This window comes from Homalodisca vitripennis, chromosome 2, assembly GCF_021130785.1.
Source record: "Homalodisca vitripennis isolate AUS2020 chromosome 2, UT_GWSS_2.1, whole genome shotgun sequence".
Taxonomy (NCBI): Eukaryota; Metazoa; Arthropoda; class Insecta; order Hemiptera; family Cicadellidae; genus Homalodisca; species Homalodisca vitripennis.
Window position 1 is genome coordinate 219,827,530 of NC_060208.1, and position 64,231 is coordinate 219,891,760.

Genomic DNA, 64,231 nt, shown 5'->3' on the forward strand with positions numbered 1-64,231 from the left:
AAAACTAGTAGTACTTAGGAGACACGAATTTAGGGTGATACTCGAAATTACCCAAAATAATTTTGAAAAAATGTTTGAAATGTATCTTTTAAATGTAGGTCATATAATAAATGGCGATGTAATTACGTTATACAATGTAATAATGTAAATATATACAAAGCTATGAGAAAGCACGAAACAAGTAGTGTAATATTCTAAACTCTCGTCCTATGTTAGAACATGCGTTTATACAAATAAATGAAAAAGTAACAAGTTACCAACTAAAGCCTGTTGTAAGCGAAATGCTAATACCATCTGGGATACAGGTGGTTGAGAGGTTGAAAGTGTTACTAACATATTGTGTTTGTGTCTGTAACAATTTTATAAAATTGAACATGTAGACAGTTTCCTAGCAAAGCCTGTTGTAAGCAAAATGCTAATACAAGTCTGGGATGAAGGTGGTCGATAGGTTGAAAGGACTTTAAACATCTTATGAATATTGAGTGGGATGACAGGTTATACGACGACATTTGTAAACTTATTTAATCTTGTTTCTTAAATGATACAAGCAATTCCTTGTGATTGAAAATTCTTATTTAATTTCCTTTTAATAAATATCCCAAAATCAATTCGAGGTACAAAAGAATTGTCAATATGAACGTTTTTGCTAAATTTTATAATCATTCCAGGACAATGTTTTGTTTTTTCTATAGGTTGATAATTTACTGAGTTGTGTTTTATTTAATTATGAACTTATTTGAAATATGAATATTTAATTTATTTGCCATGACTGAGCAAATACATATACTAAAAACAATATAATAGTATATAAAATATAAACAATATATATATATATATATATATATATATATATATATAATAGTATATCATGTGGATTTTCATTCATTTATATATATATTGTATATGTTATATATAATTAATTATTAATGTATATAGACACATTTTGAAACTGAAAATTAATAATTGCAGCATTACCTTCATTGCTTGTAATAATAAAAATATTATTTAACAAAGAAACGTTTTAAAATAAAAATAACTATTATATGTCTTAAAAATACTTTTAATTGCAAAATACTTTTAAAACTTCTAAAATATATTCTCAACGGATACTCTTAAGTGAAAGAGATGTAAAGAACATTTACTATTTGATTTTATAGATCTGTTTATGGTATTGAAAGAAGTGGAGTTTGATTTTGAATGGATCCGAAAGTAAACCATTAGTAAAAATAAGTTATCTACTTCTTTACTTCTACAAGCTCCTTTGTTTTTATTTACCTGTCTTCTAACCAAAACACATATGACAGGAAGAAGGTGATGATTCAATTCCAAATGCTGATTTACCCTTTCACGAGTGACATACTGCCATAAAGATAATTCAACACTAAACCGAAGGTTATATAGTATGTCCTTATACAGGCAGCTTTGATATGTTTACGCTAATTCCAACTGCTATGATTTTCCAAACACTTTTAGTAATCAAATATTTATCTATTGTTATACACAGTTTTGTTTTTTCTAGGAACAAAAAAGTTACACCACAACCATGTACATCTGTATATTACTGTGAAATATCAAAATATTATATTTCATATATAAATAGTATCACAACACAGAAATTATTATATGTAAGTGAAATGATATCTTTACATAAGTCGATAGATACTGAACAGTGTGGCACTTTACTGCAGATTAGCACAGTGTAAATGTAATCAAGTGAGAAAACGCTAAATATAACGCTAAAAGCTGATAAAAGTAAATTAACCGTTTAAAAGTATTAAAGGCACGCTGGCATGTGATTAAGAAGGTGGAGGGTGGAGGTCGTGGACTGGAGACGTGGGTGGTCTAACAGCTCTTCTGTGGGAACAATCCAATTACTGTGGACTGAGAGGCTCAGTCTGTGTCCTTAGCCCCATTAAAACCTTACGTCCTGGCCAAGACAGTTTACAACACTGTAAAGCCATATCTGTCACGTTCCTTAACTGTTTATAGCAGCCAGGATAGTTCTTTTTTCATGGCATGGTAAAATGAAACAAAATATTTTACAGGGAATTCTGCTATGTGTCAATAATATATATATATATATATATATATATATATATATATATATATATATAAAATAAGACTATTGCCATTTATAAAAATTTAATTAATGTAAACAAAAGTCTTTTGACAGGTATTTGGTCTTCCAATTATATGTTAGTTTAGTTATTTAAACTAAACGCATATGTGACAGATACGGTCAAATAAAATATAATTGAATCGTAAAAAGTAAGGGCTCTGTGATGTAATGGTAGCACATTCACCCGGCAGGTGAGAGATCCGGATTCAAGTCCCGGCTGAGCAAGTACTTTTTTTGGTTCAATGTTTATTGAAAAATATATACAGTATGTGATAAAAATATATATGTGTGTGTGTGTTTGTGTGTGTGTGTGTATGTGTGTTAGTTTATGTATATATTAATATATGTATGAGCAAAGATGTATGAGCTCATTTATTACATTCATATTTACTAAATATTATCAGTTGAAAGTATATATTTACCATATACTTACAAAATAATGGGTTATTTAAGTATAGACTTACTCTATATTAATACCAGGGACTATATTTATAAGAATTGTTTTGGTAAATTTCAGTACAATCGATCGAATAGCTATCGCTTGAAAATAAAACAAACAAACATAAGAAATATCGAATTTTTAATATTATTAGGATTCCGAATATGAATTTTGAAGTATAGAATATTGTTTCATATTTTTGTCCCATTCTTTTTATTCAGAAGTTATTTTATTTATATATGTTCATTTATATCGAAGGTGGATGTATATAAAATTTAGCTAAATAAGTTATTTACAGTATAAAATTACAAAAAACCCAAACTTTTAAGTAATTAAATTTTTTAAATTTGATTTGAAGTTAAACTTGTATATAAAAATAATATATTGCAGATCATTAACTAAAATATTATTTTTTTAATAACTTCTTTAAAAGTAAAACAACATACTATTTCAGAACCATCCTATATTTCATGCTTTCACGTTTGTGAAAACAATAAATCATCCTTCATGTGACCCCATGTTCTCATAAGGAGAGTAATTTATCAATTACTCTTTAAAACATTTCAAAACCTTTTTGACAGTATTTTTTAACCCAGAGTAAATGCAGGGTGATCAACCATTAAGATCTTAGAAAGTATTAATATTACAACAATATTTAATTAATTAATTCTTTATGCTAGCTAAAGTTCGGTCACAATTTTCCAAAACTAGTGGTCAATTTTTAAATTTATTCTTAAAACCCTAAAATTCATAAGATATTTCGTTTTAAAATGAAATTATGAGACTTTTCTATTTTTTGTATTAATTTCAATCATTTGAGGCAACAAGCTTAAGATCGAATTAAAAATCGAGACTCATCGTCATCAGTCCACACTGATGAATCAAACCTTATAGAGGTTATACTAAACAACAAATCACCATACGAGCTCCTACTTACATAAATATATGAACAAAGACAATTCCAAAACTGCAATAACCCTTTTCTGTTTGGCGAAGGTAGCACAGTTGAAATGTGCTGTGTTGATGCGGGAGTTCAGATCAAAATGTCTGGAGACCGAAACTTACTGATCCTATTAAATTAACGTTTGAGGATGGAAATTCCATAATGATAAGTAGGCTTATCGCATGCAGTGAAGACGAGCTAAGTTTGTTTATTGGTTGTGAATGTACCGGCAACTTCGGTTCATTACGCTCTCACGTTGGCCAGACTTCCTCAGATAAGGGAATTAACTCTCTTAGTTAATCAGTGTTGGAAATATTTACCATTTTCCTATCCTTGTAACTAATATTACGCTCCTATATTAATAGTACGCACCTTCCGCTGCTTGTGCTGTGTGTAAAGTTGTTCAAAGCAGTAAACTCATCTTTCATTTGTGATAATACAAAACTTTTACACTATGGTGGAGTAGGAAGAATAAAACATTTTATTATTTAGCTTTTTTCGGCAGGATAAAAATAGAAACTCGATATGTCGTGTCAGATAGTAATGCTTAAAATTAAATATATCAAATATGTAAAGTTTAGAGAATCGTATTCTCATACCTTGTCTCTTTACGATATTTACCATATTTCAGCAATGTAATATTGTTCTTTGAGATACCTTACATTCAATTAATGAAATATTTATGGTATAAAATTAAGTGTGTCTCTTTGTAAAATTATAAATTTTAAATTTCGTAAAACCTATTTATTATACTTAAATATTAGGGTTAATAGATAAGACTAATCATTAAATAAAATTTAAATATTAAACTTATAACATAGTAAATGTTATATCTAAATGAATGTCGGTAACGATCAAAGAAATTTCTATTATTTGTAAAATGACGAGATGAGTTGTGGTATTCAGATTTTTGTGAACTAATGATCCCGTAGTGCTAAGATAGCATGAAAATTGGGAAGGATAATAAAGTATATACAACCGATACTATCTTATAAGTCTACGGAAGTCATCCACGCTCATCCTACGAATAACGTATTTCATACTAGGGTTTAGTAATAATAATCATAGTCAATAACAAACAGTTAGTGAATTCCAAGATTGCTGACAAGAAAAATTTTGATATAATTATAAAAAAAATTATATATTTTGAAAGATTGGTTTTTATACAATAAATTAAAATTGTAATTAATAACAGTCGACTTTATAATGATAAGTATTAGTTTTTTTACAAGCATAAATTGTAAAATCATCTTTATTGAAGGCATAGTATTATCATGTTACAAGGTATTCTCTGGCCGTATTCTCTTTGGAAATAAGTTTTGTGCTCGTTTGACTGAAAGTTGCAACCACTCAGTCGTACTCTGCTTGCTCCTTTATGTACTATAGGAACCTAGCAGTCAGCAGTATTGTTCGGCCGAGCTCTACCTTTACACTAGCAATACCATATTGACGTTTACTCTTTAATATTCAGGGTGTTTGAAAAGTATGGGTACGGCTTAATATTCTAAAAACCATAAGAGATAACATCTATAAACTTTGCACAGTGTCATATGGCTATGTAAACTATTTTTCCTTGGTATTACCATGACATGCCAACCATGGGGGGACGGCCCACAGAGGAACACATGAAATCTTAAATTGAAGCATGGGTCGAGTGATACCTCATTTGAAAGAGCTCACTTAGTAGAGTTGAATTCCGCAAACCGCATCTAAAAAGGTTTATCCAATCAGAAATGGCGGCTTGTTTTAGGTACACATTGTGAAGTACATTATGCGCTGCCATTTCTGACTGGATCGTCGTATTCTGATGCGGTAGGCGGCGTTTCACTCTACTAACCAATGTGTTTTCACTGACTTTTTTTAATTAGCAAATTATGTCATAAATTTATAACACAATAAATAAAACTAAAAAACATTGGTATTTATTGTGTTTTATTTATTTATGTCATTGAAAACACATAAGAGAAAAGCCGTACACATATTAGAGTACAAAAAATTAGTAAAAAAAGTATAAATGCAAGGCTTAAGCTAGGATATATTTTAAGGCAGACAACATCATGCTGTAACATACTTTATTTTTAATCACTTTTGGTAGTCAAAATTATTTCTTCTTTATTGTAGAAAATTTTCGTGAATGTCCCCTTAACATTAATATAACTGCTAGTGCTTCATGCCAGGTATATTAAAATAACTATTGAGTAGAATGTAAATTTTATGATCTTCTTAATTTTTATTTGCTTCAGGTGTATCAGAACAAGTTTAATATCTAAACGTATAGATACATATTATGGCATATTCTCTCAAGTTCCCTTAAGTAATGCTTATATAGTAATATGTTTAATATGTATATATAAATATTAATATGTATATATATAATATATTTATATATATATATAATAATATATATATAATATATATATATATATATATATATATATATATATATATATATACATATGGACCTGATGATCGTGGCGGGGCTACTCTTTGAATCGTGACTATGTGAATGGAAGAGTGAATGGAATACCGTAAGTGTAATAATTTTTAGTTAATAAGCCTTAATTTGCATCATTACGATTAATTTTTTTAATAGGTTAAATTTAAGAAAGGACTATATGTTCCTAATTTCGCATCAAGAAATAAGTGTTTCTTACTTTCTTTTTTCTTTTTATATTTATATTTCATTGTTAAATTCAAGTAAAAATGATGGAAAGCTTCTGTATTCATTATTAAATCATTCGAGATGATAATTTTGTAACATTAAAAGCGGGCTAGATTAATATTCGGAGGTACTTTTACAAGAAGTTTGTTTACAACAAACAAAGTAATTAAAACCTCATTTGTTGAACAGTAGAGTTCCCCAAGGCCCGCTAGAGGCATGTTTGAAATAAGTCTTTCCTTGTTGGAAAAATCATTTACACTTATAAAAATGCTAGTCATTGTAGGTTAGTTCCATTATAGCAGTACTATAATGTAGTAGGAATTTGTAAAATTAGAAATAGTTTTTACTAGTTTAATAGTTTAAGTATTTTTTGTTTTTAAAATTTAATTGATAAGGAAGTACACAATGCATCAGATAGAACTTGTACAATTTATGATACATAAATTAACCTACATCGCTATCAAAATAACTAATTTTATTTTAAGTACCCATGTATCTGATAAATATAAATACATGCATTTACATAAATATTATTTGTAAAATTTAAGTAGATGGCTCATATAAGTGACAAGACCCTAGAATCGTCATGCTCCGAAGAGTTGAAAGTATTATGAGCCGATGTAACTAAACCTTAGATTCAAGGTAAATACGCATAGTAAAATAAAATTACTTACAGTATGGCAATATGTCGTTACTGTTCTACTTGTACCTTCCTTTTTACGTATACATGAGAAACCGGTGTCATTTCTGCAAGTTTTACTTAAACCTGTATTTATATCAGAGTGTGTATCAGATTGATTTCTCATACAGGATTTGTGGTTTCCGTCCTGACCACCACCAATGTTTTGGCATTCGAAATGAGGAAGTAAGAAAAAGGGATTATATTTTTCTCGATCACTTTTGAGCCTACTTTGATAGCCTACAGCAAGTTACCGTACGTTATTAAAAAAAACCACCACGCGGTGATTGTTATTTATGATGTTCTAAATGATGTGAGTAATGAACAATAATTAAGTTCATCATGTTTTATAAAATTCTAAAGGATATGATTTAAAATATTTTGAGATAGCGATTAAATATTCCAATGTATAAACACTTACAGGAACATGACGTAATTCGGTATAGACTAAAAATTACTGGTGACATATTTTAACTTGCACCTTGAGGCCTTAAACTCTGTTTGGAAAATACCAATTATACAATAGTATTTTGTCAAGAACACGTATGGTGTAAAAAAACTCTGTTTACTGTAATTTAAAAAAATGTTTATGATATTTTACGACTCCTTAGATGATGAACTCCTGATTAAGACATAATTGTAACAGAATGCAGAAAGGTATTTGTGATCTGAAGCTCTTTTTTTACTTAACCTTCAGATTACTTACTGCACACAATACACAACTCAAATAAACATAACAAATAATCTTTGAAATACAATTCAGCCTTACAAATTTATTAACTTATAAAGCACTTTTTATAAAAAAAACAATAAAAATATGAAACGCACATAAATAATAAACCACTTCTAATAGTTCAGTCTTGGGAGCTTATAAACTAAAATATGCACTTGTTAAATTTACAGATCACTGAAAAAGTACCGTTTTAATGTAAATATTAATAACATCTAAAACCTATAATAAGTGAAATGATTATCATGTCTATCACAACCTATATCGTCCTGTAAATAAAGTGATTTAATGCGTACACTCAGATAAAGGCAATAATACCATTAACTTCTCGACCTCAGTTCCACGAAAATATATAAATATTTGTACAATGTCTTCTACATTTCTAAACCAATTATTATTAGGTACGTATATTACTCTTAATTTGAACGGATAATCTTTATAAGAAAATTACATTTATGTAGATACACGTTTTAATTATATTAAGATCCTAATTAATTTATCTATGATACATCGATGCAAAAAGAAAAAAAATACAAATGACACATGCATAAGAGCTCTTGAGTGGAAAGACTTGTCACTTCAGCATCCTGTCAACAACTGCGATCATTCTACAACTGTCAATCAATCTTATCGACGCAGGTATCAGTAAATAATGTTTTTCGATCACATTCTGATACACGTTTATTCAGTTCAAAAATGATAGACAATAGATAAGGGAAAAGAGAGAATCGACTTTAAGCATTATACAACGCAATAGGACACTTCAAAAGCTTACTAAGTTTATGTAACTAAATAATTTGCATACTAATTTGTTTTTTTACAATTAAAAAAAACCTTACTATATTAAAAATCATAAGGTATCAAAATTTAGATACATTTTTATACAATGTACAATAGGTTAAATCATAAACATTTATTGTTAAAATACTCTGCTACAGCACAACATGTTTAATTCGGAATCTACTTTGTTACAAAATATTCAAAAACGTCAAGAGGTAGATTTATAATAGCTAGAGGTGTTTTATTATATGGTGGAAGCTACTGATTAATATAGCTATTTAGGGCTTAAGAGAACACATATGAAGATTAAGTGACTAGGTTATTCTCATTTCTAGTTAAATGATCAAAAGTTAAATTTTGGCAATCAAAATAATCCATCTTCTGTTTAACACAAAATATAGTTGTTAAGACGGGACTGGGACAGTTTTAAGTTTCTGGAAATGTTACATGATATTTACTATGCATTGTTGACGGCTCTCATGGCCTTATTTCCGTATACAAGTTTTATATACAAGGCAAGAGTTTCTCCATAAGAGTAATTTAAGGTTTCTAAATAGAAATAAAATACGGGAGAGTTTTTTAAACAAATGTAAGACATTGTATTCTCAGCTTAAGCGGTTATTGACAAATGATGCATGCTTAAGAGCTCTTGAGTGGAAATACTTGTCATTTCAGCATCCTGTCAGCAACTGCTAGCATTCTTCAACTGTCAATCACTCTTATCGCCGCGGGTATCAGTAAATCATGTAGGTCGATCATACTCCGATATTCCGTTAAACAAATGTTATTTTTTAAATATAAATCTGATTAGGTTTATCATGAAACCTACACGTTCACGTATTATTGAAATAATTACAATTAATTATTGCAAATTCTTCGTATTGATAATTGATCAAAAACACGTTAAATATAATTAGAAAATTCACAAAACATACACGATTACTCTATCTAAACAATCATATATAACGTATAATTATTTTCAACCGGAAATTTGTTCAAAGGGTTACTACATAAATCTTTATTATTTTGTATGCTTTCATCCATACATTTTTTCCATATAATTTCAAAATAAATTATTTTTAGTGAGTAAACATTTTACTTTTAACATCTGATACCATAGTATTTATTACATTATAACTTAACTTATAACATTTGAGATCTAAATAATGTGATCAGTATTTTCGTTAGATATGATTATATTTCTATTAAGAGGTATATTTTCAGTGTATTCGCGAATATATAATCGTAATTAACAGTCATCCCATAAAAAAAACAACCCAATCTAACGTTTACAAACATACAACAATAATTTTTGCATTTCTCTTGATCTAGCACTGGAAATTACTGTTCTATAGAATTGTGGTGATTGCCTGATGAAGAGAAGATTTATGAAATTTTGCATAAGACAATATTATTTACGAGGCAAACATAGACGCATATATTTATATATATTAATACGACGATATATATTAATACGATTAATATTTATATATATTATATATATTAATACGACGAGAACAATTACGTATAAATAAACTGTAGTTGCCAGTTCACGCAGAGAGAAAATAATAAAATGTATGAACCATTTTATTATTTTCTATAATTCTTTCAATTTTATCAACTATGTATGTAAATTGTTTTTACTACAAACTTAAAAGTATATCATAAACAATACTGCAATAGCAAGAAACATTTTTTGCAATGTTAACGGGGCTATTTATGTAGTGTTAATGTAAACATAAGATATTTGAATTTGGTTTAATCATTAAGAATTATAATGTTTTAATTGGCTGAGCATCAGCAAAGCTTTTCACTGGTAGTTACCTAATAGTTATTAATTTCTGAATGTCTGTCTGTCTGTTTACATACTGAAAATATTATCAGCTTTGTTATTTAAACGTGAATGACAGAAAAGGGCCAATTACATACAAATTGATGAAAAACGCGTCAGCACGCTTCCCGACACTTGAAGGATTATAATATGCGGATTAAGTAATTACATTTACGCAATGAATTACATCTTAGAAACTATGAATTGACGCATAAACTAATTATAAATTTAATAAATAATTTAGAATTAATGTGTTTATATAAATTTTTCCAACTTATCTGAAATTTAAACACTTCTTTAACAATATTATAAGGGTAATATTGTGTTAATATTTAGAAACGATTTTATAAATATTTAAAAAAGTTAAGAACGCCTTTTCTAAATTTGTACCTTACAAAACTGTTGAAAATGACCGAACGAGCTATAAATGTCAAACATATTGCAAATCCCTTCCAAAATTACCGTAAATTCATAAAAGTAATTTAATTTTAGTTAGGAGAAACTCCATATAATTTGAACGTTGGCACGAAGATGTTATAAAATCTATATTAACGGACAAATTATTGTTCAGACTTGATAAACTAGTGTTTAGGGGATTAAAAATTTAAGAAGATACCTGTAAAGACCTAAATTAAGTTTGGATAGAATGCCAAAAGTTTACTTTTGACTGTAAGTCATATCATATTGTTATAATTTAAATGTATTTAAAATTATGAGTAAGCGCGAAAAAAGTAGCGTAATTATAAAAACTTATCCTATGTTAGAACGTGTGAACAAATTATAAACGCTAAATGAATCGAAATGCTAATAACAGTCTGGAGTAAAATTAAGTAAGGAGTTGGCCATGTTTCTGACATCTTGTGTTTGTGTCAGTAACAATTTTATAAGATTGAACAAGTAGACAGTTTCCTAGCAAAGCCTGTTGTAAGCAAAATGCTAATACCAGTCTGGGGTAAGGTGGTTGAGAGGTTGAAAGGACTTCAAATACCTTATGAATATTGAGTCGGATAACAGGTTATACGTCGACATAACCACTTGTAGCACTCAATGTGATGTGCGACTGACAATGATGTGAATTATTTGGATATGTGTTACTTTTTATTGTTTAACTGAGTAGCTATAATTTTTATAGAATAAACACTAAATATCTTTTTATTATTTAGATTGTGCAATAATTTTTTTAGAAGGACTTGCATCATGTCGTTATTTATATTATAACTAGGTACATTTTAAACAGCTCATGTCTTGGAATTGCCTAAAAACAGTGGACCAGTAGGAAAATGTTGGAAAACATCAAGAACAACTTTAAAAAGCGAACAAGAAGAAAAACAAAACTGGCAATCCATGGGTTAATGGCGGCATAGAAGAGGGCATTTACAGAAAACCCACTTGCAAAAACAGATACATACCACACGATTAGAACCATCCACTCTCCCAAAAAAAACTGCTTTCCACACCATGATTAACAAATTACTTACAACACCTTTAAAAAACAATGAACATACGAAGGAACTAAGAAATATAAAAAGTATACCAGTTTTTAATGGATACTCAACAAAATAATTGACAGTTTATAAAAAAAAAACAAATGAAGAATTTATTAAAAACCTCAAGAACAACTTTAAAAAGCGAACAAGATGAAAAACGAAACTGGAAATCCATGGGATATGGTCCATTTTATAAATAAATTATAAAAGTATTCAGAAAAATGTTGACATGAACATAACATTTTGCAAAACGAGTAAGATAAACAATCTAATTAGAAATCTAAAAGATAAAATTTTAAATGAAAATAAAAGTGGAATTTACAAAATTATCTGTAAAGACTGTGATAAGATTTACATTGGCTAGACAAAACGAACCACTAAAAGAAGATTTAAAGAATACGAAAGGTATTATAAATACGGACAAATTTATACATCAGCTATTAGAAACAAATCACACTTTTCAAAATTCACATTATTAAAACAAGTCCATAAGCAAGAAGAACTTGACGCTTATGAAACATTATACATAAAAAAACATAAAGATATCATGTTGAATAATTGTTTTGGACCGATTCAAAATTCACCCTTCCTTTAAAATAAAAAAAAATGTTTTGACCAAAACTTTTATACATATATTAATATGTATTTTATTTTACTTTAAATTAAACAAATCTTGTACTCAGATTTCTTTAATTATCAGGTGTACTCAGCTGATAATTAATTTTGAAATGATAAATGTTTATACTATTCAAAGTGTTTTTTCACACCTGACGATGGCATCTTTGATGCTGAAAGGCCTCGTGTATAAAAATAAAATTATTTGAGAATTGTGTCTTTTCGTTCTTCAATTATTACAAAATATTTCTACTTGTTTCTTTATTGTTACCATCAGTTCGCGTGATTAAAAATCAAATGGAATTTCCATGTAATACATTTCCAGAATCAATTCGAGGTACAAAAGAATTGATAATATGAACATATTTGTGAAATGTTGTAATCATTCGAATACACTTTTTGTTTTTTCCGTAGGTTCATATATAACTGAGTTATGGTTTTGTTTAAGTTTGAACGGCCAGTATATGGAAACGAAATAAAAGGAAATACAGCCAGCTTAAAGAATGGGTTTAAATCACGATTTCTGGTTTAACCATTAAACTGAAATTGCAATATTATTTTCTTATATTTAGATACTTTTTGAAACTGAAAATGAATACTTGCATCGGTTTCTTTATCTCTTGTAATAATATAAATTATATTCAACAAAGAAACATTTTTTAAACATTTATAATAGATATTTATATATATTTTTACTGTATCATACGTTTTAAAACTTAACAAAGATATATGTTTACCTGATGGTTCCAAAAGGGTTGTAGGAACATTTAGTATATGATTTTATAGATCTGTTTATGGTATTGAAAGCAGTATTTAAATGTTTAATTGCTTCAAAAGTAGACTACGGTAAAAATACTGTATCTACTTCTTTACTTCTACAGGCTGCTTCGTTTTTATTTAACTGTGTCTCCTAATCAAAAGCACATATGACAAGGAGAAAGTGATGATTTAATTCTAAATGCTGATTTACCCTTACATGAGTAAAATACTTCTATAAAGATAATTCAACACCAAACATTTGGTAATCACCGATGGTGATCTTCTATGTCCTCATACAGACTGCTTTAACTTTTTAAATTCAATTCTAACTGCCAATATTTTCCAAGAACTACTCAGTAATAAAATATTTCTAACCATTTTATACAAAGTTTTGTGTCTTCCTTGAGTCAAACAATAAATATGAAATAATTTACACAAGAACCGTGTACACCTTTATATTATTGTGAAATATTAATATTATGTATTTTATATTTGAATTATACCATACCCTTGAAGGTAATATATAAAATATACTATAATAAAAAAGTAAATAATAGTATACAGTTCAATGGATCTGGATGAGTGTGGCATTTTGCTGTAAATGAGCAAAGTGTAATTGTTTTAAAGTGAGAAAACGATAAAGATATGGTTATAAGCTGATAAAAGTAAAGTAACCATCTAAACTTAAAAGCAGGCTGGCATGTGGTGTGAGAGATGGGTTGAAGGGGGGGGGGGTCGTGGACTGGAGACGTGGGTGGTCTAACAGCTCTTCTGTGGGAACAATCCAATTACTGTGGGCTGAGAGGCTCAGTCTGTGTCCTTAGCCCCATTATAACCTTACGTTCTGGCCAACACCGTTTACAACACAGTAAAGCCATATCTGTCTCGCCCCACCGTTTATAGCATGCCATAGTAGTTACTGTTTTATGGAATAGCTGCAAATGAAACAAAATAGTGTATATGGATTTTGTAAAATATTACATATTAGACTTTAAACTTCAATTTTTCTCGTATCAACCCGTAGAAACCCGTACAAGTTTCAGTATTTATGTAAACTATAAAACAAGCATTATAATTTGCCTCTTCGTTGATTATACACTTGGAATGCACTTTTAAAAGTGCCCTAATTTATTCTGTCAATAATGTTGAGATTACCTTGTCAATACAATGAGGGAAATCTGTCAAAAATGCATGTTTATGGTCATTTTAATTTACTCTGTTCTTAGTATTATTTTTAAAAAAGCTGATTTTGCCTTCTTTCCCCATCAAGGGTGTAAACAATTTCCGCTCGGGATTCCCTAACGATTACAGATAAAGCAATAAAAGCCGGTACATTGTTAATGCGCCATTGAATCTACTTTTTGAAGTAACAGTAATTTTTTTGTCAAGTGACGGAGATGGGCCCCAAGGAGTCAGAAGGAAATCTTAAAAAAGAGCATAGGTCGAGTAGTACATCGAATTAAAGGCCTTTATTAGCAGAGTACAATACCTCAAATCCAACCTCAAAGAGCAGTTTTAAAATTACGCTGGCTTGAATTTTGAAACATTTACAATGTAGATCCCATTATAGATGGTTTAATAATCTTGTATTGGCTCAAGTTAGTCAATTTAAACTTAGTAAAATTATACTGGACTTAAGCAATCATATTTTAAGTTAAGTTATTGACTCTTTATATCTAGTAAAGGATGGTCTACAAGGAGTTCAGCAACAAAATTTACGTAAGCATAGCTGAAGATGTACATCAGTATAAAGGTGGTAGTTAAGCAGAACTGCATGATAAATGGAAACACATATTATCAGTTATTAAAATAGAAAGTTATTATTTTTATAGGTTGCACTTTACTTTACGTAGCCTTCATCTTCAAGTACAATTTAAAACAATGTACATCTTGTTTTACAACAATATACGATAAACGTATCGTGTATGCAACTTCGTATTTATAAACAAACATATTAAAAATGTGTACATTACAAATAATAAATACAAACAGTGAAAGAGTAAGTTATATCCCAGTGTTACCTGTGTAAAGGTAGAGCTTGAACGGACAATACTGCTGACTGCCAAGGTTCCTATTGTACATAAAGGAGCAAGCAGAGTACGACTGAGTGGTTGTAACTTTCAGTCAAACGAGCACAAAACTTATTTCCCAAGAGAATACGGCCAGTGAATGCCTTGTAACAAGGAAATACTAAGCCATCATTATAGAAGATTTTACAATGTATTGTTCTAAAAAATTCAATACTAAACACTTTAAAGTCGAAAGTGATTAATTAGAATATGTAATTTATTGAATAAATCATACATCTTTCAAAATATGTCATTACGACTGTACAATTAATATATTTATTTATTAAATTAATTAATCTGTTGTAAACATAGTGGAATTCGTTAATTGTTTTAATATTAACATTTTGTAATTAATATTAGTAACACCTCGTATCAACTAGATTATTCTTAACATGAGCGTGTATAACTTCCGTACGTTTAGAAAGTGTTACGCACATGGATTCCAAACCACTTCAGTTATAGTATCGGTTGCATGTTGTTTTTTATCCCCCTCAATATTCAATGTCTTGAGTACCAAGGGAAACTGAATAAAGGTAAAGGTTTATGAGGATAAAGTTTAATATATATATATATATATATATATATATATATATATATATATATATATATATACATATATTATATATATATATGCGACATTCTTTGAATATACTTAAAGTAATGTATAATATTTCCATATAGTTGATGGGATCCAGTAGAATTTGATGGAACACTTCTGTATTCATTGTAAAATCATTCGAAATTGTACTTTAAAACTTTAAAAGCAGCATACAATTATTTTCTGAGTGACTTGCTTTTAAAAGAAGTTTGGTTACAACAAACAAAGTAATTAATACCTCATTTGCCCAACAGGAGACTTCCCCAAGGCCGTTAGAGGGCTGTTTAAAATAAATCTGTTCTGGTTGTAAAAACCATTTATACTATATAAAATAGTAACAAGTTTCAATATAACAGTCTTAGACAATATTATATTGCAGAAAGTTGTAAAATTAGGAATCGTTTTTACTATTATTTACTAGTTTTAGTAAAAAGCCCAAAATGCATCGGGTAGCCTACTTGTAACATTTATGATATTATATAAGCATCACTAATTTGTTTTATTTGAAATAACATTCTATGTGCTTTAAATATAACCACGTGCATGTGTATAACTTGTATTCGTGATATTTAAGTGTACAGCTTAAATGATTGACAAAAGCCTAGAATTGTTTTAAGTATATAATTGCTCTTAAGTATATAATTTTAAATTTCACGTGAGACACTCAGAGTCTCCTACGTGACAACAATAATTTATCTACCTGGCTGTCATATTTTGTTGTTGTATGCAGCAAGAGTTTGAAGATGTATTTCCAAAACACAATGATTTCATTGGAACAATTATAATTTTGTTACAGGCTGCCAAGAAAATGGTTCTGAATTTTAACGAACTTATGTAACAACACAGTAATATACTGATGAATGTAAGGTAATTCAGCCTCAGGGTTACATGTAATTTATGTACTGTTATTGGAAACGGTTGGAAATGAATATCGATATCATGATTAATAATTTCAAAAATAGATTAATAAAGTTTCGTATTTCCATATACTTTTACACACAGTATATTAGAGAAGTAATTACACAGAGTATATTAGAGAGTTAGTGTAGTTTTAGGTCAAAATAGTCATATTTATGTCAATTTAAAGTATTCAAAAATATCTATTTAGTATTTGTAATATATTGAAAAAACAATGTTTTCAGTTTACACGAGTACATCAACACTATTTTAAGTGCAGCCTCTCTTCAGACTAAGACCGCAGTGTATTTCCGAGTGCGACTCTCTGTAGAGTACACTCGTAGAGTCTCCAGTAGACTGGCGATGTTTTACGTGCTGCCCGTCTATTTCCGAGTTTGACTCTCTCTAGAGTACACTCGTAAAGTCTCTAGTAGACTGGCGATGTTTTACGTGCTGCCCGTCTATTTCCGAGTTTGACTCTTTCTAGAGTACACTCGTAGAGTCTCTAGTAGACTGGCGATGTTTTACGTGCAGCCTCGTGTATATCCGAGTGTGACTCTGTAGATTTCAGTCGCAGAGTCTCTAGTAGACTGGCGATGTTTTACGTGCAGCCTCTTTCCAGACTAAATCCGTATTGAATTTCCGTATGTGACTCTGTAGATTTCACTCATAGAGTCTCCTGTATACTGGCAATGTTTTACTTGACTCTTCTCTCCGGACTATAGCCGTAGTAATTATGGGTCTTGGACTCTACTCCACTGTGGATCTACTAATTTAAAATAATATTATTTAAAACAAAATTTATTAATAAAAGTCTTCATCAAAAAGAAGAATAACAAAATGTGTATATAAATAGAATTTATAACATTTTCTAGAATTGTTTTAGTAAAATCCAACAAATTATTTGAAACAACATTTTCGTTTTTACATAACATGGATTTTTTCTTACAATTTATTAAAGAGCCACTGAGTAAAGGTAAAATTGTGTCATAGTTAAATAGGATCTAGAATTATATTATTTTCTTCGTAGTAATTACCAAAATAATTTTGTATTTTATACTTTGTAATCATATTTCCAATAAGTTTGATGACCTTGTCACGTGATATAAACACTTATTTCGACTTAATATTAGCCGTATAATAATTGTTCATATCCTCGTAGTATTGGTCGTCAAATAATATCGAATCTAAGAACGGTGCCGTAAGTGGATGTATAGAGTAACATTCAGAGCTCTCCGGGGAGAGATGGTCGGCCATGTCCGATATGGAACCATCCGCGGTTGATGTGTGTCAATAAAATATTATATCCGGAAGTCACTGTCTGAAGCCTCGTCATTTCAGATATATCTGTTACTTTTGACCCTATCTCTTCCTACGATTTTGTTGCCAAGTGTTTTAAGTTTATACTTCATTACTATTAAACTATGAAAGAGAAACAGTTCTGAAGTTGTTGACGTACATAAACATACGTTTAAGACACGAAGGGTTGGTACTAACAATACTTTAGACTCCAACGTACAGACCACGAGTATGGATTACTGATTTTTGGCAAAGTCTTTATTGCTCTGGTGATCATTTTCATCAATAAACTAAAAGTTTATATAAGAACTAACCTAAACAACTCAATTTACTGCACTGATAAGAAACCTGCCAGAGTTAATAATCCAGAGGGGAGGATGTCAATTAGCCGGCGTGGCTCCCAGCTAACAGGTGATATTATGCTGATGTGCCTGCTCTAGTCTAGGCAGAGTATTCCGTATCTCTCTAGACAAAGGTATACCACGTTATTGCTCTATTCAAGAAAAACAAATTTCCCTATAAGAACATGGGTCTCCGATGTTTAGTTTCTTATCTGTCTGTCTATATGTTTTTTTTTTATTAAAAAGTTATGAATTCATTTTTACCAAATATGACTGATATGTTTATGATAAGAAGCTCAGTTACAGAAAAGAATATCATAAAATTATGTTTATTTTTTTTTTTCAAAATGTCGGCCATAAAAACTTTTAAACTTTGAATATCTTAAAAATTATAATTTTTCTACAATGTAAGTTTTTAGAGTATTTTGTCACAGATATAATGATACCAACCGTGTTTAAATCGAATAAAAAACAATTTATGTAGAGCATATTTACTGAAACAAGACATGGCTCACATTGAGGTTCTCAGCGAATAGCCAACAATACAAAAACTGAACAGCAGCTCTCAATGTCTTGTCACAGTAAATCTACTCTAAATCAGTTATTTATTATTTGATTTAATTAATTTTAGTGTTATTAGCTTTGTGATAAATCCTATAAAAACTTATATTCTTGCACTTCTTTAGAAAAAATACAAGATTTTAAGATAAAATTACAACTCGTAATCAAAGATTTAATGGTCGCTATGTATAAAATACCAAGGATAATTTGATGATATTCTTTCAGTAACAGACCTTGTTATTATGAACAGTTGATTGAAATATGGTATAATTTAATTTATTAGTTTATAAGATATTAATTTTTTATAAAAATCACAGACAAACAGATGAGAAAATAAGCATTGAAGACACATATATAGTGAAATATGTTTGTTTTCACATAAACAGTAACGTGGTATACTTTTCCACAGAGTTACGGGACACCCTGTTTATTACCCAGCAGTACAGACGTTTAATCGAGTTTCCACAATCTATTGGAATCATTTTTACATCGATCATCTAAGCATCCGAAAGCCGTGAAATCAAACTCCATTTCAAAGTAGGTGACATTATAGCTTAGCACGGATATGTGGTGTAAACCGTCAAATTCAAAACGGATGCAATATCTTACTCATCACAGTTTTCATCTACCAGTATTTTAGCTAAAAATTTACAATATTTCAGTAACTAACGGGGTGTTTATAGTGAATTTATGTCTACTTTTGAAAGAACAATATTTTATACAATACAAGATTAACTAATTATATAGGCTAATAAATGTAATGTAAATACATCAACAATTCGTAATAAAAGCAATTATTCTAATCAATAGATTAGAATTCTAACACGTTTGTGTGTTTTAATAATTTTAAATCATTTCTATAGATCCTAATTATAGTGTTGGTATTTTTAATTGAATGTAATTAGGCTGGAAAAACATTATAACGTTCCTGAAATATTGGCAGTAAAATTTCCACTACCTTCCTGATGTATTATAGACCGGCTAAGCCTCATCTGAGTCCGTCTAAATGCAAATTTGAGAGGAGATTTGGTGAAATAATTTCGCAGTTGACTTCCCTCCCAAGTGAACTGACGCTACAGGATTGATGTGAAATTGCAGCCTTTCATCTTCACAATCACTGGCCAAGCAGGCTTATCAGTCTCTTACACGAACGTAATGAGTTTATACATGTAAATTAATTTTGCTATGACGTGTTCCTGGAATATAAAATGTTTCATATCATTTTAATACTTAAATTATAATACAATACATTTCAAACGATTCTGGTATGGAATTAAAATTTCTGGTCATATTTTAGTAGTTCAAGGAATGTGATAACCCTGAAGCACATGAATTTGAAACCATCTATTGTTTCAATAAATTATCGATTAACACCAACATGAAGAAGAAGTATAAAATATATTGGTTTCTACATTTAAATACAAGAGGACGTATGCTAGAAATATATAGTTTTTACACATACGAAACATTAATTATTTTTTTCTTTTTCTTTCGTGGTCTGAAAAGAGTACGCTTTTTGGTGAGCGATGAATGTCAGTTGTAACGATGTGGCTTATAAGCTGGAACGTATAAATAGACTATTTCGTTTCCAAGCTGTCTTAGAGGTCGACGAAAACACATATGTTGACTCAAAGTTTTGATTTCCGAATGTGGCATTCAGAGAATGGTTTATGAAACCTACGAATTAGACGGTGTTCATCTACATAATTTTCTACATAATCAGCAAATTGATTACTGTAACCGACAAGTAAAACAGATTGAATATTGCTCTAAGATTCTATGAGACCCTTCGCTGTTCCCTTGGATCAATAAAGTATTGTCATCATTTGCATGATGGGTGTGGACAAGTTTAAACGATTATCCAAGCAATTTAGAAAAGGAGCCTTTAAAGGTCCAAAAGGGTATGAATTCAAGCTAACTCCCGATGGTAATTTAATACGTCGTAACTACGACATTAATAGGTAGTGTCTAAGGAATGTAAAAAGCCCAGAAGATAATCTTGACAACGTAAACCTACAAACACTGACCAGATAATGTGCAATGATCGAGAAAAACGTATTTGACTGTCGGAATCAGAGATTGAGCAATATAAGTAAAAATGTAAGACCTTACGACGCTCTGCCTCACGCTCAACTAAAAAGAAGGGCGCGCTCTTGGACTACTCAAGAAAATATACGTTTCCGATTATACGCCACATCGTTACAGTAGACATTCCTTACCCACCGAAAAAAGTGTGCGCCTTCAGACCACTGAACAAATTGTACTTTACAGCTTATACGAAAAAAATAGTTATATCCTATATTCATAAGGTCATCAAAAAAAGTGCATCGTCCTCAGATCATTGAAGAAAATATACATTACACCTTGTATGAAAAATCCTTGTAGTAGACATTCATCGATCACTGAAAAAATAACGCGCTCCTCTGACCTCTAAAGATTAAGAAAAAATAATTAAGGTGTTTTGTACGTACTAAAACAATATTTATAGCATAGGTCCTCTAGTATTTCAATTTACTAGTCGCAAATCACCCATCGTTGTGTTTTTCTCTTTTTTTCACTGAATCTTTGCGAACCTTTGCGCTGCTTCCGGAGTGACAGGATATTCAGGATGGGTAAGGTTAGGGTGTAGGGGCTGCCTACTTTCGAGATCCATGAGGAAGAATTAGGGAACTACATCTCAAAGTCATGTCTTCCCGGAAGAAGAGGAGGCCAGCTCTGAACCAGCCTCTCCAGTCAAAGTAGGCAGGGGGTGGCACACCCTTGTTGAGGCTAGCAAGAATCTCTGAGGTTAGGAAACAAATCTCACCAACTCAAACAGTCATCTCCCGCAGTAGACTAGACCTATCAAATTTCCTGCACCCTATAATCTCAACATTTGCGGTTAGTGATGTGCCGCTTCTGTACATCCACAAGGTTGCCCAGATTTAAGTGATACATCGGCTTTTGCTGTGCCCAGTGGTGGGTTCAACTGGAAGGTATAAACTAGCCAGAAGTGATCCCTGCTGGCTAACTAATGGTAGTTAGTGATGTGCAGCACGCAATAACTTTTATGTCAGTCACAATAAAACATCCAGTGTCATCGTACACAAACATTTTTAACCGTCTTAAATCACAATTTTTATTTTGGTTGTAATCTCCAAGTAATGGAGAGCTCTATTAAGGACAACAAGATAAACCAGAGTCATGTGTTGAGTTAATAATTAGATTCTCGTTTAAGATTGCCAAAGACTTCTCAACTCCTAAAGCAATTACAACAAACTTGGCAACACTGCTCCGTGTCGAGTAAGCTCGTGTTGTCACTTGTCGCTTTTCGCTTGTTGCAATATCTTATATTGCATCAAGCACTGCTTGTAAAACCTTTTCAGTCTTTTATTTCATGTTTTATTAGAATTTAATTACAATGTTAATTTTGTGTTTATATTGAATAGCTAATTTTCCAAAAGGATTTCTTATTTGGAAATGTCGGTTGTATTCTGTTACAATGTTTCGGAAGAAATTCCGACAAGACAATGTTAGAGTACAGTAATACCATATTTCTATTCTACCACAATGTTTCATAAATAATAACGGTTTGAATAGACCCACTTGATGTAAAATTGCTGAAGTATCTTTTAAATAATTGAACGTATTGAAGTTTAGTAACCATTTTACAAGACACAACACTTTAAAGTAAAAAATTGAAATTAAATAAAATAATACGTGACTACTTTCTGGAAGTTATCAATTAAATCGCTAAGAAACATAATTGAATCTTGAGATAATTGGGTTTTATTTCGATGAGTAATCATCAGTCCAAAGATACCAATGCTGACAGAGGAAGTGATGTACATCTGACTATAAAGGTAGCAGGGCTGTATGATGGTTTGCTGAGGCTCAGCCAATTAGTGATAACTCTCACAGGCTACCAATATATTTTCAGTATCGTGATATTTTCTTTGTGAATTTTGAGATTAGCTCTTGCTAGCTATTGGAATCTGAATAGCTCACCTTTCACCTTCCCAAGATAGCTACCGTTATTTGTAGAAAACTCCCTAGCTCCATTGAGCTTAGAGATCGTGCCTAAGGCATCGTAGTGCACTCAAGAGTGTATCTCATGAGATAATGATAATAAGACTTCATGTAGATTACACTATACTTTGTAGTCGAGGTTTCCCTAGTGTATAAATAATTTTTCTAGGTGTTTAATAGTCTAGGTGATAAAGAATACAAAGATTTGATTTTAAATTTCTTCATTGCAGAATGTTTTAATCTCTTGTGAAGGAAATGATAGTCTATATTCTAGGAGTCAATTGCGTCAGCGTGGAAGCTAAATTAAGAAGAAGGTGAACTGGAGCTAAACTCAACATTGACATTGAATCAATAAATCCTAACATAGATACGTTGTGTTATCTTATTTGAAGAAGCTCTTTTCCTTGTATAACTTGACAAATAATATGCAATTTCATTTCAATGTGCTATATTACTGTGAACAAATTGATTTTTAAAATTCATTGCTTGGTTGGTGTTGGTGCTTATACAATAAATGAGTAGTGATAATTCCGACTAAACGTGCATAAGAGTTAAAAATAGAATGTATATTATACATTAAGTATGGAATTTACTGAGGTTTTAGTAAGGCTGTTATTATTGGCTGAGCGTTAGCGAAGAATGGTATTTGTCAAAATGAAAAATTTGTATATGAGCGACACTGTGATTGTTGGTAATGCGCGTTACTCCATGGGATTTGGCTAAGCAAACGCTAATCCTTTTCATTAATGTTATGAGCGAAGTTGGGGGCAATGCGAAAATATCATAATAATTGAATTTGTAAAAGAACTAGATATACTTATAACAGATTCTAATAAGTGATATATGTACACAATGTTGCCTATACATCCTAACACATTTAACATAATTTTATAATGACTTTATGTATATTTTTATTATTGACTGATATGACTGATATGAAACCAAAATTTAATTTTAAAAATCTAAATGTATCACGTAGTAAGATATCTCGAGAAATAATTTCATCTTGAAACTTTGCTTCAAACTTTATTAGTACATTGAAAATAATGACTTTTATAAAACTAAAACGATGGAATTTTGCTGAGCATCGTTGAACCCTATCGCTCAGTATTCAGACACATTGTCTCTTATGGTTGCAAATGGATGTAAATATTTGTTTCTCGTATGAATGCCTTTCGTTTTATCTGTCTATTGTAATTAAATTAGCTATAGACTTAAAAATTTGTGCACTTAACTGCAGCGAAGCCTGTTACACGACAAGTAGTTCAGGATACTTTTACGTGCTAGAGGATAATAGACTTAAGTACGGAAACCGGCAAAGCATGAGCGTGACTGGCTGAATGTTAAACAATCAATCTGAGACCAAAGTTAGCAGGTGTAACATTATTAGCACGTAATGTACATCTTCAGAAGAGTCAATCAGCAAAGTTTGATCACGATTGTACTTCAGGCATTTACAGGCATTTATGTCTTACGCAGTTTTGCAAAATTCTGTTAATTGGACATTCTAGACATCTTACTTTGGCATAATACATCAAAATTTATAGGATTGCTGACTTTGACTAGCCTACTAGTCGTGCTATACTGCCGATTCAAGTGGGTCTCACTTCGGGGTAGTGACGTTTACAAATACAGAAATAAAGGCCGGTACAAATTTCGTATGGCACAGCACAGAACTGTTTTTAAAATGCTTGCTATCTCAGTTTTGTGTAAGGAGTCACCCCCCCCCCTGAAGAGATCAAACGTGTCAATAATCAAAAACAATGTAAATTTCTATAAAATATCCATAGTGTCTAGGGCATTTTACTCAGTTGACGAGTTTGTGATGGGCCACTGGGATAGTCCTCAGTAACATTTAAAAATAATTGTTGTATCTGCCCTTCTGATAATCAAGAAAATTTGGCTAAAATCGAGGAACCAGCGATAGATGTCACTTACCCAATATGTAATTTTTATTTTATATTTATCTATTATTTTTACTTATAATTTAATTTTTTTTAATTATTAGATTAGTAGTTTCATCTTTATAGGACGCTTGCAATACACTTATTGTTTATTGTTTGCTGCAATAAAGAATATTACTATTATTATTATTATTATTATTATTGTCTGAATCTTAACCAATCAACCTGAGACTAAAACTAGCAGGGTCAACATTAGTAGGAGACAATGCACATCATCTGCATAGTCAATCATCAAAGTTTGAACGTGACTAGCTGAAAGTTAACCAATTATTATAGGACCAAAAACAGCATAGTAAACATTAGTAACAGATAATATACGACTTCAAGAGAATCAATCAGCAAAGATTGGACGTAATTGACTGCAAGTTAACCAACCAATCAACAAGCAATATGGTTTCTCTGTATCAGGCGGCCAGATTTTCGATCTTTGAATACTTAATTGTTTGTTAAAAGTGTTTTTTTTATTTTTTCATAGTCTGTTACTATTCATTATAAAGGATTTTCGTTTGTTGAACTCTGTTACATTTTTTATTTTATATAGCCTGCCCTGGCTGATGTTATCGCGTACTCATGTTTTATGCCATGTTAATGCCAAATAAAACCATGTTATTTCAAACATTTTGTCACAACCATAAATTTTTAAGTTTACTTTTGTACTAAGTTGAACCGTGGTCTCTAACATTTCTTACATTTTTAGCCTGCTAGAGTACAGTTTTGTTATTGTCTTCTAAATATATAATAGTTTATCAATTGTTGATTGGATATTAAAGCAATATTTGTACTTTTGCGTATTGAATCCTTATTCAAAGATAACTTAATGTTTTAAAATTTAGATGTATAAGATATTAGAACTGTTGAGATGCGTAATAAATTTAGTCACTATTCTGAATTGTATGTGTGTAATAAACTAGACCAAAATGGAACGAACAATATTCCTAGTATTCGTAAAGAGTTTTACCATTTAACTAATGCTTGTGCTGAAGGAAACGGCTACATATATTTTACTGCAGCGACAGACAGTCTCTCAGCGAAGACTGAGCTTCAGATCCAATTTGATTTAAGGCAAGTTGGATTGTAACGATACTGGTTCCAATCATTGAAATATATTTTTGTTGCATCAAACTGATGCACAATAAAGAGAGTGTTTCAGCTCACATCGTATTTCAGATACAATTCAAGGCAAGTTGATGTGTTTCGATACGGGATCTGTAGCTCTCTATCCAATCATTGAAATGTATTTTGTTACCTCTAACAGATGCACAATAAAGAGAGTGTTTCAGCTCACATCGTATTTCAGACAAAATTTAAGGCAAGTTAGAGTGTTGCGATTACAGGATCTCTCTATACAATCATTTATTATTTTGTCTTAACTGATGTGCAACAAATACCTATGAAATACCTTTAAAGTAGTATTACTGATTTCCCTTTTATTCATTTTTGTTACATTATTGTTATTTTGATTAGAAAGGTTTTAACTTTTAGCTATTGTTCTGTGAATGATACTCAGTGAATGGTGAGCTCTTTTAGATTGCAGCTGCAATTAAATATAGGACAATTTTGGGTGTTTCAACACTGAGTGTTCTCTTATCAGAATATATTTTAGGTTCTTAGCTATTGATTTTGCGCGGTAGGCAGTCTCTCGACACGGATAAATCCAACTACTAATAAGCTGCATATTTAAATATGGAGGTTATAAACTACGATTTACATGCGGGTGCTCACAAAAGGATGTCACAAACCTCTAGGACTCATAGTACACATGATTCAAAAAATATCTATAAACATAGGCCGAGAAATGTGTTTGTATAAACGCTAGTTACCATTTTGTATTTTTTATAAAATACGTACCATAGTTTGTCAGAAGTGATTACGTAACATTACTGTCATCACTGGCATAATAAATATTCAGCAACATCTTATAGCTTTCACAAGATTTCTGTTATCAATATTATAAAAATACTTTATAAATTACATTTACTGTTAACGTGATGTCATTGGATATTTATCAAAATTCGATAGACTCAGAATTAAAATGCAATAAGTCACTCTTTAAGTAAAGGTAATGGAATTTTCAATAGAGAGGAATTTGAATAATAGTCAAAAATATTAAGGGATAGATAAACTTGTATTTCTGCTCCGTTCATTTGGTGTTGGTATTTTATTTTGAAGTTTGAAGAAAAAGGGAACCACGGAACAAGCTGAAAAGATAAAAAGTAATTTATAAAACTCATATTGGTATAAATAAAGAATTAAAAAACTACTTAATATAGCTATACTTTTACTTCTACTACTCATTATATCTTATTATAATAATAATGTTATTAGGATGGTAAACTATATTTTGAAACTTATCTCAAACTTAGAAAGTTTTCATATTCAATAAATTGTCTTTCCTAGAAGAGATGAAACAGAAGGGACACTCTATGTCTATCAAAAGACCAAACAGCTGAGAGCTTATTAGGGAACGTAGAATATTACCATAATCACACAATAGAAGTATACAGTCTGTGTCTATCAGATGTCTGAACAGGTGAGAGCTTATTAGGGAACATAGAATATTACCATAATCACACAATAGAAGTCTACACTCTGTGTCTATCAGATGTCTGAACAGGTAAGAGCTTATTAGGGAACATAGAATATTACCATAATCATACAATAGAAGTATACACTCTGTGTCTATCAGGAGACTGAACAGCTGAGACCTTATTAGAGAACATAGAAAATTACCATACTCACACACAATAGCGTCCCCGAAAGGAGATGAAACAGAAGTGGACACTCTGTGTCTATCAGGAGACTGAACAGCTGAGAGCTTTTTAGAGAACATAGAACATCACCATACTCACACAATATAAGTCTACACTCTGTGTCTATCTGATGTCTGAACAGGTGAGAGCTTATTAGGGAACATAGAATATTACCATAATCACACAATAGAAGTCTACACTCTGTGTCTATCAGATGTCTGAACAGGTAAGAGCTTATTAGGGAACATAGAATATTACCATAATCATACAATAGAAGTCTACACTCTGTGTCTATCAGATGTCTGAACAGGTAAGAGCTTATTAGGGAACATAGAATATTACCATAATCATACAATAGAAGTATACACTCTGTGTCTATCAGGAGACTGAACAGCTGAGACCTTATTAGAGAACATAGAAAATTACCATACTCACACAATAGCGTCCCCGAAAGGAGATGAAACAGAAGTGGACACTCTGTGTCTATCAGGAGACTGAACAGCTGAGAGCTTTTTAGAGAACATAGAACATCACCATACTCACACAATAGCGTCCCCGAAAGGAGATGAAACAGAAGTGGACACTCTGTGTCTATCAGGAGACTGAACAGCTGAGAGCTTATTATAGAACATAGAACATTACCATACTCACACAATAGCGTCCCCGAAAGGAGATGAAACAGAAGTGGACACTCTGTGTCTATCATGAGACTGAACAGCTGGGAGCTTATTATAGAACATAGAACATTACCATACTCACACAATAGCGTCCCCGAAAGGAGATGAAACAGAAGTGGACACTCTGTGTCTATCAGGAGACTGAACAGCTGAGAGCTTTTTAGAGAACATAGAACATCACCATACTCACACAATAGCGTCCCCGAAAGGAGATGAAACAGAAGTAGACACTCTGTGTCTATCAGGAGACTGAACAGCTGGGAGCTTATTATAGAACATAGAACATTACCATACTCACACAATAGCGTCCCCGAAAGGAGATGAAACAGAAGTGGACACTCTGTGTCTATCAGGAGACTGAACAGCTGGGAGCTTATTATAGAACATAGAACATTACCATACTCACACAATAGCGTCCCCGAAAGGAGATGAAACAGAAGTGGACACTCTGTGTCTATCAGGAGACTGAACAGCTGAGAGCCGAGTACAGCACCGAGACGACCAAAAATATTATTTATAGAGACTGCCATAGCGCTGCAACATTTTAATTTCCTCATATTCAAACTTATGTAAACTAGTAAAGGAAACAATTTTACATCTGATAATTTAAACCTTTCCCTAATGGCAAATTGTAAATAGTTATAATAGATGTTTATAAAATAAAATTTACTAAACTAAACATTTAAAGTCATTTTTCATTTCATTTATATACAATCAACATAGGAAATTTTATTATTAATGAAAACTGCAATGACAAAAATACTTCAAAAAGAAAAGTAAAAGTTTATACGAAAATTCGAAAAGGAATGATGCTTGAAAGAAAACATGTGAGAAATCTTGGTGGTGGCAAAACCCTATGCAACATAACTAGCTTGGTAGAGACATTATTGATAATATAAATCTTAATACTAAAAGCTTTTGTTTTTTGAATTTATAAATATACGATAATTCTAAAAGGAATGATGCTTGAAAGAAAACATGTGAGAAATCTTGGTGGTGGCAAAACCCTATGCAACATAACTAGCTTGGTAGAGACATTATTGATAATATAAATCTTAATAATAAAAGCTTTTGTATTTTGAATTTATAAATATACGATAATTCTAAAAGGAATGATGCTTGAAAGAAAGCATGTGAGAAATCTTGGTGGTGGCAAAACCCTATGCAACATAACTAGCTTGGTAGAGACATTATTGATAATATAAATCTTAATACTAAATGCTTTTGTATTGTCAATTTATAAAATATTGACTATACATTTACTTTTGACAGAAGTAATATCTTGCCAATAATAATAGGGCCTATTAGGTTTTAATGGTAAAAAAAATCAATCTGTTATAGATGATGTAATATGAATCATAGTAATAACACACCTCTGCATGACAAAATATCTGGCAAACAAGAAAAATATAAATATAAAGGCTAATACCATCATACAAAGAGTCATATAACATAACACATCTTTTTGATCGATAACCTTTTAACAACAAGACTTAATAAAAATTATTATAGTTTAGTTTCTTATCAGTTGGGAAAATAAAATATATTTTTATTTTTATATTTGTTTTGTAACCGTCTTTAATTAAGAAATTAACATTTATTTAAATGCACATTTTAGTAATTAGGAATTGATTTATTACAAAATGCAGTGCATTGAAAAATAGTACCTCAATTAAGAAAAATTACTTCGAAATCAACATTTATAATACAAGCATTTCAACATAAATGATGAGCATAGCATCATCATACACCATATATGCTTTTAAATTAATATTATCTATTATTTTGTTTTCATAGTGAACACTGTGTCTTAAAGTCAACATTTAAGATACACATAATAATTGAAAAATTATAGTTGTTTTTATATCACATTATATTAAGCAATATTTGGATTTTTAGAAAGGTCTATCATGTAAGTTTGCTTGTGTTCATATCAATAATTTATAAAAAGTACCGATGCGAAGACAGTTTTTTTACATACGCAAAGTTACTAATAACTTTAATTAAGCAAAACTAGGAAGCCCACAGTATTTACCAGAACTGCTCTAGATCTTGTTTGCTAATATTTAGCTGGATTTTCAACAGCTATATAAATCCTCGCTGAATAAATATTATTTATGTCTCAAAGTACATGTAATAAGCCACTGTAAGAGGTTTTCTCTTAAACCGACATAAGCTAAAACATCATGACATATTCACGATCAACTCTGATTCGTTTTTTTTCATTTTGTCAGTTTGTTTCTTATACCCAACAAAATACAAATAAATCACAGGCAATGCCATAATTTTTAATAACAAAGAGTAATTTCCTATGTCATAGATTTTTTTAAATAAACCTAATAGACCCAAGAAGAAAAGATATTCAAGTACGTCTCGGAAGCACAGCCATAAAAAATAAGGTATAGAATGACAGGAAGATCAAAGCATAATACATTTTTCATACATATAAAACTCCACGTTAAATAGTAGAAACAATTAAACATAATTGATAGAAAGATATGGTAAAAATATTTCCAAAATCAAATTTCAAAAATCTTCGTTAGCAACAGTGGAATTTTATTCTGGTAAGAGCCATGTTTACATTAAATTTAATGCAATTCTCAATAGTCTAAGTAGGACCTTGTTTTCCACAGTTGACTTTTGCGTGTTTTAAAACTATGTATTGTTCTACACGTGTCCTTATAAATTATTATAATCTTTTCATATAGTAATTACTTCATACTCATGTGAAACAGAAAACAAGCGTAATTTGCAGATTTTTGTATCTTAATGTAGCCAATGATTATTAAAATGTACTGTGTTACCTATTACAATCACTGGATAAATATTTTAATTTGACATAACAGAGAGTAGTATTACGTTTACTATCAATTTTTTTCCAACTGTTTCCCAAAAACAAATAACACAAGCCTTAGCACACCCATCAAGAACATCTATACATAAGAAGCAGACAAGACAGTTCAAATGTACCTTATGTAAGTGGGAAATATCTCGATCACTATACTGCAGAGTACGTTGTGGCTAAGGACAGCTACCATGGTCAGAGCGCCGAATATCGTGATAGCAATAGGCGCGTTGGACACCACGGTGAGGAGAAACGCTATAGAGCTGCCAAACACCAGAAGAGATCCTGGAATTTTAAACAGTTTTATATTCTTATAATTATTTGTAAATTATATAAGTGGGAAATATCTCGATCACAATACTGCAGAAGACGTTGTGGCTTATTGTTCATTGAATGGATTTAAAGTATTTTGTTCTGTTTCAAGTTGATAGACAGTTCTCAATGAACAAGATGATTTTTATTTCAGTTTATTTTGTTTTCAATTATTTATTTTCAAAAGAACTAAATGGAGCAATCCACATTTGTTCTAAGAGATCAAATAATATATATTCAAATTATTTAAAATATAATTTCTCTTCTTTAGAGAGTCTAATCTATCCTCTAAGAAGTTTATTCTATTTAAATTCTGATAATTTCTTCTTCTCTATATTATACGGTACTTAATATTTATGTTATATAGGATATATAGGTAATTTATAGGCTATTATTATTATATATTAACCATATTTTGCTGTAGGTCTTTGTTGTCATAAATTGTAAGAATCAACCGTTTTTTGAAAAAAAAAATTGTTTCTGTTAGCCTAAGCTTAAATCAACATCGGTGCTCTAGCAAGAAACTGCAATAATCATTTTTGACCTTCATTTTATAAGATAAACACTATATACAAGATTTAAGAACTGATGTGTGAACAATATACTGAAGAACTGCTGCTGTTCAAAACTAAAAAAATCTTAGCGATCTATCACTTTGTATATCTGGAAATTCATTTCAATCGCATGAATTATTATAAATTTGGACATTAATTATTTACCTTTTCACTTTAAATCTGTTTAGTAGTTCTATGATATTTAATTATAAAATAGCTAACCTAGCTAATTTCTTACAGTTTGAAAAACTTTCTGAAAAATATAACGCTTACCTAGGACAATTCTCCTGTCAAAGAGAGGAACAAAGATACTGGCTGTCATCATAACCACGGGGCGTACTAGAGCTATGAGGACGTTAGGCAGAAACACAGCAGTGTTGATAGTTGAGACACACTCCACGGGAGCGCTAGTAGTGTTGGTGACGCCATAGACGATACTCTGATCTCTCCTGATCATCTCACACAGAGTGGAATCTGCAGCGTGGCTCTCCTTGTACACTGAGATACGATTTGTGATCTCGGGTAACCATAGGAATACCGTGTTAGCACTGTAAACAGTTACTGATCAATTGCAAAGTCAAAATGGTTATAACGTTATATTATATATAATTTCTCATTATTTAAAATAAAGTAAGGCTGCCTTATTTTACCAGACGAAGTTACAGCTAAGAACCCCTCTCTAACACTTAACCTGTGAACCAACAACTTGAAGGTGTCTTTCGAACCATCGCCAAAGGCCGGGTAGGCGAGCTGCTTGCAAGAACAAGATCGCTCAACGGTCAACCATCCAAGCAGCAGTTACGGTCGACGGTTATCTTGCGATAACTGTTGCACCCACTACAATCCGCCATTGGAAAATTTAATTAAAGTTTACTGAATATGATCTTTTTCTGCTAATTTTTTGTATATTATATTACATTACAAAAAAAATTTCAGTAATATAGAACTTTAGGACTAAAATATTCTAATACCTATTCTAATACTCTAATACCTATGTTTCGTAGGACTATGATGTTTGAAAAGCCCCGTTGTCTTAGGAATATACTTAAATTAACAACAAGAGTGCGTCTTGCTTTCTTAGTAAAAATTATGCATCTCGCTAAAGAAACTAATATTATAAATACTGTATTGTAATGTAGCAATAGAATTAAAGGTCGTGAATAATGATGTGTCTTATATTAATAATTTTTTATATCACTTGTGATAGCAAAATTTTTACATTAATAAAGAATACATACCAATAAGTTAGTGCATCTACTATAATAATTATCTATTATTTTCATGTAACATGTTGTTAGAGATACTTCAATGTAAATTTGTAGCAAGTTACAAAATTTTTGAGATGTATATCAAACTGGGACAGCTACTCTATAAATTTTAAAACCAAACAACCTTAAAAATACCTAATACTATAAAATCTGTACACCACATGAAATATATAAAAGGCTACCTCAAATATGAAGTTCCGTGACAGCGAAAACATATTTTGTAATAAATAAAGCATGGATTAAAGTTATTATTTTATTTAGTTCCCTTTCCCCCTAACTAGAGTAGGAGTATATTAGTTTTTGTACTTCATAACAAACTTGTAAATTAAATGTATCTTTAAGCTGTGTCTCTTGTATATAATTATGAGCTCCATATGGTAATAATTTTTTAGTGCTAACCAAACTCTTCATTTAAATTCTCATTAGTCTTGCTATTTCTCCTATCATTTCACGTAGCAGATGTGATCCCACACACCCCTTGCAGATGACTAATTGATTCCTACTGTTTAAGTTCATATCGCCACTCCTTGTCAGGATCCCACTAGACAGTATTGGAAAAAAAATGATGGTTGCCTGTAAAAGTCGGTTTTACGGGCGAAGATTTTACGTGACAACGTCTTTTTCTCGGTAGAATATTTATTGATATGAATATTATTAAATTGCACAATAGGAACAAGGAATTGAATGAAAATAAGAATTGCACAAATTTTAACTATAGAAATATATTTTGTTTACTAAAACATTGTACATAATTTGAAATTAATTAAAATTTGTTATTGTAAACGGTAAATTTGAATAAAACATTTACTAAAATTGGAATTTGAAATTCTTGCTAAACACAGTTAAATTCTAACTCCGCGCGTGGTGATTGGTCGGTTTAGTTCGTTTGTTTGGTCGCACTGTTATGACAGGTTAGAGGTTATAATTTTGTTATTTTAAATGTTTGACTAGCAATACGCGCTGTTTCTTCTCAATCGACTGAATTACGATTGATTGCAGAGTGGTTTAAACTAATAATTTACTTAACACTATCAACATTTGTCAATAGTATGACATAACCTATAAACTACGTTTCTCAACTTTTTGTGTCAATCTAACAATTAATCAATCAAACATAGTTTACGATAATGAAATATCAGTGTACAATTATTTACCTTTATTGTTGTAGTTGTTGTAAATGACGAATCTAAGCACTCCACATTTTCACGAATAAACATAGTTATCTGCTTTATCCCGTGCGGCGGACCCACAGTTATCTGCTTTATCCCGTGCGGATCCCGTGCGGCGGACCCACTGGACGGGCATCGTAAACGTTACCGGGCGTTACACTTTTTCATGAGTGACTCCGAGCCGCAACCTAATTTAAGACGTTGTCACGTCAACATTTTTGAAGTTACCAAAATATATGTATCCTAAAATGAAGACATTCCATTGAAGGACGATCACGACTTTTGCCATGCCTCATGAGAAAATTTTATATCAACTTCTGAGAAATAACAGAGAGTAATTAATGTAAACATATGGCTTATTTTTGTTTATGTGTTATTTTTATATGGTGCATAAGTTCTAAATTGATGAGCAGACTTTAATTTCCATAATTTAAACCGTTAGAAATTCCAGGGTGTTCCAATTCCCTTCTCTAGTGGGATTGTTTTAGAAATATCATACACTATGATGTTTTCTTTTATTTTGGGGTATATATTTTTACAAATTCTTTAAATTGTATTACAGATTTAATTTGTTTTATTATAGAATCCATGTGCACAAATGGTTTTGTAAACTTATTTTAATACACAAAAGTTTCAATCATATTTAAATTTAATTATATAAAATTTCATAATACACTTAGAAGTGATATTAAAAAAGGTACAAATGGCGTATTATAGTACGAGTGCAACACAATTATTTTTATATATTAAACGAACTGATAGTAGCTATTGGTGTGACAAATAATCGAGCCTGTTGAAATGATTCCATAAAATACACTGGTTTTTCACTAATAGGTAAACGAGCTAGCAATAATGCAAAACAAGGCAATATCGATTATTACTTGCTTTACATATGTTTAATATGTGTCTGCTCAAGGTGGTGTAATATAATAATAATAATAACTTATTGTTCTTCCAAAATATACAATATATTTAGTTACAATAACACATACATATTTATATGCAAACACAAAATATACAGTCCATCACAATTACAATAAAACAAGCAATGCATATATATATATATATATATATATATATATATATATATATATTATGTTGCCATGACAAAGTTTTTTGTGGAAGAAGCAATATTGCACCTCAAGGCAGAGCCCGTATTCTTACTTTATTTTACAAAATCGTGTATTAGATTCAAAAATAAAATACACAGGCCGCTAAAATATTTGGCCTAAAACCCATGACAGGGAGTCTGTACGTTTAGAAGTTACAAGCTCTTTCCTTACATATAAAATTCAATACAATTTAAAACTAAATTACATTCTATGTATTTTACGAATTCTGACCATGAGGGACGGGCTTTGGGGGTGAGCGTATTTAGTAACTAAATCTAACCTTTCACTTGTGAAGAAGTTCTAAAAAGTAATTTCTATTAATATTGAAAATAATGATTTAAGAGAATATAACACAATACATTATGGGATTTTACTCTTCAAATTTAGTTAAAATTTTTATAGTGATATCCCAATAAACGTATTGATTGATAAAGCTAATACTCTAAGATGGTATTTAGTCACTAAGGTGATATTGCATATAAGATTAAAGTATAAAACTCACCACAAGCAAATATCGACCATCAGGATAACGCAAAGCATCAAATCTTTCAAGAATGGAGGTCTGAATAGAGGTAAGGTCTGATCACAAATGTGTTTTAAGACCGGCAACACCCCTTTCCCTTCCGCTAGTGGTGGAGGTGGTACCTCATTGGCATCCATTATCACAGATTTGACCTGAAACAGAATATAGCTGATGTATTTGATAATAAATGTTTATAAATACACAATACATGCTTCAAACTGGCAACACTCTTTTCCTTTCAGCTAAGGGTAGAGGCGAGCTGCTGTATTTGAAAATGAATGTATTTAAATACATAACATATACTTCAAACTGCCAATACTCCTTTCCATTTGGCTACGGGAGGAGGTTCGAAATTTAGAAGTAATCGAAACAGCATAACACGTATCTGTCATGTACCAGTAAGAAGATCGGAAATGAGTGAAAATGCGATAATATAATAAGAATTATAGTGACTAAATCCACCGAATTATAATTTTAATCCATATAAATTTTATACACGTTATTAACATCTATTTCCACCTAAAATTATCAAGAGAATATAATTTAAAAAGAAACTTGGTCCATTAACTTTAATGGAGATCGATATTCCACCTTAACATGTGTGCAGTGTTTTGCGGTTCTTGTTAAACTGTTATGGATCCTTGCAGGCTATTGAATACTCCGACTGAATTTCTTTCTCTTTTAAAAACCCTAAAGTAATTACGATATGTTTGGAAAAATATATATAAAAATTACATGGCTCACAATTAAATTATTTATAAATGTAATAAAGTATAGCCTTTTTTGAAATTTAATATTTGTTTAAAACTATGGTGATATAAGAAGGTGAATATATAACACAAATATACGTCTGTACGTTCGCGGCTCTGACCATTCTCTTTCCGCTTTTTGTTTTTTTCTGATTCAACATATGCCCGAAGATATGTTGAAGATATCTAATTTAGAAAATCGGAATATAATTATATGTGGCTAAAATAATTTTTAGTTTAAAATTTGATGAAATCAATGCCATTACTGTCTTTTTTTATTTTATTTTTTTATTACCGTAGCTTTCACTAAACAAAGTTTAGAACAATATGCTACATGCGAATATTTTGTAATAGCTATAAAATTACACAATTATCACTAAAAGGAGGATGTATATTAAAGTAGTTAATAAAAAACAAAATATTATATTCAAAAGTTTTTGATAATGTTTATTTAAACACATGTTATCACGTGAAATTTAGTAAGAGAAGACTCATATAATTATGAACTTTTGTTTTTTAGTGAAACAATAATACACTTTTGAACACTTTTGTACATTTTATCTATACAATGTAAATTAAAAATTCGAAGAATTCGTCATCAAACTTTTAGGTTAAGGTAAATGAAGTAAATGCATAATTTAAAGCAAATTGAAATGTGTCTAACTTCCTCGCTGGTAAACTTTTTGTATTTAATTTTATATGTGATAAATTTATATCATTAAACAGTCTACCAATTAATATATTTTTTAGAAAATATTTGTCATTTAATAATACTAAGGATTGATTTTGACATTTTTGTAAATTTCAAATAGTTTTAAAGTTAACGATAGGTGACATTTAATAAGGCTCATATACTTACAGGATAGCTGTCAAGTACTCTTCCTGTGTTTATGGAATGAACTCTCTGAAGTACTTTTAGGGTATCTTCTCTGTTTCCTCTGGTGAGCAGAAACTTAGGACTCTCCGGAACCAGACAGAACAGGATGCTGCAGAGAAGACTCGGGACAGCACACAACAGGAAGAACAGCCTCCATGGTTTGAAGGTGACGATCCAGAGATCCAAGGACCACGTCCCTTGCAGAGTCAGCCAACCAATTACTAGAGACAACAACAAACATAGAATACACAGGATCTGGTTCTTTCATTTTGGAATAATATTTGTATAGCCCACTTTGACAAAAATTTTAGATTATTTTTTATGCATGCGAGTTATAAATATATTATAAATCTTTTGAGTTATTATTTTTTATATTTGACTTTTACATACATTCTCTGAATTTTCTTGTGTACTTGAATATAAAAATATTGAAAATAATTTCTTTTCCGGCCCAGTTGTAAGAAAGGTACATTTCACTTTAGGAAATCTTCTCAAGATGTCAAACTGAAGATGCATTATTAGTATACATGTTTGATTCACAAAGCACCGATGGAATCATCAATGTTGGAATTTTAATTAATCGTGATGCTTTCAAAAATTACAATAATGTTGAATTCTGCAAATTTATCGAAAAAAATAGGAATAGGTTTAGCTTGAAATTACTTGTAAATTTTTAAATGTAACTTTTTATTTACATTGTGAAATACTCAGCACAAAATTGTTTACAAATGGGAATAACCGCGATCCTGAGAACTTTTATTTGTTAAGACTGGCTGACGAAATCATCCAAACTATGTGTAAGTACTGCTTTGGTGCCAAGTTAAGTCTGGATATTTTCTTTTTTTACGGCAGTCGTGTTTAAAAGCTCACCTTATTTTGTGTAAGCTCATGCCTCCGCCCATACACACAGCATGAAATATATCTAAAATCGTTTAACATTATAGAAAGGTTTGCTAGATAAATAAACAAAAGGAAAATTTCAATCTCATAATTTAAGCATGTGCTGTGGAAAGCTGTACCCTCGAACTGGAAAACAGTAAAAAGTCTCGCGTTTCTAAAAGGATCTGGAAAAAACTGCAAGAAAAGTTCATTTAATTTTAATAGTAGTTAATGCTATCCTAGAGAAGGACTACGAACTTTTCAATGCCTTGTTTAGCCTCACCATCTTTCCTATCTATCCTTTTGTGACGGCTAATAAATATAAATTTGTTAAAAAAACTCATGAGCCACTCAATGCTACTCAAAAACAATTATCAGGAAACACCCCAAATATGGAATTTATTTCTTGAACATATCGTTGATGGAAATATTACTAAATGTCTTCTTCGCTCTCTAGAGTATTTCCACTCTCGGTTTCAACTCGTGTGGTTGATAAACTCCGTCTGCTTGACTCCTTCGCAAATTGATAAGTGACATTTTAATCCCTTGACAGGCAAGTAACTGAAGTTCATTTACACTGGATTTGCTCACATCTTCGAACTCCTAATTAAGTAACTTTCTCACTATTGCAAAGTTTATATAATAAACCCAACTGTCTATTTCTATTTGACTGTTGTTTATATGGAGAAAATTATCTAGCTATTAAGATTAGTTTATTTTTTGGTAAGTATTCAGCTTTAATATACACATTCACGGTTTAATGAGAGATTAAATCTTAAAAAAAAACAGGACAAGTTTTTTTTTATTGTGTTTTTGTATTCACACAAAAATCTTTAATGCCTTCAAGGTGAAAATCATTCTTACGCTATTCGGAAATTCCTTGAATTATGTTTACAAAATATTTCCTGTAGGGTTATTATTTATTGGATGCACCTGAAGAACTATTATTGTCATAATAGGTGCTCTATACATTGTGATGCATCTATGGATCCATATTATTATTAAATCAAACACAAACCATACAAATAATACACCTTTAACAATATTATTGTTTTTAAAACAAAGTTTATAACATATTTTTAAGTTATCCTTATGTACTATTGAATGGCAAACACGCTTTTATATTATTTGAAAGATTGTTAAGCAGTATAAGCTAATTATATCTCAAAATTTAATTATACAGTTTATGGTTCAAGGCAGTTCTGACACGTGTAAATTTATTTCAATAATTTATTTTATATTTAACTTAACCTGCTGCTGTGTCTGATAACAAATTCCCAGAGTCCAAAATATTTACAATTCATATTAAAGTAATACAAATGCTCTATTTTTGTTAATATTTTGGAATTGTGTTTCATAAAATCACATAAGTAAGAGTGTATAAATGATTTAGTAGAGGTTAAGCTTTTCTCTTAAAAATATTAACATTCTTCATTACTGGATTTTGTCATTTCGTCATACTGGAGAGCTGACAAAAGACTCGCATCAGAATGTATAAATATTATCTGAATGTCTATAAAACGATTTAGAAACACTGAACACAAGTACAGTAGTGGGAGATCCGTATCTACAAAATTGGAATACTGGGTAAACTGAATCGGAGGTTTCAGCCTACGGAGTAAATCAAATTTAGTACAAACCCTATTCTTGATTTCATCAAAGCGTTTACTGTGCGTGTACGTCCATTGTAAATTAGCATTCTAAATTCAAGTAGTATAGCAAAGAAGACTATGATTACATCTAGATACTATTAAAACGTTTTTAGTATAATACCTTTTTTTTAAAGCATCCAGAAGCGTACTCATGATAATGCAATAACAAATATATTTGGTGTAACATATATATATATATATATATATATATATATATATATATATATATAACCGATATGGAAACTGGATTATGGTAGTTATTCATACCTCTAGGCAATTCATCCGAAAATAAATGTTAAATATTCTTAAATAAAATTAAGGTTTGAATCTAATACAGATTCTAGTAATAAAAAAACTAGGACTAAACAACAGAATTCACTAATCTTTTTTTCTAATTTTAACACAGCGCTGCACAATTCACTCACTTTTTAATTTTTTTTTTACACTTTTTTATTACAGAAACGTTATTATCACATTGCACGGTTATTACTCTGAACTTCACTACAGACTGGCGTAACCTGAGCAAGGACAGTGACAGAACATTGATGTCCCTTTCTGAGGAAACAGACTCCTAACGCTTATCTAATCATTAGAGCAAAAGGGAGTGGCTAGATTAGGTAAGCATGATAACATTGCCAATTTTCACTATTCGTATTTTTTAATTGTTTTCAGTGTTTTTATATTGTTGACTGTTTTGTTTCTTTATTGTTATTTTATAATTGTTACTGTTGCAATTAATTATTATCAATATTAATTGCTAGTAACCAATTGTTATTATCCTTGTTATTTGTTGGTATTCGTTCCAGAATGTTTGTTTTACTTTAGTATAAAGTCCGCAGTATTCCAATTAAAACAATTATAAAGTAGACTTTAGTTTATTAGTAAATTATTGCCTAACCATCGGTACCGGAACACGATGGCTAGTGATATTCCATGCATTTGGACCTATATTACGTTTGATATAAAATATGGATAAATTATTGTATCATTTCATTGTTAAATCTTGATTCTCATGTGACAACTTACAGGCGGAGTAGAGGAGACCTATAGTGCTGAGTGAGGTGCTTATCAGCAAGGCTTGTGCTCTTCTCTTTGTCGGGACGAACTCGCCGAGCAGTGGGATTGTAGCGATAGACGTTGGGACAAGTCCTGAAATATTTAATCAATCTATAGCTTCAGTTAGGTTAATATTTAAAACTATAATGTAAATACGTGCAAATGAAACATGACAATACGAATAAAGCAGGGCTTCAATGTGAATTTACTTTATATTCTCTGTATTACAGAAAGAAATATAAAAGCTAAGTATAGTGTAAATGTGCTTTTTTTATTATTACATAAGACAGTAAATTTAAATAATACACTTTTAACTTTAACAGTAATTTCAATACAATTTTTATGACTTAAAACATTAACAAGCCAGCCAATCATCCAAGTCAAGTAAGACCAAATGGTTAAAGATATAACATGTCCCATAGTGACAGTAAGAAATGTTTAATATGTCATTATATATAATAAAACCAAATAAAATCTGTGCACATACAGTAACAAATATAAAAATGGATAATCGAAATAGAAGAAAATACAAAATATTTAAATTAAATATGGGTGAAATGTCCTTCTTTACGTAACATTAACCATCAATAATCATAAAACAGAGACAAATTTAAAATTATATTAGTGTTACGATAAAAATATATTCCATTCTCATATCTGCATTATGTTGCCTAAGGCGATTAACAATTCTTATACAAACTGCCATCTAAAGCTTCAACAGTTCATCGAAAACCATATTTTACAGATGACTGCTAAGTAAAAAATCTGTTATACATTTCTTAAAAATTTGGCTTAGTTCAGCCTTAATCCGCCAATATATATTGCTTACACACATTATTACTGCAAAATCTCTTTTTTGTAAAACTTGGCATATGACTAAAATAAATATTTTCTTTTTTCAAAACTCAAATTTGAAACCAACAGCTATTTTAAAAGTTAGAATGATATGTTTATTTACGTCACGGTTGCTATAATACATGTAACGTTGCTGCAAATGATATTAAACTTCATTCCCAGCAGTACAAAAATTACTATTTATGGTTTACGATTTTTAATCCTCATAACTTTTGTGCCAAATGTATCGTTTGTAACATCTTTTGAATATGGACCCACTGTCCTAAGTTCGCCCTTAAGTCTTTTTGGGAATTTTACAAAAAGACTATGCGTCGTACATACGTGCCTATATCATGTATAAGTCTACATTCAATACATAATAATGCAAAGACCAGATTTACATACATAGATTCCTTAATGGCACCTGGTGGAGTTAAATTTTATTTCAACCAATTTTGATATGCTAAACTTCATTATAATAAACAATAAGAAACTTTAAATACAAGATTTTGTAACAAAATAAACAACTCAATTGTGAGCTGTGTTTCAAAAAAAGATTAAAGTTTAGTTTTTATGGCTTGTAAGCCGACTATTTTTTATGATGTTACTTGTCAATAGCAATTTGGGAACAGTCAAAGTATTCCTTATATGGTAACTTCATAAAATAGTACAACAACAAAAAAAGATTTTTGCATTCAGTGGAAATCCCAATAGTACCTAGACATAAATGTATAACTTACAAGGCCCCAGAGATAACTTTGATGATGAAGAATGACCAAAAGTTGGGAGCAAATGTTCCCAAAATGTACAATAGGACGTTTAGAGACAGGCCCCGGACCAGAACATATTTCCTCCCCAACGTGTCAGCCAAGAAACCAGATAGGTGAGACGATGCTATAATACCTGCAAACACGTTCAACAGTTCACACATACGCCGTAGTGTAGTGTTTCCTCGATAGTGTCAGCCTAGGAACCAGACAGGTGAGACGATGCTATAATTCCTGCAAATACGTTCAAAAGTTCACACATACGCCGTAGTGTAGTGTTTCCTCCCGAAAGTGTCAGCCAAGAAACCAGACAGGTGAGACGAAGCTATAATTTGTGCAAACACGTTCAATAGTTCAAACATACGCCATAGTGTAGTGTTTCCTCGATAGTGTCAGCCTAGGAACCGGAAAGGTGAGAAACTGCTATAAATCCTGTTAAAACATCCAATAAAAACAAATGCACTCTTGAGTGTACGTCAGATTTTATTTCTACACCAATAAAATAAACACCAACATTATATATCTACTTCTAAAATTATAGATTCTACTACTTAGCTAATCAAAATAGAGTTTAAACAAAAATAGTTTCTGATATCTCCCCAGCAGATTATGAGAATAATGAGATCATATATGGAAATATAATATACAATCGTAAATCGATACATATTAAAAATAAAATAGCTAGCATTAACCACACAAGTGTCTGTAATATTTATAAAGTTTGTTTGCGTGGTCCCTGAGAATAGGAATTTTCTCAAATGCAAAAAATTTTAAATGAGTTATTTATCTGTATAACTTTTTGAACACAACTAATTGAATTTCTGATGTTTTACGCAATTTTTTATATATTGAATAATAAATATGTATTATCATTCATTGACTTCCTAGGAAAATTGTGTTCGATATATTAAAATTATGGTAAATTAATATTAAAATTGTTATTTTCCTTTAATTATCAATTATCCACAATGACCTCTTCCTTTCCACATATTTCAATTCTGATTGCTATTTCTGCACAACTCAAAATATTAGTTCCTATTAGGATAAAGTTCGAATCAATATTATTCATTTCACAAGTTGTTATTAAATAGTATATTCTATGAATATAAGATAACAACACAAAGATAAAAATACGCGGGTTACGTCTTGTAAATATTTTCTTATCTTAGCTTACATAATTCTACATGCAGAGAGTGAGATAAGAAAGATATAATCTAGGTAGAGATTTATTACCGATAAAGAAGGAGGAACCTAGGAGGCCCTTGTCCGTGGACGAGAGTTGAAGGTCACATTCAGCGGCTGGTAGGAGGAACGACACGTCTACCGAACCCAACGTCGATGTTGTCAATGTTAGGCCGGTCAGGAATATGATGAACATACTAAACTTTCCATAACCTGCGCAAACAAATTTATACAAATAATAATAATAATTTGTTGTTCTTCAAAAATATACAATACATTTAGTTACAATAACACATACATATTCGTATGCAAACACAAAATATACAGCCCATCACAATTATTACAATAAAACAAAAATGCATATATATATATATATATATATAATATATATATATATATATATATATATATATATTGCCATGACAAAGCTTTTTGTGGAAGAAGCAATATTGCACTTTAAGGCAGAGCCCGTTTTGAGGTTGCAAATGTTAACATAACCAACTGATCTAAACAGAGCTCAAAGATAACACAGTTAGTTCATCATAGAAAAACCACTAAGAATATACAAACGTGTGCATTTTAAATTAATAATATTAAATCTACTTAATATGTTTGTTTGTATTTAATTACTTTTTATTCTTTACTATTGCAGAATATTGAAGAGAAAATCTATGTCTTCCAAACAAAATAGCCATTTTTTCAATTGTTTCATAATTTATCTATTTGATGGTAAATTCTTTATTTAATCTGGAATTTGATTGAAAATTCTGGGAGCAATAAAATTATAGATTTTTGTGAAAAATATAGTTTTTGGCTTAGGTATATCAATGTTATTTGGATTTCGCAGTTTAGATGTAAAAGTAGCTACTCTGTTTTCTACTCTATTACCACTCTTTGAAAAGAATATCTTCATTACTTTAAAAACATACAGATTTTTCAAAGGCAAAATCTTTAAATCTCTAAAAAGTGGCAATGTGTGCTCATACCTATATTTATTCCTAATCAATCTAACAGAGCTAACTATTAACCACCAATATAGGTATCAGAATATACGGAAACACAATATATAGAAATGTATACAAACACATATTTCAACGCTAATCTTAACTAGGGAATGTTTAGCAAAAAAAATAGTGCTTGGAAAAAGATAAATTTTAAAAATGTTATAAAACTTCAACTACAATAAAAACATACTATAGAAATGATCGTGAAAAAAAGTTTCCGAAAGGTAAAAATTATATGAAAATCACAAACAAATTTGTAATGAACAATGCCATTTTTATTTTTATTTTGCCACGTTATTTAACTCACCTTCATAAGCAGATATGCATTATATGCAGTTTCTCTATATCATCTTTTTATCGAATGTTACTCCACAGTAAGCCCTTTAAAAATATTAAATATAAATCTCAAATATAAAAGGCAGGTGTTGAGGTAGGGTTGTGAGTGATTTAATAATTGTGTTAAAAGATATTAACTGGAAAGCTTAAACTATAATAATGACATTTGTCGGGTAAAGCATAAGTACAAATAAATTAGACTATAATTTCTTAAACCATTAGTAATTTTAACGCATTGAATATTAAAATATAATTTTTATTTCACTAACCTATGTCATAAGATTGAATTGCATTAAAAATTACTTTTATATGATTTTTATAAATTTTATATGAATGTAGCAAACTCCTTTTGGTGATTGACACTTAAAATATCTACGACCAGCCTTTATTGTTTTAACTACATATGGGATTTTATTCACAATAATTACCTTGTATTTTTGTAATATGTTTAATTTAAAATTTAATTATGTTTGCTTTCTCATCTAAGAGTGTAATAACGGTAAAATAAACTAATTTAATTCCATTCAAAGTTACTAATCCCTTTCATACACTTAATCATTTTTAATTGAATTAGAAGTTCCAACAAGGTTAATACATATCCTGGTATGCTTTAATAAGTGGTTCTACCAACATCGTTCATATTTCCCAGGTATTTTCCTTTTCATAGCAAAATTTGAATTAAACCTACGCAATCCTATATTTTATACAGGGAGTATGGTGAATTACTTATTATTACATTTCATATATTGTTTTCTCTTTTTTATTACACAACAGCTACAAGAGAAATATGAATTTCATTATCTAAGAACTAATCAAATAATTTATTATAATATAATAGTATTATTCAGATTAGTTTCAAGTTATAATGTATTTTAGCCTAATTTTTGTCTATGGAATAAAGTGTATAGTTTACTAACGTTTAGCTTCTATAGTTTTATTTTAATAAGCAATGAAATCCATTTTTCTGAATGGCGTTTTTAAATTGTGAATGAGAAACAGGATTTTTATTTCTTTGATTTTTTATCACTTCAAAACTTAATTACCCTAATGAAATAATTTTAGGACCTACTTCTTTAAAAGCAAATGAAGATGATTTTCCTCTGACTAGTGGTTATGCCTGTTTCTTCTGAATGGTAAAACGGGTTAAATTAGATATAATTTGTTAAACCAGTGCTGGTAAGTGTAGCAACATAAAACGTTTCATTTTTATTTTTTATTTTCTTTTTCGATCCACAGAAGCAGATGAGGTTTTTACGAAGCAAATAATGTTAAGAGATGAATGGAAGTACACAATATTCTCGGCCTGTATCGCCATGAGCTTGTTACCGACCGGCAGATTAGTCTTTCGTGGGTCTGATTGGTGATTTGGAAGGACAGGCCGATTAATTATCGAGGTCGTTTGTAGCTGGCTGGGTAGAACTTTGACAACCCTGGATAGAAATGACGAGTGCAGGTACAGTATACTCTGGCTTGTCTCGCCATGAGCTTGTTACTGACCATCAGATTAGTCTTTCGTGGGTCTGATTGTTGATTTGGAAGAACAGGCCGATTAATTATCGAGGTCTTTTGTAGCTAGCTGGTAGACCTTTGATATCCCTGGGTAGACATGCTGAGTGAAGGTGCACAGTATACTCTGGTTTGTCTCGCCATGAGCTTGTTACTGACCATCAGATGTGTCTGATTGGTGATTTGGAAGGATAGGCTGATTAATTATCGAGGTCTTTTGTAGCTAGCTGGTAGACCTTTGATATCCCTGGGTAGACATTCTTAGTGGAGGTGCACAGTATACTCGGGTTTGTCTCGCCATGAGCTTGTTACTGACCATCAGATTAGTCTTTCGTGTGTCTGATTGGTGATTTGGAAGGATAGGCTGATTAATTATCGAGATTGTTTGTAGCTAGCTGGGTAGACCTTTGATATCACTGGGTTGACATGCTGAGAGGAGGTACACAGTATACCCGGGCTTGTCTCGCCATGAGCTTGTTACTGACAGGCAGATTAGTCTTTCGTGGGTCTGATTGGAAGGACAGGCTGATTTATTTTGAAGGTAATTTGTAGCCATTCCATAAATGGATGGATAGATAGCTATAATGTTAAGTTGCTATAAAATATTGGAAGTTTTATGAATAGGAGTTTAAATATTTGGAATCTGCAATTGGTTTGGTAGGTTTATCAGCCTATCAGCCTGTTCAATTCCAATTTTACAATCATAAATGTCCAATCTGTACAATAAAAATACGCTACTAAATCAAAAGAAGCAATACATCTTTTGCCGTAAAATTTGTGCATTCAATCCATTTACCCAAGTTATACGAGTAAATATATTATTATTATGAATTACATTACTTGCATACATTACAAATAAATATATATTCATATATATATAATTTTTATATCCTTAAATTTATCTGGTAATCTATAATGGTACATTTTGTAAAATGGAGTTACATTGAAAATTCTAAAAATACCTCAAGTTCCTTGTAACATAACTTACCGGCAATCTCCATGGCATCCTCAAAAGCGACATCAGTGACATCATCCTTCTTTCCTAAAAGTAAGTATATAATTAGTATAAAAAGTTTATTTGTATTTTTATTTAATGATTGATATACTTCTCACAATTATTCGCCATTTTAATAGGCCCTTTTTAAAATTGTACCTTTGTATGTCTATCAATGCGGTTAGTATTGATAGAAAGAGCCTATAGATATGAATCTTTGGCATATAGGTTCCTCCTCATCAGGAAAAACTCTCCACCATCAATATGTAATACCTCACTAATATTGAGAACTTAGAAAAATATTATAATCCGTTCAGTAAACTTTCGTCCATTTGTTCGGGACCTATGATATTTCATTGTATCGATTTTTGATATCTACTGCTGAGGGTTTTATATATAAAAATAGATTTAATTGTGATTACCTAATGGCTGATGTTAATTATATACATTATTGGCTGAACTGTAGTGAAGTTAAGTTAGGCTTTTGTAGCATACGTTTACTCGACGGGCTGGAAAGATTTCATTTCTGTCAGTGTGCCCACAAGACAACGAGAGAGAATCAACTGATCTATCGATCAGAACCAGGAATTTTTCATGATACTTTATTTACATTTAGGAAACATTTAGTTCGATGATGATATGAGTCTAGAATTTAGCTGAGCGTTAGCAAACTTTTAAATATATAAGTAAACCGAAAATCTTCAATTTAACACTGACAAGAATGTGTTCGATGATGGAGAGTACGTCCTTCCATAGGCTGAGGCGTACGGAGTTAGTAGTAATTTTACTACTATATAATAATAGAGATGCATAAACAAATTACTCTGTGATTTTTAGCTATATTTTACAATGTTGACTAAAAGATATTATAAAAATTTCACATTAGGATTTTATTTTGTGAAACAGAAACTGTAAATCTGACCGTAGAACTCTAAACATCAATGAAGTGTTGAACTCGACGTAGAGGCTCACATTAAACGCATATGATTCCCACACAACCCGTGTTTAGAATCAAAAAACTAATGCTGTACTACGAGTATTGAACTGAAAGTACAGGGTCGTATTAAACACGTATTTTTCTCACACATATCATGTTTAAAATCACTAAACGGATTATTATACTAGGAGCATTGAAGTCAAAGTACGAACTCCTATTAAACTCGTACGTTTCTCACGCAAATCATTTTAGAATCACTAAACCACTGTTTTATACGAGTATTGAACTAAAAGTAAGGACTCATATTAAACGCGTATGTTTCACACAGAAATCAAGATTAGAATCACTAAACCAATGTTTTATGTGAGTATTGAACTTAACGTACGGACTAATATTAAACCCGTACGTTTCACAAACAAATTATTTTTAACATCTAGAACTAGAACGATATCTTGTTACGAGTATTAATCAGGTTGCATCTCCAACTTTCATATTAGAGGTTTATAATGACCGATGCTATTCCTTATGGTGGGGTTTTTAATTACACTCAGTGTTAACATATATAATTTAAATAGAAGTTATGTTTTCTTTGTACCCTCTAATGTTTTGATTTTATTTAAATTTGTTGTCACCAAATTTCGCTTATCTCAGAATTTGGCAAACACTCAAAAGGAGGCCTGGGGGCGAGCCGAAGGCAAATATTGAATTATAAAATCATGAGCATAATATATAAAATTATTTTTAAAATATATAACTTAATTAAAACAAAGTGGTCTCTTTCTATTTTGCATACTATGTTACTATAATTAGAGAGGCTTAACTCTTCTTTCGACTTTAATAATTTAAAATGTGATTCTATTACTGTAACTTCTAAATGATAAATTGTACCCAAGCTATCGGTATTGGTTCAGCCATTTTTATTGCATATTTGGCTACAGTACTGCTGTAAAAAAAATAAACTAGAACGTTCTAATAAGAAGAAACTGTAACAACTAACCAACCTTGTTTGACGGCCATGGTCACAGGAGAGAATATTTGCAGGGTTAAACGCTGTGAACAGTCGCGCGCTTAACTACGGTTATCTGGGTGTGCACTGAGCTTTTATTGTTGCCAAAACTCAAAAACTTCCGTCGAGCAGAAAGTGACGCATCCTCAGGATCAACATTGCGCCACAGTTCGTCACTGACAGGTTACAGATAAGAAACACAATATTTATCGTTGTGCTAGCTACGGCTTTGCTCGCTTTACCCAACAGTACTACAGTGATGACGTAGGTAGGCCATTTTTAAACTGTGTCCAAAACTTTCCTGAGCTATACGGGAGTTATTGAAAAATTTTTTTCATCTCTGGGAATAACATCCGACATATTCGATATTGAAATCCCTGAACTCATGTAGACATAAACATTTTTAAGTGACCTCTCCCTGAACTCGTGTAGACATAAACATTTTTAAGTGACCACTCCCTGAACTCGTGTAGACATAAATATTTTTAAGTGACCACTAGTAAGGCAAAATCAGTGTCAGTAAGGATCTCTTTTAGTCTATTCTGAGATAACAAACTCTTTACTCCCTGATAAAGAAGGACGGAGCCTGGAAGCTGAAGTAATACATAAAACGAGTAAGTAATTTAAATTTAAATTACAGTCCTGGGATCTGAGTTTTCATTTCTTTAAGCATTAGTTGTATCAATCAAACTGTAAAAAGCCAACAACTGACAATGCTTTAAAAGTTGTATGTACAGTATAATTTGTTGCATAGGACAATTAGTGCATTATTTTGTAATTCATACCCGATCACTTGACTTCTCAAGTGGTGAATAATATTAACATTTGTAAAATTTTCTTAATACAAACTGCTCATTGTTATTTTGGTTGGATTTCTGTACTGTTACAGAAAAAGTATGTATTACCTAAAAGTTATAAAAGCATTCTACATTTTGGTAAACTGTTGAGCTTTAGGTCTTATTGTACAATTTACATTTTCATCTACACTGTCGAAAATAAAACTGATCACTTCCATCAACCCCATTTATTCCACTTTGTAAAATCGATCAACGTAGAAAATTCATCTTTTCTTGAATGTCTAAGTGATATTGTATTTTAATATATTTAGTAGTTTCTTGAGGTCTTTTGATCTATGAGTTTATCAGAACGCTCTTGATTTTATATAAACTAAATAAAAGAAAAAAATAGAAAAATTTAAAACTTGTCATTATTTCTTAAATTTTGAATTCTTCTCTAAGACACTGTAGGTATGGTACTAGACGCTCCACATGGAAATAAACTCTATTAAAACATTTTAATTTTCTAATTTTTTTAATTTTTAACTTGTATAATTTTTTCAATTAAAAAGAAAATTAAAATTTACGCCACTTCACATTTCCTGATAATACATATAACAAACACCATTAAACATTTCTTGCGCCTATGTCTTATCTGAAGCTGACAGCAGAATTTACTGTTAGAAAATATATTAAATACATTTTGACACACCCTGTACATGCACATAAACATAATATTGAATTATTTTCGCCAAAATTGTCAAGTGAATACATACGCCTCAAAAATGAAAGCCATCATGCGACCAATGTTCTCATTTTAACGGTTTCAAAAAATGACCGGCAATGGTTTCCTGGTTAAAAATCATGTTACTTAATTCTTCGGAGTCAAAAAGATGGAAGCCTTTTAAAACTAACAATTCAGCACGGATATATACATGGTGTCCAAAAAGTCCCGGGTTGGTTAAATATTTTTCAAAATATTTAAAATAGAGCTACAAAACCTTACAAAAAGTTACTGGACATAAAAATCTATTTTATTACATATTCAGTTATCAGGTACTTCCTCAGGGGAGCGGCCCGCTAGGAGTCAGAAGAAACTCTTAAATGTAAGCATAGGTTGATATGCATATCAAATAAAAGGTCTTTATTAGTAGAGTACTGAGCCGCAAACCCGACCTCAAACGGATAACTGAGTCAAAAATTACAGCCGTTCAAAGATGACTTGAGTTTGCAACTTAGGTTAATGTAAAAAATTAACTGATGAGCTTTTTGATTTTAACTTTACTAACCCAAAACTCCGATCCCTCTCAAAAATAACGAAACATTATTCTACAACAAAAATTAATTGTAAACAGTTTTGGACTTTTTGGACACCCTGTATATATATATATATATGTATATATATCCTGCACGGGTGGTCTGAAACAACCTGTATAGTGATAAATTAGTCAAAAGTCACCATATGCGATTATTATATATCCAAAACATCAGTTTACCAAAGTACGTTGAACATACTAAGATGTAATCTGAATATTACGTTGTACTCATAGTTATTGGATAAATTGATCTTCATCAAATTGAAATTGATCAATAACATAAATTATGTATGTTTAATACTCTCAAGAGTACAGTTTTGTTACTCATTTTTTCTATTATAAAATACACGATAAATGTAGTGTTCAAAATTGCATGGTGTTTCAGAATATATGTTAATGGGATTAATTTAATGTTTCCACGAAAGACGATCTTATAAAAAACACAATAGTGGTATTTAACTACATACATAGCAAGGGGTTAATAGCAAGGTTGAAAACATGCATAGATCCATCTCGTGAATTGTAAAGTAAAATGATTTCCATGATAATAAGTAATACTTTGCTATTCATTTATACAGTACATAGCTTATTATCAAGCTTTGTATGATTCATTTTGGTGAGTTAATAAAACTATTACTTTTTCATCTACTCGTAGTAAGTGAAAAGTCCATAAGTTTAATGCAGCTTAATAAGAAGTCCGATTTAAACATTTTAGTAAAAAGTCTTAGCATACTCACAATAAAAAAAAATCACGCAAGTCACAATTTTTTGGTAAAGTTGGTATATTCTTCATACAAAACTTATGTTTATCCGATCACCTTGGCTACAGAGAAGATAACCGAAAATGCCCATAAATTTGTAATACTTCCTTAAAGCTTATGAGACGGATGAAGCCTATGTTTTTCCTGACAGGATACTTTTATTTAGAGAAACACTTTTGAATCTTAAATAAGGTTCACGAATTTTTATTTTCAATAAATCCATGAAGCAGCTATTATAAAGGGTTGCCAGTGGTACAGGTTTCATCGCCGTGAAAAGCTCTGGACGATGAATATAATTATATAAATTTTAATATATGGTTCCTGCTGGAACGAATGGATCTCCATTATTTTTTACGTATCTGTCGTAGAAGCTCGTACTATACAGTTACATTATGTTCAAAGCAACGGAATTAAACATGGTTTTATCTATAAAACCATTCATAAAAAGAGAAACCTTTGTAACATGTAACACAATACACAAACACAACTAAAACTATTCTCATTGATCAGGGTGGCGTGGATTAACTAGTTTGATTTTATACATGCTAGTAGAGAAGAAAGTATTTTTAGAGTTATAAAAAAAATCATAACGGGACCAAAATCATGTTTTATTAAAATTATCCTGTCTGCTGTTTGGATGTTTACATTTGGCATTCGGATACAATTGGTGAGTTCTCGGATGAGTTTATTTTAGACATTTTATAAGTATTTTGTACATAGAGTCATTAGCTGGTTCATAAAGTACCAAAAATGAAATTAAAAATATTCCGAAACGTTCATTTCAGCATAGTATTTAACTTAATATTACGGACGTTAAAGATTAAAATACACAACTCCGTCATTGTGAACCTAGAGAACAAAATACATTTTTCTGGAATGCATATAAAAGAAATCCCTAAACTCTTAGTTATAGAATTGTTTGTTCCTTAAACTGTTTTCAATCGGTATTGGTATAAGGTAGTAAACTTCATAAGACTTAAATTATTACATTTTAAATTATTGTTTTTTATACTATTAATAGAATTTTTTTATAGACCAATTGTTTCAGTACTATCGTTGATTATTAGTTAACAATAATACATAAATCGACTCATAGTTTTGCTCTTAAATCAAAAGGAAGATCTTGTGATATTTTTATTCAATGCTTCAGTGCTCTTGTACAATCAAAAGTGAACACTGCTCTAGAATATTTATATCTTTCCCCAAGAGCTCTGTAATAATTAGTAAATAAATTATTCAATAATTTAAGTAATCTCACGAGATCATACCGACCCGTATGCATTGATGATAATGATATTATCTTTAGGTGCAATCTAATGACATTTATATAATATCACTCAAGAACTCTGAAAAGTTTAATAAATGCAGAATAATGTTCCTAATAATAGGTTTAGTTTTTACCATTGTGATGACTATAGAATAAAATTGATACTAGTAGACAGCGATAAATCTGAATGTGTTAAACTTTTATGAAATGAAATGAAATTAATATCCGATGATGAATTATTGAGTTAAATATTTTCTATCATTATTAATATCATATTGCAATGATGACAAAGTGTAATAAATAAGACAGTATTGTCTAGATTTTTGTAATACAGATTTATCAATTTTTTATTTCAATAACAAATTAGGTATAAGTGTATTCCTGTATCGAATGAAACAATATTACTTAGAATAGTTGAAGGCGAAGGCGCCTCAGGGCTAAGGGAACTGTATGCCAATAATGTGAAGGTGGGACCAATTGGGATCACTCAAATATCCGCCGCTATTTCCTTCTTTCACAGGAAACACATTTCCACTGCTGGCACTGCTCTTTATTTCATCAAAGCGGGAAAGTGACAATTCAAGTTATAGATTGGTTAAGAGCGTTATATTATTCATAATTTTCTGAAGTTATATTTAAATTTATGTTTTGTACGCATAGTAAAGGTAATTTTGAATTAATCTTAAAAGCCTCATTTTTTAATCAGTAAATATTTTCGATAAACAAATACACTTGATAGGAAAGGAATAAGGATTAAAATGGAATTGGCCACTTAAAAAATTCTTCTGTGTGTTTGTTTATTCTGCAGTTATACCTAACACTCTTTAAACTTTTACGCAGACAGGCATTTGATAAAAACTAATCTGTAATAAAACCCTGTAATTTAAAAACTATTTCTCTTCTTTTAAATACATGGTACAATATGAATTTTCTTATAGAGGTAAAAGGGCAAAGTAAGATAAGCCAACCCAAGTTTTTATATTGATACTAACAAATGAAACTGTATCATTATAAACAACGATGTAATAGACCAATACTTATTATATAATGATAAAAATGTTTTAATATTAAATTATCTGCGCCAAAGTAAACACATTTTCAGATTATATTATAATATTAGTTAAGCGACATCATCTAAATGATAATTATATTTAACTTTCTAAAACTAAGAAAAACAACATCTTAAGGTAATAATTTTATATGAGTATTTCTTGTTTACAATTTGATTGTTTTGTTATTAAGAATTCTTTATATTTATCATTTCCATAATATTTTTTATATTATGTATAGTGATTAAGTTTATCATTGGTAAGTATAAATAAAATAAATATTTGTTTAATATATATGATACGTTTATACCGATAAGTTATATTATTGATATGACGTATATATGATAATATCCATTACTATAAAACACAATAAGGAACATATTCTCAGAAAGTATTGATAATATTGAATATATAATATAATATAATATTGATAATATGTGTGTGTGTGTGTGTGTGTGTGTGTGTGTGTGTGTGTGTGTGTGTGTGTGTGTGTGTGTGTGTGTGTGTGTGTGTGTGTGTGTGTGTGTGTGTGTGTGTGTGTGTGTGTGTGTGTGTGTTGTAACAAGTAAGTATATAAAAACTCAATTTGGTTAATGTTTCCAAGAAAATGTTCTTTATGTTATCGTGATGTTTTATGTTTATGCAGAATTCAAATTATTAAAAGTAAGAAATAATTCACCAAACTGAAATAGAATATTGATCAGTAACCATATTGACGTAAGATAATGGAATAGATGGGTTCTAAGCACTTGGTTGACCTTGTGGTCGAGCCAGTAAAGTCAAGTGCATATGACGTCGTCTCCAAGACGGTAGGAGAGGGGGTGGGATGTAAGTAGTGCATGCTCTCAGACGCCACATTTTACTAGGGTTTGTATTAAGTCCAGCTCACAGGATAATATGATTGGACGATCAAATGTTTTGGAAGATATTGCAAGTCAAATTCAATGATTGTTTTTACAGAAATGCTGAGTCATCCATTAGCCATAATTGATCAGTCCTCATAGGTCATTGACACTTGCAAATTTTTATTGATTAGAATAATGGAATTCGAATATCTACAAAGTTATTTATCTTTATTGATTAAACGTGCTTATATTCATAGCCAAAGTTTAATTGTAACATTGAGACATTGTCTTTCAGATCTTGATTTTAGATTGTTATTTGATAAAAATGTATAGCTAAAAGTACTTAACAAAGGCACTACGTGTTTCTTTCTTTATAAACTTAAAGATTTTGTTAACATTTTAGGAAATTTTGAACTGGAATCGGTACATTAGTTCTAAAGCACAGTCCAGCGAACTTTCATCTAGCATAGTTCTTGCCGACTGCTTCAAATGAATTTTTCGGTGTCACATTCTGTCTATCTTATGTTTCAGAGCATTTTTTAATGTAGAAGAATACTTACCTACTCGCTGAAATCTGAAACTACATGAACAATAATTGTTATTCCTTACTGAATAATGCTCATAAAAATTTTTTAACAAATTTAAAATAACATACAACATTTACACAGAACAGTTTTTACATTAGACATGTTTTTTTAATCAATATTACACAATTTTACAGACCTAGATGACGTTTTTCACTAATTTAAAGACAACTTAATATGAAATTGCATTAAATAAAATTCCAGTACAATCGCTTGAATAGTTTATGGGTTAAAGCAAAACAAAAAAAAGTCATTTTTGCATTTATAATATTATTAGGATACTTACAGAATCATTTCATTCAATCAAGGAATTTGGTGAAACACCGGAATCTGAATATTAGTTCTGGAATGTTTTAAATAATAAATATTCAACTATTCTTCCCTAGAAGTAATAATTTTATTAATGCCCTCATAGAATCTATTTCTAATTAAAACGTGTTTCCGTAAGAACTAATGACATTCGCTACTACACGCTTTGAGCGAGTAACATACATTTGTGGCGGTAGTATTACAAATGGCCATTCAACTCCCTTTGCAAGCGCAGTCGACTGTGAAATGCTTGGCAAATCTTGCCTTCCATTAGCATTTACCCCTACTCAGAGTTTAACTGCTTGTACTCCTATGTTTGCCTCTGAGTAGATATAACTTACAGATATCAAGTTACAGGTTATAATGAAATGTGTTTATGATTAAGTTATTGTGTTTGTTCATTAAGCGGTTAAATATTTGCCATACGAAATATATCAAAAGATGAACTTATTAATTCAATTAATTCTCTAGGTAATAACTACGGTTCGTACTTTATATACTTTGACTTTTATTATTTTTTCAATCATATATTTCAAAACCATCTGGCCTATTACGTTCAGTAATATTAAATTTTGAAATTGATTAGATGCTGATACGTATTTCTCAACACGTATACATTTTTTCGGAGGGATCCTATGATTTTTTTTAAATACTTCTAAAAAATGGAACATCTTCCTAAAATCGTGTTTGTGATGCTGTTGTACTTTTAAGGGAAACGATTCCAATAATAATAATTGTCTAAAATATTAATTAAACGTCAATATATCTTACTATTACAGAAGTATAAACAGGTAATAAGTTTTGGATTTTGATGCACCACGTTGCTTTTCGTTTTTATTTGTATGTAGGGATCAAGTAGAAAACATTAAATTATTTTTGAAGTCAGAATATAAGAATAAATAAGATTTTATTTTACACGACCAATCGCGGTAAGCATTCAATTTTTTGGATCTTTTAAAGCAAATTAAAGATGTCTTATTTCTTTACCAGGTGAAGTTAGAGCTAAGAAACCCTCTTTAACACTTAACCTGTCGAACAACGGTTTAAAGGTGACTTCCGAACCATCAACAACGGCCGGGCAGGTGGGCTGCTTGCAAGGACAGGATCTCTCAGCGGTCACTCATCCAAGCAGCAAGCACGCTGATTGATCCGGTTATCTTGCGATAACTGTTGTACAATCTTTTAAAAGAATGTATGAAATACATTGCCACCAATGAACATAAAAGCTAAAAGGAAGCATATTGTACTGTTTAATAATACACTTTTAGAGTCAATTACAACAAAAACAATAACGGCATACATCTGGAAATATCTACATCAGAGAAACTTTGTTTTATAGTACTAGATTTAATAACGTATTTCATAAATATTTTTACTTTCAAAAAAGTTTTACATTAGGGTAGTTGATATTTTGCCTTTTTAAACAAACAATTTTATAATGGACAGTTTAAAAATCCCACCATTAATGATGGTACAAAATCCGATCATTGGACAGTGAGGTATGAAAGAACTTATAATTACGCCTTAGCGTTCATACACGAGATTGAAAATCCACTACATAGCTTATCGTGATTTTAGATTGAAAGATATTGCAAAAATCTCTTGATAATTTAGTTTAAATTTCCGGTGAGACCTAAAACAATAAAGAGAGAGAAAAAAATTATAGTAGGCAAAGAATAGTAAAACATAATTACTACATTATTCCATAACCTTCGTTGCTATCTTGTACATAGCATCATATGTTTGCTTTGTAGTAAACTAATAATAAATAGTTTGCCTCAAAAAGGAAGGGAATGCAGTGCCTGAAAACATAACATAACCTAAACCGATGCATCCAGAGCCTAATAAAATACAAACTAACATAAACTACTAATGATTACATAAAGGACCAATCACACAACTCTACACCCAGGGACAATTCCATTTGAGGTTATCTTAAAATTATAATATAATAATAGGAAGACTGTAACGCTTTGACATGTTAAATAACACAAGCCTCTCTAAGCAGTAACGCACTGTCTTACTTACAAAACTTTAAATAAAACTGTGGTAATGGAACAAGGTGACAACCTGAGCTGTATCAGTAGTAAATTAAGTAGCTATCACTTCTCATTTAATACAATAACGCCACATGTCACATCAGTAACAATAAATAAAACTGTAGTAGAGCAACGAAGGACAAAGAAGTCTCCAGTAGTTGTGTGTCAAGGAGCTACCCCATCTCACCGTTATGTCATGCAGTAACGTCACTTGTTACCTGAGTAACGATAAATAAAACTGTAGTAGAGCAACGAAGGACAAAGAAGTCTCCAGTAGTTGTGTGTCAAGTACCTATCCAATCTCATTGTTATATCATGCAGTAACGTCACTTGTTACCTGAGTAACGATAAATAAAACTGTAGTAGAGCAACGAAGGACGAAGAAGTCTCCAGTAGTTGTATGTCAAGTACCTATCCCATCTCATCGTTATGTCATGCAGTAACGTCACTTGTTACCTAAGTAACGATAAATAAAACTGTAGTAGAGCAACGAAGGACGAAGAAGCCTGCAGTAGTTGTGTGTCAAGTACCTATCCAATCTCATTGTTCTCGTTATGCCACGCAATAACGTCACTTATTATCTGAGTATAAATAAATAAAACTGTAGCAGGGGAACAAAGGACTACAAGAGAAGCAGTTTTATGTCAAGTAGCTTCCACATTTTATCCCCATACAGTGCAATAATGTACCTTGTCACCTGAGTATCTATAAATAAAACAGTAGCAGGGGATATAGGAAAACAAGAGAGAAGCATTTTATGTCAAGTAGCTACCACATCTGATCCCCATACAGTGCAATAATGTACCTTGTCACCTGAGTATCTATAAATAAAACAGTAGCAGGGGATATAGGAAAACAAGAGAGAAGCATTTTATGTCAAGTAGCTACCACATCTGATCCCCATACAGTGCAATAACGTACCTTGTCACCTGAGTATCTATAAATAAAACAGTAGCAGGGGATATAGGAAAACAAGAGAGAAGCATTTTATGTCAAGTAGCTACCACATCTGATCCCCATACAGTGCAATAATGTACCTTGTCACCTGAGTATCAAAAAATAAAACTGTAGTAGGGAAACAGAGGCACAGCGCAATTTTTGCGTTATTTGATTGTTTTTATAGATATCGTGCATGTAGAAAAATCTTAATATACTTATCATTGTATATATAGGTACTATAAAAAACAGTTTAACAGAACTAATGATATTGGACGCTGTATTTGGATATCAATGTTATGCAGTCGTGAAAACGTGGTCTTATACGAATTCTGGTAGAATATATTTTATACATTTCAATGCAAGAAACAAAGTAGAGACGTCTACTGTAAATGGAATATTTACAATGAAAGGAACTTTGTTCTGAAGATACATTACCCATTCCCCACCCTCTGTATGACAGCTCATCTTGCCGTCACCCAATCATACGAGGCCATAGAAGTCCCATTTCCCCTGTATCACCACTTCCCAGTTCGTATGAATCCAATTGAAAATCATGGATTGTTTGGCCGTGACCCATTTACCACTCTTGTAGGTCATCGATTTTCTTACTCTGTATATTTAAATATGCCCTGTTTGATTTATTTCTCTTAGTAATTTTATCTGTACACTTACATTTTTAATTTAACAAATTATCAATAGTATATTAAAAGCCAGTAACCTAAGTGTTTAATTTAAGCTGAGAAATAAGTTTTGACAATCAGTATTGCAATATATCGTATGTTTACTAGGTGTTACAGAAATCATTGGAACATCATTATTATTCTTTGTTTGAAGGTTATTTTTGACGATGGAAGGATTGTGAAGGAAACAGGATTTTTCCGGACATTTGCCATCGTTAAGTGAAACAAGAAAAACAGTAACACTACGTTTCGAGATCTGCAATCTGATCTCTTCTTCAGGTAAAGAACTAACCTAATACATAATTACAAACTAGGTTAAAAATAAACAAATCTTACTAAAGCGTTGTGGCACGCCTGAGTCAGGAATCACAACCTACATGTTGTATGTCAACTTCACTAACACTAAAGACATGCACTTAATAAAAAAACTATACAAAACACCAATCATTAAACTAAACTACGGAAGTTCCGTAGTTTAGTTTAATGATTGGTGTTTTGTATAGTTTTTTTATTAAGTGCATGTCTTTAGTGTTAGTGAAGTTGACATACAACATGTAGGTTGTGATTCCTGACTCAGGCGTGCCACAACGCTTTAGTAAGATTTGTTTATTTTAACCTAGTTTGTAATTATGTATTAGGTTAGTTCTTTACCTGAAGAAGAGATCAGATTGCAGATCTCGAAACGTAGTGTTACTGTTTTCTTGTTTCACTTAACGATGGCAAATGTCCGGAAAAATCCTGTTTCCTTCATCATTATTATCTTTTGCAGAATTTTTTACTACCAATATCGTGATAATGCTCAAAAATTAATCGAAAATTACCCGAAACAAGTGTTTCTCTTTAGAAGATATATTTAGATACATCGTGTTAGGTAGTTGCTCACCTATAATAATTACGTAGCATTTAAAGTTCTGAAGTTATACGTGCAACTCGCCTTCGGCTCGCTGGGGGCTACGCCCCCAGGCCCCCAAAGTTAACGCTTGCAAATTCGGGGATAAGCGGAATTCGGTGACTGGTTAAGTCCGGACATTAAGTAAATGACAAGGGATTTAAAAATTGACCTTTTTCATAGATTTTTTTCCGGATTCGTAAAAACTTTTGACTTTGAGGGCATTTTGCGGTTAAAACCGTTAGAGATACGACAAAAAGTGACTGGACCTTTCTTGTTGGAAATTTAATTTTGTCTTTGATTGTGCCCTCAGATCTGATCTACGACCTATGGTTTAGCCAGAAATGAGCTCGGGAGAAAAGTCTGCACGGGTCAGCTATCTTGAATTGTTTAGTATAAACATAATAAAAACCGACCTCAAGGCAGTATTTTAAGTCGAACAGGGGGTTTAATATCACCAGGAGACTATCTAGTCAAGGCGAGAAATTCCCTGGGTGGGTGATTAATGTTAAGGAGGTTAAGACAAGAGGAGGTTTAATTTCGTCAGGATATTGTCTGGTCATATGAACAAATTCCCAGGGGGGGTTAACGTTACCGGGGGATAAGTCTCCAGGGGGTTATCTGGTCATACCAGGATCTTCCCAGGGGGGGGGGGTTAAGAGATTTGGTGACTGGTAAAATTCGGACATGAGGTCATGGCAGGAAATTCCCTGGGGGGGTTTAATGTTACCAGGGGGGTTAACACATCAGGGGGTTGAATGTACAGGAGGTTATCAGGTCATACCAGGAAATCCCCGGGGGGGGGTTAATATTACCGGGGGTTAATGACACACTTGGGCCTTTTTTAGAGGGTATTGTGTCTGTGAACATAATAAATATTCCTCTGTCCCTATCTACTATTGACGCTTAGCTAACGCTCAGCCAACTCCCGAAGTCACTGAACCTTTTCTGTAGATCACGTGATTTCCTAAATCCCGTTTAAAATTTGTTTTGAGTTACGACCAACCGTTTAGCCGCTATCAAGCCCGGAATGTAAATTTTTAGGCGAAAATGTCCAATATTTTCACTTAATCGCGTTTTGCGGTCAAACTAAGGGAAATATAGTAAAAAGTCACTGGACCTTTTTTGTAGGTCATATTATTTCCTAAATAAAACGTTAGTCTTATTTTGACCTCCGACCAATGGTTTCGCCGCTATCGACCCCAAAAACAAAAGTTTCGCGTAAAAGTTACAACAAAATTGTACATAATCACGTTTTTTCGGCCAAACCAATCGAGATAGGGCAAAAGATTACTGGACCTTTTCTGTAGATCGCGCAATTTGCTAATTTGATGGGTCAATCAGATTTGAGCTACGACCAACGGTTCGGCCGCTATCGGGCTTGAAACATTATTTTTATCGAAAAAATCTCTGGAATTTCAAATGTTCGAGCGTTTTGTCGCTTAACCATGGAAGATAGAGCAAAAAGTCATTAGACCTTTTTTGTAGTTCACTTCATTCCTGTCCATGAATTTTCCGTCAGATCCGAGCTAGCTCCAACGGTTCGCCCGCTATCGGGCTTACAAAAAATGCCTGCAGGGGTGTGAAGAATGCGCGATTTTTTGGGAATTTTTTTGAGGGGTTGAAAATGAAAAATTCTCACTTTTCGGGATTTTCCTGGTGGTTACACGTGGAAAGCTATCTGTGTACCAAATTTCAAGTCTCTAACTCATCTGGAAGTAGGTTAGAATTAGTATACGTGAGTGAGTGAGTCAGTCAGTCAGTCAGTTACACATGCGGTTGTATATATATTAGAGTCATTATATTAAAAAAGTTATTTTACAGCGTTAACTTTAGAAATAAAACCTCCCTTACTTGTTACTACATTACTCGATCTCACGCATGGCTTTACAAAACACCTCATGACACAACACACATGACTAATAGTACCAATACAGCATTGTAGAAGTGGTGATACAGGGTGCCGCCAATCACAGCTGCAATGTCTCCAACAGGCACAGGTCCAATACATCACAGCTCATAACGTAGCTACGGTGGGAAGGGTTGATTGAATACGAATGTTGAGTTCAGCTCCATTTCACATTCCACTTAGTGCAGCGCATGTGATCTGACACTGTCACAGACTTCGTATCACAGCTGCAATGTCTCCAACAGGCACAGGTCCAATACATCACAGCTCATAACGTAGCTACGGTGGGAAGGGTTGATTGAATACGAATGTTGAGTTCAGCTCCATTTCACATTCCACTTAGTGCAGCGCATGTGATCTGACACTGTCACAGACTTCGTATCACAGCTGCAATGTCTCCAACAGGCACAGGTCCAATACATCACAGCTCATAACGTAGCTACGGTGGGAAGGGTTGATTGAATACGAATGTTGAGTTCAGCTCCATTTCACATTCCACTTAGTGCAGCGCATGTGATCTGACACTGTCACAGACTTCGTATCACAGCTGCAATGTCTCCAACAGGCACAGGTCCAATACATCACAGCTCATAACGTAGCTACGGTGGGAAGGGTTGATTGAATACGAATGTTGAGTTCAGCTCCATTTCACATTCCACTTAGTGCAGCGCATGTGATCTGACACTGTCACAGACTTCGTATCACTGTTCATTAAAGCTGGCTTTCCACGAATCAATGCAGGGATTGTAAAGGACACAATGTTTTTTTTTCAAAATTCGTCTTTGTTCACCGATAAAAACACCAATTAGACGACGTTTCGAGATGTACATTCTAATGTCTTTCTCAGGTGATAAACAAAACAAACATATTTGTGGCAAGTATAAATTATGAATAACAACAAAAAATTATGTGTAAACTCCTTGCATATTAATAAATAAAAATTAAACACTAATTAATAAAACCGAACTACAGAATACAGTTTACAACAGGTTTGCACTGAACGACCAACCACCGAGAAATAACCTGAGCCAATTGTAAATGGCGATTGCACGACATAATCGTGATCGCTGTTTTACATGATCAAAACTTTTATATTTC

At 31.3% G+C, this 64,231-nt stretch overlaps 1 protein-coding gene across 1 annotated transcript; it reads right to left on the reverse strand.

The window, feature by feature from the left end:
• Positions 1–26,887: 26,887 nt before the first annotated feature.
• Positions 26,888–49,867, reverse strand: LOC124353400 (synaptic vesicle 2-related protein-like). Its single transcript, XM_046803241.1, is given in 12 exon segments — positions 26,888–26,979; positions 28,615–28,742; positions 31,179–31,338; positions 32,193–32,467; positions 35,971–36,143; positions 37,600–37,818; positions 37,820–37,838; positions 41,175–41,297; positions 42,779–42,941; positions 44,039–44,200; positions 47,822–47,875; positions 49,766–49,867. Coding segments are annotated over 12 exon segments (1,584 nt in total). The 5' UTR covers positions 49,782–49,867.
• Between the last annotated feature and the right edge of the window lie 14,364 nt (positions 49,868–64,231).